The sequence below is a fragment of the Crinia signifera genome, chromosome 3, assembly GCF_055691185.1.
Source record: "Crinia signifera chromosome 3, ASM5569118v1, whole genome shotgun sequence".
NCBI classification, from domain to species: Eukaryota; Metazoa; Chordata; class Amphibia; order Anura; family Myobatrachidae; genus Crinia; species Crinia signifera.
Window position 1 is genome coordinate 288,168,655 of NC_139219.1, and position 72,089 is coordinate 288,240,743.

Genomic DNA, 72,089 nt, shown 5'->3' on the forward strand with positions numbered 1-72,089 from the left:
TAATGTGGCCCTTTAGCTTGTGTTGACCTTCTGTCATAGTCGACCTAGGGTATGTCGACCATTCTTAGGTGACGACTCACTCTCTGTCAACCAGTAGTGGTTGACCTAGTGATTGTCGACCTAGAAATTGTCGACCCAGGCCCCTGATACCAGGACCTGGTGGCTCACACCAGCCATCTTGCACTGCATGGTGTTTTAAGGCTAGATGTATGAGAAAACATTTTGTTAGGTATCTTAAGCAGACAAATTTACCATTACAGGAATTCCTCTAAGTCCCCTGATTTTAAAAACCTGCTCCCCTAGGGTAGGAACCATTTTTTAGGCCATTATTGCTGTAAGCGTTAATACTCATTAACAGCTCCTACCTGGTAATACAGAATTTCAAAAAAGTATGTTTTGGTTTGGCGCAACCTCCTTAAAAAATGTTCAATACACAATGTATATAACAAAGATATATTTATGTACAATGTTAAATGCACCCCCACGCCACCCCTACTATGAACGTGAACCCGAACTGTGGTGAGCACAGCGAGCCCGCGAGGGACGGCGGTACGCGTCCTCCGACCTTTTCATACCCCCACTATCCACATCGGCGTGGAGTTGTTTTTATATAGTGTGGGGAGCGCACTATATAAAATCAACTCCACACCGACGTGGATAGTGGGGGTATGAAAAGGTCATAGGACGCGTACCGTTGCCCCTCGCCACGCTTCGGGTTCACGTTTATAGTGGGGGTGGCATGGGGGTGCATTTAACATTGTAAGCCCCCATTATGGTGCTTATACAATTTAAAATCGCATCGCATCACATTGTATGGCATTGTATTTTAAATTGTATGCCATTGGGTGCCAATCGCGTCGCATCGCATACCATCGCATGCCTTATGGTCTGTGATGCGATGGGCGCCGTGCTAGTACACAAGTACCTTAGATTGTATCATCTCACCATATGTGGGTGCTGTGGTGGGCTAGGCTTCCACTGAAGTTCTGAAGCACCACCGCAGACGGATTGTTAGGTGTAGATCCCCAGGATAAAGTGCAAAAGTGCGTCCAAGGTAAAGTGTCCAAGTGCTGGTAAAGTGCAAACAGTGCAGTGGCAATCAACAGGTATGTGTCCCAAATTGTAGCAGCAACGCGTTTCAGAGATGCACAGGTCTCCTTTTTCAAGCTGGATGTGTACACATACTGCCGCCTTAGTCCATTTTAAACCCACTTCCTGGGTCTTCTCTAACAATGTGGCCAATGAAACTTTTGCGGTATTTGTGGGCCGGAAGTGCCGTGCGTTCCACAAGGCACTTCCGGTTTGCATTCCACCGGGCACATCGCTACTTCCGCTCCTCAGTTTGTGCGGGACCATTAACAATTACCATTTAAAACTGCTTCCTCTTCATTATTTTTTTTTTGTTTCTCTGCCTATCTTCTCTCCGCGATATGTAAATACCATCATTATTCGCTTTCAGCAAATTTTCTTATGGATCTTGTATTTTCAGATCCCGGTCCGCTATTTTGGTTCAGGGAAACAGTGAGGGCAATCATATAAGACATCTTAATACCGTTCTGTGCAGTACTTCATTCCTGAATAGTCCATCCCTCATTACCGGGAGAGCCAACCCCATGTTATTGATATTCGATTCTTTGTTGTCATCATGGATACATGTAAAAAATACAATGATGATAAAAAGACAAAAGACAATAAGTTAGAATTTTGCATGTACTATAAAAATGGATAAAAATATGTATAAACATATCAATCTAAAAAACACTTCAACTCAAAATCAGCATTTAAACCATTAGGGCAGAGTGTATCCAACATAAAAATCCATTTAATTTTACTTTTTGATAGCCTTTTCTCTAGGTCCCTGGTTTTCCAATTCAGACTTATTTGTTGTATCCCTAGGAATCTCTTAGTGGCACCTTCACATTTACTATGGTGTTTTGTGAAATGATCTGATAATGAATGGGTCATACACCCTTTCCTTATATTGTAGACATGTTCTGCCAGCCTCAATTTCAGGTTTCTTGTCGTTTTTCCTACATATATCATGTTAAATTCACATTCTAGTAGATATATAACGTTTCTTGAGTGACATGTAATAAATTGGTTTATTTTGTACTTTTTACCATTTATCTCGAATAAAGTAGCTTTTTTCTCATATGCATTCTTACTTGTAGTCTTGCACATGAGACATGTTCCACATCTGTGGAATCCGTTATTTCTGTCACTTCCCCCAGTTTTCTCTGTTAGGGCACTTTTTACTAGAAGGTTTTTCAGTGATAGAACTCTTCTATATATAAATCTTAGTTTAGATGGCATTACTTTCCCCAAAATGGGGTCGCCTAATAGAATCCTCCAATTTTTCTCACTATTGCCATGTTTTTTATGGAGTACCTGGATTAAAGCTTTTTTCAAAAAAACTTTTAATACTGACTGGGATAAAAGTCCTTTTCTGGAATCAATACCAGAGAAACTGCTACAAGCTTTGTGCTGCTGTTGAAAGAGGTGAGTAAGGTACACCATTATTTTTGGCCTACCCTTCAATAAGATTTATGTCAAGAAAATACCTATACATTGGGCATATCTTTTCTTTGTATGTACAGGTACTGTAGCCAAATCAAGATCTCTTAGGGCTGTTTCACACAGTACGGTTCCTGCCGCACGGTGAAATCCCGTACGGTCAGGGAGCCGCGCCGCACTCAGAATTTTATAATGGCAGGGATGGCCACAGCCCGGCAGCCGTCCCTTCCAGTGGGGGGATCCGGCTGCAGCCGTGCGGCCGGGCCGTGGCCGTCCCGTGTGAATGGACACAATAGTGTCCATTCACAACTGCTGAGTGCGGCACGGCTCCCTGGCCGTACGGGATTTCACCGTGCGGCAGGAACCGTACTGTGTGAAACAGCCCTTACTCTACAGTACCAACACTTCATGAACACCTGCAGTAGCTGGGGCACAGGTGTACTCGTTACTGACTGACACATTATAAATGATCCACAGGGGGAGCTAATTACCTCACTTACAGTATGATTCTGTGAGGAGACCTGTAAAACTTTAACTGTTTTATTTGTCTAGTTTTGTAAAAAACTGTGGTACTTGTGTATTTTGGCGGCGCCCATCGCATCGCATACCATAACGCATACGATGGTATGCGATGCGACGCGATATCGTATGATAGTGCACGATGGCATACAATTTTGAAATTGTATGCCATTGTACATGGCATACAATGCCATACGATGCGATGCGATTAAACATTGTATAAGCACCCTAATGGCGAGCGGACGCGGATACCTTTGAAGCCCGCGAAGGGACGCGTTTACCTGTGAAGGTATCCGCGTCCCCTCGCGGGGCGCGCTGCGCTCGCCACGCTTCGGGCTCTATTCTATTCTCAACTCCACACCGACGTGGATAGTGGGGGTATGAAAAGGTCGTAGGACGCGTACCGCCGCCGCTCGCCACGCTTCGGGTTCACGTTTATAGTGGGGGGGTGGCGTGGGGGTGCATTTAACATTGTAAGCACCCATTAGGGTGCTCAAAAGCACCCTTTAGGGTGCTTATACGATTTTTTATCGTATAGGGGGTCAAAATCGCGTCGCATCGCATGCCATCGGGTACATGGCATGCGATGCGATACGTTCATCGTACGACGGACATCGGGGGAGCCGCCAAAATACACAAGTACCAAACTGTTAAGCAGCCCATACACGTCCCGATGCGGGCGTGCGTTGTGGGCTGCAATAGCAGGGATCACATTGCATTGCATTGCATGTGCATGCAATGCGATGCAATTTGATGAAACCTAAGTACAAAAAGTATGTGCAAGCACATACTTTTTGTAATGTGCGATGAGGTGCGCGGGAGCGCGCACCTCAAAGCACACATCGGCTCAGCACGCTTAGCAGCATGTATGGGCAGCATATCATTTCATAGTCTAGTTTTATTAAATATCACTCTACAAAATATTCGAATAAAAGAAAAAAAAATTGACACCGTAATCGAACACGGGTCTCCAGCATGAAGAGCCGTGCAGCTATTCACTACACTACGCAACAAAGTGATGTGTATGGTCGGTAGAGTGCTGATATAATCAATGGCATACGCAGCCCTATTGGCGAAACCTGAGTCGCGGCAGCGTCTGATACGGTCCTTTAATGAATTAGCGCTGTTATATGAATTAATGTACTGTACTGTATTTCAGGTCAAGTCGACTCCCTCCACCCCTGGACGTGAAGGTAAATGCTTGGATAGGATCATGACACTACACAGCCCTTTTGCGCTCCGATGTTCACGAGCGACTCATTGGCACGAGTGTCTCATTTCCTATGAGCGTCTCATCACGCACGAGCGTCTCATACTGTAAGCGCGCTCCGTACTGCGAATGGCGGGATTCCATTGGCACATTACAGTATACCACTCCGACTCTAGCTTGATGGGGCATTAGCCACCCAGTGGTGGCAGATTGTATTGCATGGCGTGCACCCACGCCCCTTGGAGGACGCCAGCGCAAGAAGAATATCGGAGCGCCAGAACCTCCGCCATGGCGGCCTGGTGGCAAGGATGAGACCTGCCCCATCTGTATTCTGGACGAGGGGAACCAACTTGAGAGTGTTTTAAGGTCCTACTTCTAAAAAGAAACCTTGATCAGTGGATTACCCAACACAAAAGTGTGAGTTAGAGTACGCACACTTTTCCTAGTTTTCTAGACGTTGTAAAAATTATTCAAGGGTGAGTGAGATTGAATTACAGTGTGACATACGAAGATAGGAGACACATAAAAGAAACCTTTATAAGCTTGAACATCATAAAACTACCGTGAGTTGGGGTACGCCCATATTATAAAGAAACCTTTATGCACTTATCACATTTCTGCTTTTGGTGAGTACGCTGTTCCAGACCCTCACATATTAATAACACACTGTGTATCACAAATCTACACATGTTGTATATTTTCTTTTTTCCAAGTTTATCTAAGAAGACACATTTACCTTCAAGATAAAGACATCACTGAATACCACAAAAGATACCTTTATGAGTTTCGTATCAGCTTACATAAACGTGAGTTTGAGACTGTGTCAGAAAGGAGGACCACAACTTAAAGAACCTCTGAGTATTGTTTGCGCCTCATTGTTTATCAGTTCCATTTCTTTTTCTGTTTGTATGGTAATGAAGTGTTGGTGACACTTTTAGGAGCTGCAACACCAGGGCAGCATTGCGCCATATACGATTCTGTCATTTGAAATTCTAGTTTACTTTACCTTGGATGCACTTTTGCACTTTATCCTGGGGATCTACACCGAACAAGCCGTCTGCGGTGGTGCCGCAGAACTTCAGTGGAAGCCTAGCCCACAGCAGCGCCCACATATGGTGAGATGATACAATCTAATTATCACCCCCAAGAGATGAAATGAAATTATATGAAATGCGATCCATATGATGTCAAACAGTATTTTTATTTTATTTTATTTCACATTGTTCTGTTGTTGTCTGCAATAAATATATCTTTGTTATATAAATTGTGTATTGAACAATTTTTAAGGAGGTTGCGCCAAACCAAAACATACTTTTTGGAAATTCTGTATTCCATAGGAGGCGGTGTACCTCCTTTTTATGTTTTGGTAATCAGCACCCCCTTAATTTATTGCACTATTTTGATTTCACAAACCTCTGTCGTTGGATTCCTACCTGGTAGTAGGAAAGGGGCTGCAGCTGTCCACGCTGCCGAGTCTCTACCACCTTGCCCCTGATGCCCTGATTCTAGCCTGCTTCCAGCACCTGTACATTAAAATTCAACAATTAAGAGTAATCTCAAAATACTTACAGATAAGCACTAGACAATGGGCCTGATTTAGCTCTGGTTAGAGTAGAGGCGGGTGCCGCAGATTACAGATGTTTATTTATTTATTATCAGTTTCTTATATAGTGCACACATATTCCGCAGCGCTTTACAGAGAATATTTGAACAGTCACATCAGTCCCTGCCCCAGTGGAGCTTACAATCTATATTCCCTACCTCATGTACACGCACACACAGGCATTCTAGGGTTAATTTTGTTAGGAGCCAATTGACCTACCGATATATTTTTGGATTGTGGGAGGAAACTGGAATATCCGGAGGAAACCCACACAAGCATGGGGAGAATATACAAACTCTGCACAGTTAGCGCCATGGTGGGAATCTAACCCATGACCTTAGTGCTGTGTTTGACTTTTCTGCATGCTCGGACTCCTACTGTGCATGTGCAGTATGGACTGTGGTGTCGGTTGAGCTGCAGCTTTAGATTTAGTTATTGAGGGCAGTCACAAACAGGAAGTGAAAAGGCAAAAGGACGGAGATTTCCTGGCCTCTTGGTAGGTCTTGCAGAAGCCACACACTGTGTACATATCCCGGGACTTAATTGGTGGCTGTGATAAAAACAGGATGTTCGGGCCAGAGATGACATCACATAGTTCCCCCTAAACCACTAGGGCACGTCTGAATTTTCCCTGACATTCCTCCAATATAATGGTCTGTTACAACTCCCAGACTCTGGCTTCCTGTCACCTTGTGAATGGTCAGCGATTAAAAAAAGTAGCAGAATCTTATCGCAGGACGGCCTTGTGCATGCCTGCAAATTCACAGGTCTGAATCAGGCCCAAAGTTAAAGCCCACTACTTCGCAGTATACATTTGAACTGAGAGAACCACTATGTTTTTAATAGGTAATGGAATAAAAAATAATAAAGCTAGACAACTATATCAATTTTAGGGGTGCACTATCAATTGTGGGTTTATTCAAAACATAACTTTTATTTATAGTTAATATCTGGGTGTTGATTATTAAAAATGGTATTGTATACATATCAGCCATCAGAGAATGTAAGAGACTCTTTCGGCCTCTCTAGTGCTAATTTGTCAGCAGAACAATTGGCTAGCATGATGACATTCATAAACTCTGGTTTAACTCAAGATAAGATCTTTATATATAAAGTATGTGACAATAAAAAGTGAATGTGATTCTTATTTCCTGTATTGCACAACTGAAACTGGTATTCACCACAAATGACCTGTAAGGTCTACATGGTACATGATATTAAATAAACAAGTAGTATTTGCATTAAAAACTTCTCACTTCATATGTGGCATCATTTTTAATATCCTATAGCTTGAATACACACTTTCCAACTTCTGAATATGGGGGCATGGCTTGCAGCTAGGGGGCAAGACATGCCCTGTTTTTGCCACTGGGGGCCATGACCAGGGCTCTGTGAGTGAATGGCTATGCCCCCAGTCCCTCTGTCTCTGGGTATAGACACTGTGCGCATGCGCAAAACACAATAATGGGAGTTCCAAACTGTGAGGCGCAACCCAAATGGGATGGTATGTAGAACCAGAAGTTCCTATGATTCTTCCACGTCCTAGTATCTCAGTTGCTCCATCCATCTCTCTCCCTCAATATGTTCACAAGCGTATATAGACAGATTTTAAAAGACGGATAATTATATGATATTCAGTTGTCTTCCTCGACAATTCTTGTTATGGACTGTTTTTATGGCTATATGTGAAAATTCTCCTTCGTTGGGGATGAGAATAATTTACCTTTTGTCATTTTGGTCAAAATAAACTCCTTATATATAAAGGATATGTGAAGATTTTTAAAGAAATCACTGGATGAATATAGGAAGATATAAAGATACCATTACTTGTGTCCAACCTGTGCTAAATAATTTTTCAAAAAAGTGCCTCCACCATAACACACATACAGGGACCCCAAAAGAAACCGCTACATGGGTTGAAGATCTTACCTTATCGTAAATTGGGTACACCCACCACTTCTTCCGTTATAAAAAGAAACCATTATAGGTGTATACAGCTTACCATACATGGTTAATGTGGTATGCACCCACGATTTTCACAAAATCTATATTTTTTTATCCAGTAATGTCCCCTTGGTCCAGCCTAATCATTTACACACATTGGTTTTTATGTATTGAGAATGAGTGATGCAGACACAAAGAAACCGTTATATGTTTGAAAAAACGACTGTACACTGTGAGTTTGGGTACGACTTTTTGTTGTCACTGATAAAGAAACCTTTATACAATTATTCTTTCTTTTTTTTCTGGTGAATTAGGTATGCTCACAGTCTATTCTTTCCGCACTGGGTGTATGGTACATCAAGAAAACAAGTCTACACATTGTACATATTTATTTTTTTACATATAAATTGACATCTTCAGAGATGATCATCATACCATAGGACACAAGGACACAGCATTAAGAAAATGCTACAGGCACTTACAGCATAATACTTACCATGAGTTGGGTACACCCATCCATCATTTTATTTGCCTATTCTAAATAAATGTACCGAATATTAGCAAATTATTTGTCTTTTCAAATCTCTCTATATACTCTTGTGAACATAGAGGAAGAGAAGATACTAGGACATGAAAGAATCATAGGAACATCCAGTTCTACATACCATCCCATTTGGGTTGCACCTCACAGTTTGGAACTCCTATTTTTGTGTGTTTGTTATGTTGTTTTGTGTTATAGGAGATAACCCTGGGATAGTACAATAGAGAGGCAGCAGCGTGCCAACAGTTGTCAACTCCTATAGCCCTACAGTCTTGTACTGTGTGCATCTGCCCAGGGTATATTCACTCAGCAGAGCAGCGCCGGACATGGAGGACTCCCAACTCCCCCCCCCCCCCCCCAACAATACCATGGGACACTGTCCTTGCAGGATCTGGGAACAAACAGAGAACTCCAAGGCCACCAGCTGGATCTGGAAAGCTGAAGAAACAGCAGATGACAGGATTACAGACGAGGACAGGCTTCACTAAGAATCACCAGCACCTTGGTAAAAGGCAGCATGGAAAGTAAAGGAAACACTCCCAATCAGAATAGCCAAGGCTGACAAGCTCTTTTAACTAGGAGACTTACTACAGGTGAACAGCCTGACACACAAGGCCCAGAGCTAATGGTTTAATTAAACAACAGCTGCACTGCACCTGGAGGACATAGGAGTCAGGTTGCAGCTCCACAGTGCGAACATCATACACCAGAAAACATGGTATACAAACAGATAAAATTATGCAACAGAAATGATCCACTGCTGGCTCATGACAATTTATTTATAAAATATATCAGAGTAGAATCAGAAAACACAATTTTTTAAATGAGGCAAATTGTCATTTTCACAGAAATCTTAGATCTGAGGAGAATGAGGTGACGTGCTGACGAGAGGAGCTGACGAGCGAGAAACCGGAGACCGGAAGTCAGAAATCCCGGGGGTGTGTGTGACGTGTATGTGTGGGATCATGTGCAGGATCGCGTGGAGGAGAACACCGTGCAGAGTACTAGCTCTGCACCGGGCAGAGCAGTGCCGGGCACCGGCAAGGTGCAGGGAGTAAGGACCAGACAATCCGGCCAGAGGGTTGCCGAGCCAGGAATCTGGTGGAGAGCTGTCTAGGCGCCTAACAAAGGCAGGCGCCGGGTAAGTAAAAACTGTGAGTACACCATAATTTACTGGGGGAGCGGGCGTATACTAAGTATATGTATATATATATATATATATATATATACAGGTCGAGTATCCCGTATCCGAATATCCGTTATCCGAATTATTCCGAAATACGGACATTCCAGAAAGTGAATTTTTTTTTTTTTTTTGCTAAAAACTCACTGGGGACATTTGTAACAGCATCACTGGGGACATGATATGTAACTGGCACTATATATGTGCAAGACAATGATTGCTTGGCATTCAAATTCAGTGCTGAGATAGTACACACATTTTGTTTCACGTTTTGAAACCTTGTTTTTTGAACAATTAAAATATATTTGTGTGTATTTTATGTGGTAATAAAATATATTTGTGTGTATATTATGTGTTTATACAGCATAAATGCAAGATACTTCAAAATACATCATTGAAAGATTAAAATATTCCGAAATACGGAATGATCCGTTATCCAAAATTCTCCTGGTCCCGAGCATTTTGGATAAGGGATACTCAACCTGTATATATATACACACACAGTATATTGTACTGCACACACTAGCTTGCGTAGGAGGATAATTAGCTAGAGTACAAGTGTGCAGGGGGATTTTGAAAAGTGTAAGGGGGGATAGTTAGCACTGCCAGTGTGTGCTCTGAAGGTGTATTAAAGTGTGAGGCTGCTGCACCTGTGAGCGAACTGGTGTGAATGTAGTAAGGGAATAGTGTTACTGGGAAAAGAGGAAGGGGACACAAAGCAGAGGGGTACCTAAACTGTAGCTCTTAATTTAATTGTACTATTATATATATATATTTAAGTAATTTGGGTATTTTACTGTACTGTATTGTATTGTATTGCATAGATATTTTATCCTTCACAGGTATTGTATTCTTTAAGGAGGTCCTTGTAAGTATTTGACTAACTCGACTAACTTGTTGGGGTAGATTGCTGTGTTTTTTGCCATAATATAGTATATAGAAGCTGTGGTAGATTCTTAACCGTTTAAAATCCATAAAATAAAATAAAATAAAAATAAAATGAGTTAATAAAAAAAAAAAACAGGAGCGGGATCGGCAATCTCACTCAGTTCGTATCTTGCCAGATGTATGCGCACTTAAATCACAAGATCCTGGGTGAATACATCTGTGTGAGATGCGTAGAGATGGCTGCTTTGGAAGCCCAGATTTCTGATCTATTTAATTTTATTTCACATTGTTCTGTTGTTGTCTGCAATAAATATATCTTTGTTATATAAATTGTGTATTGAACAATTTTTAAGGAGGTTGCGCCAAACCAAAACATACTTTTTGGAAATTCTGTATTCCATAGGAGGCGGTGTACCTCCTCTTTATGTTTTGGTAATCAGCACCCCCTTAATTTATTGCACTATTTTGATTTCACAAACCTCTGTCGTTGGATTCCTACCTGGTAGTAGGAAAGGGGCTGCAGCTGTCCACGCTGCCGAGTCTCTCCCACCTTGCCCCTGATGCCCTGATGCTAGCCTGGTTCCAGCACCTGTACATTATGGGGGAAATTTACCAATATGAAAAACCTAGTTTTTCGTATTGGTTTTTCCCCTCCGACTGCATACGACTGTTTTAGTCATATGCAAAGTCGTGTTCCGGAGGGGAAATTACAAAGCAGTCATATACGACTGCTTTGTAACCCTCCGATGGTGTAACCATTCGTATTAGCGGCACATATATACGGCCGCTAATACGAATTCGTACAGGCTGCAAGGTGTAAAAAAATAGAAAAATTAAATAAATTAAAAAAAAAAACAGCTGTAACCAGCACCAGGCTGAAGGAGCCGGGGCCGGTAATTAAAAATCAGGGAACCCGACAAATAGGGGTTCCCCGATTTTTAACAACCAGCCCCAGGCTCCAGGTCCGGGGCTGGTTCCCAAAATACGGGGGACAAAATGACTAGGGTTCCCCCGTATTTTAAGAACCAGCCCCAGGCCAAACCAGCCAGCAGGGTAATGTCACAGCCGGGGGACACTTATTATATAAGGTTCCGCGGCCAAAACATTAACCCTACTGACCAGTCAGCCTGGCCAGGGGTCCTGGGGGAGTGGGGACCCCCCCAATAAAGGGGTCCCCCCCCTCCAGGACTTACCTGACCAGGCTGAAGCCTGGTGCTGTCCTCGATGCCCCTGGGCGGTGGGCATCGAGCTGATTCTGGTGTAAAAAAAAAGATTAAACTATTGTCTAATACTGGGGCACTATGAGTCCCAGCAAGCCTCCCCAGCAGGCTGGGACTTGGAGAACCACAAGTCCCAGCCTGCGGGGCATTAAAGGGCCCGCTGGGTCTTGTAGTGCCACAGTATTAAAAATAGTACAATAAAACACACTGACACATACTTAACCCCTTCCTGACAGAGCCAGTTTTTGCCTTCCTGACAGAGCCCTTTTTTTCAAATCTGACAGGTATCACTTAAGTGGGGATAACTTTTTTTTGCTTTTACTTATCCCAGTGATTTTGAGATTGTTTTTTCGTGACACATTGTACTTCAAATTAGTGGTAAATTTGGGTCGATACAGTCTGTGTTTTTTTGTGAAAAATACCAAAATGTCGTAAAAAAATGGAAAATTTAGCAATTTGCAAAATGTTAAATTTTCTGCTTGTGAGACAAATAATCATACCACTCAAAATAGTTAATAACTAACATAGACCATATGTCTACTTTATGTTGCCATCATTATTTCAACTTCCTTTTAATTTTTTTGGACACTAGGAGGCTTACAATATGAATAGCAAATTCTCAAATTTTCAAGAAAATTTCAAACACTGATTTTTTTAGGGACCAGTTCAGTTCTGATGTGACTTTGAGGGACTTGTATGTGAGACACCCCCATAAATGATACCATTTCAAAAACTGCACCCCTCACAGTATTCAAAACAGCATTTTGGAAGTTTGTTAACCCTTTAGGTGTTTCACAGGAATTAAAACAAAGTGTAGGTGAAATTTCAAAATTTCATTTTTTTTGCAGATTTGCAATTTTAATACATTTTTCTAAGGAACACAGTACATTTTACTAGAGAAATGTGACTAAAAATTGATTCCCCCAATTCTTTTGTTTTCATAAATATCCTATATGTGGCCCTAGTGTGCACGTTGACCAAACCACAGGCTTCATAATAGAAGGAGCACCTACTTGATTTTGGAGCCTCCTTTTTATGAGATTATTTTTTAGGCACCATGTAGGTTTCTAGGCACCATAAGATGCTAAAAGTTAGGAACCCCCCCACAAGTGACCCCATTTTGCAAACTACACCCCTCAGGGAATTCATCTAGGGGTATAGTGTACATTTCAAACCCCCAGGGGTTTCACCAATTGTGGTACAACTGGGCAGTGAAAATGAAAAATTATTTTTTTTACACAAAAATGCAGTTCTGGCTCCAAATTTGTCATTTTCAGAAGGTATGAAGGAGACAAAGCACCCCAAAATCTGTGCCCCAATTTCTCCCGAGTACGGCAATGCCTCACATGTGACCAAAAAATACCATTTGGGTGCATGGCAGGACTCAGAAGGGAAGGAGTGATTTTTGGATTTTGCAGCTCAGATTCTGGTGGAATTTTTGTGGGTGCTATGTCGCATTAGCAAGACCCCCAAAGCACCAATACAGTGGAAGCCCCCCACAAGTGACCCCATTTTGCAAACTACACCCCTCAGGGAATTCATCTAGGGGTATAGTGTACATTTCAAACCCCCAGGGGTTTCACCAATTTTGATACAAGTGGGCAGTGAAAATGAAAAATTACATTTTTTTACACAAAAATGCAGTTCTGGCTCAAAATTTTTCATTTTCAGAAGATATGAAGGAGAAAAAGCACCCCAAAATCTGTGCCCCAATTTCTCCTGAGTAGGCAATGCCTCACATGTGACCAAAAAATACCAGTTGGGTGCATGGCAGGACTCAGAAGGGAAGGAGTGATTTTTGGATTTTGCAGCACAGATTTTGGTGGAATGAATGGTGAGTGCTATGTTGCACCAATACAGTGGAACCCCCCCACAAGTCACCCCATTTTGCAAAGTACACCCCTCAGGGAATTCATCTAGGGGTATAGTGTACATTTCAAACCCCCAGGGGTTTCACCAATTTTGATACAAGTGGGCAGTGAAAATGAAAAATTACATTTTTTTACACAAAAATGCAGTTCTGGCTCAAAATTTTTCATTTTCAGAAGGTATGAAGGAGAAAAAGTACCCCAAAATATGTGCCCCAATTTCTCCTGAGTACGGCAATGCCTCACATGTGACCAAAAAATACCAGTTGGGTGCATGGCAGGACTCAGAAGGGAAGGAGTGATTTTTGGATTTTGCAGCACAGATTTTGGTGGAATGAATGGTGAGTGCTATGTTGCACCAATACAGTGGAACCCCCCCACAAGTCACCCCATTTTGCAAAGTACACCCCTCAGGGAATTCATCTAGGGGTATAGTGTACATTTCAAACCCCCAGGGGTTTCACCAATTTTGATACAAGTGGGCAGTGAAAATGAAAAATTACATTTTTTTACACAAAAATGCAGTTCTGGCTCAAAATTTTTCATTTTCAGAAGGTATGAAGGAGAAAAAGTACCCCAAAATATGTGCCCCAATTTCTCCCGAGTACGGCAATGCCTCACATGTGACCAAAAAATACCAGTTGGGTGCATGGCAGGACTCAGAAGGGAAGGAGTGATTTTTGGATTTTGCAGCTCAGATTCTGGTTGAATTTTGGTGGGTGCTATGTCGCATTAGCAAGACCCCCCAAGCACCAATACAGTGGAACCCCCCCACAAGTCACCCCATTTTGCAAACTACACCCCTCAGGGAATTCATCTAGGGGTATAGTGTACATTTCAAACCCCCAGGGGTTTCACCAATTTTGATACAAGTGGGCAGTGAAAATGAAAAATTACATTTTTTTACACAAAAATGCAGTTCTGGCTCAAAATTTTTCATTTTCAGAAGGTATTAAGGAGAAAAAGCACCCCAAAATCTGTGCCCCAATTTCTCCCGAGTACGGCAATGCCTCACATGTGACCAAAAAATACCATTTGGGTGCATGGCAGGACTCAGAAGGGAAGGAGTGATTTTTGGATTTTGCAGCTCAGATTCTGGTGGATTTTTGGTGGGTGCTATGTCGCATTAGCAAGACCCCCCAAGCACCAATACAGTGGAACCCCCCCACAAGTGACCCCATTTTGCAAACTACACCCCTCAGGGAATTCATCTAGGGGTATAGTGTACATTTCAAACCCCCAGGGGTTTCACCAATTTTGATACAAGTGGGCAGTGAAAATGAAAAATTACATTTTTTTACACAAAAATGCAGTTCTGGCTCAAAATTTTTCATTTTCAGAAGGTATGAAGGAGAAAAAGCACCCCAAAATCTGTGCCCCAATTTCTCCCGAGTACGGCAATGCCTCACATGTGACCAAAAAATACCAGTTGGGTGCATGGCAGGACTCAGAAGGGAAGGAGTGATTTTTGGATTTTGCAGCACAGATTTTGGTGGAATGAATGGTGGGTGCTATGTCGCATTAGCAAGACCCCCCAAGCACCAATACAGTGGAACCCCCCCACAAGTGACCCCATTTTGCAAACTACACCCCTCAGGGAATTCATCTAGGGGTATAGTGTACATTTCAAACCCCCAGGGGTTTCACCAATTTTGATACAAGTGGGCAGTGAAAATGAAAAATTACATTTTTTTACACAAAAATGCAGTTCTGGCTCAAAATTTTTCATTTTCAGAAGGTATGAAGGAGAAAAAGCACCCCAAAATCTGTGCCCCAATTTCTCCCGAGTACGGCAATGCCTCACATGTGACCAAAAAATACCAGTTGGGTGCATGGCAGGACTCAGAAGGGAAGGAGTGATTTTTGGATTTTGCAGCTCAGATTCTGGTGGAATTTTTGTGGGTGCTATGTCGCATTAGCAAGACCCCCAAAGCACCAATACAGTGGAAGCCCCCCACAAGTGACCCCATTTTGCAAACTACACCCCTCAGGGAATTCATCTAGGGGTATAGTGTACATTTCAAACCCCCAGGGGTTTCACCAATTTTGATACAAGTGGGCAGTGAAAATGAAAAATTACATTTTTTTACACAAAAATGCAGTTCTGGCTCAAAATTTTTCATTTTCAGAAGATATGAAGGAGAAAAAGCACCCCAAAATCTGTGCCCCAATTTCTCCTGAGTAGGCAATGCCTCACATGTGACCAAAAAATACCAGTTGGGTGCATGGCAGGACTCAGAAGGGAAGGAGTGATTTTTGGATTTTGCAGCACAGATTTTGGTGGAATGAATGGTGAGTGCTATGTTGCACCAATACAGTGGAACCCCCCCACAAGTCACCCCATTTTGCAAAGTACACCCCTCAGGGAATTCATCTAGGGGTATAGTGTACATTTCAAACCCCCAGGGGTTTCACCAATTTTGATACAAGTGGGCAGTGAAAATGAAAAATTACATTTTTTTACACAAAAATGCAGTTCTGGCTCAAAATTTTTCATTTTCAGAAGGTATGAAGGAGAAAAAGTACCCCAAAATATGTGCCCCAATTTCTCCTGAGTACGGCAATGCCTCACATGTGACCAAAAAATACCAGTTGGGTGCATGGCAGGACTCAGAAGGGAAGGAGTGATTTTTGGATTTTGCAGCACAGATTTTGGTGGAATGAATGGTGAGTGCTATGTTGCACCAATACAGTGGAACCCCCCCACAAGTCACCCCATTTTGCAAAGTACACCCCTCAGGGAATTCATCTAGGGGTATAGTGTACATTTCAAACCCCCAGGGGTTTCACCAATTTTGATACAAGTGGGCAGTGAAAATGAAAAATTACATTTTTTTACACAAAAATGCAGTTCTGGCTCAAAATTTTTCATTTTCAGAAGGTATGAAGGAGAAAAAGTACCCCAAAATATGTGCCCCAATTTCTCCCGAGTACGGCAATGCCTCACATGTGACCAAAAAATACCAGTTGGGTGCATGGCAGGACTCAGAAGGGAAGGAGTGATTTTTGGATTTTGCAGCTCAGATTCTGGTTGAATTTTGGTGGGTGCTATGTCGCATTAGCAAGACCCCCCAAGCACCAATACAGTGGAACCCCCCCACAAGTCACCCCATTTTGCAAACTACACCCCTCAGGGAATTCATCTAGGGGTATAGTGTACATTTCAAACCCCCAGGGGTTTCACCAATTTTGATACAAGTGGGCAGTGAAAATGAAAAATTACATTTTTTTACACAAAAATGCAGTTCTGGCTCAAAATTTTTCATTTTCAGAAGGTATTAAGGAGAAAAAGCACCCCAAAATCTGTGCCCCAATTTCTCCCGAGTACGGCAATGCCTCACATGTGACCAAAAAATACCATTTGGGTGCATGGCAGGACTCAGAAGGGAAGGAGTGATTTTTGGATTTTGCAGCTCAGATTCTGGTGGATTTTTGGTGGGTGCTATGTCGCATTAGCAAGACCCCCCAAGCACCAATACAGTGGAACCCCCCCACAAGTGACCCCATTTTGCAAACTACACCCCTCAGGGAATTCATCTAGGGGTATAGTGTACATTTCAAACCCCCAGGGGTTTCACCAATTTTGATACAAGTGGGCAGTGAAAATGAAAAATTACATTTTTTTACACAAAAATGCAGTTCTGGCTCAAAATTTTTCATTTTCAGAAGGTATGAAGGAGAAAAAGCACCCCAAAATCTGTGCCCCAATTTCTCCCGAGTACGGCAATGCCTCACATGTGACCAAAAAATACCAGTTGGGTGCATGGCAGGACTCAGAAGGGAAGGAGTGATTTTTGGATTTTGCAGCACAGATTTTGGTGGAATGAATGGTGGGTGCTATGTCGCATTAGCAAGACCCCCCAAGCACCAATACAGTGGAACCCCCCCACAAGTGACCCCATTTTGCAAACTACACCCCTCAGGGAATTCATCTAGGGGTATAGTGTACATTTCAAACCCCCAGGGGTTTCACCAATTTTGATACAAGTGGGCAGTGAAAATGAAAAATTACATTTTTTTACACAAAAATGCAGTTCTGGCTCAAAATTTTTCATTTTCAGAAGGTATGAAGGAGAAAAAGCACCCCAAAATCTGTGCCCCAATTTCTCCCGAGTACGGCAATGCCTCACATGTGACCAAAAAATACCAGTTGGGTGCATGGCAGGACTCAGAAGGGAAGGAGTGATTTTTGGATTTTGCAGCACAGATTTTGGTGGAATGAATGGTGGGTGCTATGTTGCACCAATACAGTGGAAACCCCCACAAGTCACCCCATTTTGCAAAGTACACCCCTCAGGGAATTCATCTAGGGGTATAGTGTACATTTCAAACCCCCAGGGGTTTCACCAATTTTGATACAAGTGGGCAGTGAAAATGAAAAATTAAATTTTTTTACACAAAAATGCAGTTCTGGCTCAAAATTTTTCATTTTCAGAAGGAATGAAGGAGAAAAAGCACCCCAAAATCTGTGCCCCAATTTCTCCCGAGTACGGCAATGCCTCATGTGTGACCAAAAAGTGGCAGGACTCAGAAGGGAAGGAGTGATATTTGGATTTTGCAGCACAAATTCTGGTGGAATGATGGTGGGTGCTATGTCGCATTAGCAAGACCCCCAAAGCACCAATACAGTGGAACCCCCCCACAAGTGACCCCATTTTGCAAACTACACCCCTCAGGGAATTCATCTAGGGGTATAGTGTACATTTCAAACCCCCAGGGGTTTCACCAATTTTGATACAAGTGGGCAGTGAAAATGAAAAATTACATTTTTTTACACAAAAATGCAGTTCTGGCTCAAAATTTTTCATTTTCAGAAGGAATGAAGGAGACAAAGCACCCCAGAATCTGTGCCCCAATTTCTCCCGAGTACGGCAATGCCTCATGTGTGACCAAAAAGTGGCAGGACTCAGAAGGGAAGGAGTGATATTTGGATTTTGCAGCACAAATTCTGGTGGAATGATGGTGGGTGCTATGTCGCATTAGCAAGACCCCCAAAGCACCAATACAGTGGAACCCCCCCACAAGTGACCCCATTTTGCAAACTACACCCCTCAGGGAATTCATCTAGGGGTATAGTGTACATTTCAAACCCCCAGGGGTTTCACCAATTTTGATACAAGTGGGCAGTGAAAATGAAAAATTACATTTTTTTTACACAAAAATGCAGTTCTGGCTCAAAATTTTTCATTTTCAGAAGGTATGAAGGAGAAAAAGCACCCCAAAATCTGTGCCCCAATTTCTCCCGAGTACGGCAATGCCTCACATGTGACCAAAAAATACCAGTTGGGTGCATGGCAGGACTCAGAAGGGAAGGAGTGATTTTTGGATTTTGCGGCTCAGATTCTGGTGGAATGAATGGTGGGTGCTATGTGGCATTAGCAAGACCCCCGAAGCACGGTGAAATTATGAACCTAATAATCCATAGATGTGTGGTATATTTTAAAACACTCCTTTATACATAGGCCGGGTTTGTCGGGGCAAGTGTCACACTGGAAAATAGTTTGCTTTCTTATTCCCTTTTTATAGCAAACTTTGCACCTTTTTTGTGTCCTGCCCTTTTTTCCAGTGGAGGGGATTTCATCAGGAAAATGCTGCCCTGGTACAATACGGCGGCCAGTACTAGAAGTACTGGGGCCCTCTGCCTGCTGGTTCCCAAATATTAGGCCCTTTATGACTTCCTCTTGAAAGTGCATAAATGTCCCCCTCTGGCCGGTAGAACGGAATAGCACGTAAGCGTTATACAGTGCCATCTGGATGATATACACGGCCAGCTTCTTGTACCAGATTTTTGTTTTCCGCAGGGCACTGTACGGCTTCAGTACCTGATCTGAAAGATCCACTCCGCCCATGTACCTATTGTAATCCAGGATACAATTAGGTTTTGAGGTGTGGGTACTGGTACCTCGTACAGGGACGGAGGTGGTACTGTCTCCGTGAATTGTTGTCAGTATAAGGACATCCCTCTTGTCCTTATATTTGACCAACAACATATTTTCGGTGCATATTCCCCTGCTTTCACCCCTTCTCATTACTTGGGCAATGTGCGTTTTTGGGAGGCCTCTTTGGTTCTTGCGCACAGTACCGCAAGCTGCTGTACCTCTTGAACCAAGGGCCTTAAACAGGGGGATGCTGGTGTAAAAGTTATCCACATAGAGGTGATAACCTTTATCCAGGAAGGGGTGCACTAAATCCCAGACAATTTTTCCACTAACACCTACGAGGGAGGGGGGGCATTCTGGCGGTTCAATTCTTGAATCCTTCCCTTCATATACCCTAAACCTGTGAGTGTACCCTGAGGTGCTTTCACACAGCTTATACATTTTTATGCCATACCTTGCCCTCTTACTGGGAAGGTACTGGCGGAATTTAACCCTTCCTTTAAAATGTATAAGGGACTCGTCTATGCAAATGAATTTATCTGGGATGTACATCTCTTCAAATTTGGCACTGAAATGATCAATGACCGGCCTGACTTTGAATAGCCGGTCAAAGGTGGGATCATCTCTGGGTGGGCACTGTGCATTATCGTTGTAATGCAAAAATTTAAGGATCGTCTCAAATCGAGCCCGGGGCATGGCCATACGGTAAAATGGGGTGCTGTACAGAACATCTGTACTCCAATATTGCCTAATTTCTGGCTTTTTTACTATGCCCATATGAAACACCAGACCCCAAAACGTCATCATCTCTACTGCATCTACAGGGGTCCACCTAGCAAATGATGACGTGGGGTTTTGAGCAATAAACTGCTGGGCATATAAATTAGTTTGGTCCACCATTAAATTTATAAAATCATCAGAGAAAAATAATTTGAAAAAGTCAATTTCTCTGAGACCTGTGGAATCAAATTGGATTCCTGGCATGGCCAAAAACTCAGGAACCTGGGGCTCAAAATTGTCTGGTGGTGGGGTCCATACGAGATCAATTATTGGGGGGGGGTCTCAGCTGCTCTACGGGGGCGTCTTTGAGGGGGTCCCTCATCAGCAGAGGAGGAAGAGGAGCTTAAGGCGAATCCTTCAAATTCCCCGCTTGCATCACTGGCTGTGTCAGAGTCAGAAGCAAGCATGGCATATGCCTCCTCCACTGAATACATTCTTCTGGATGACTGGGATGACATTTGGGATGACATTTGGGATGACATTTGGGATGCCATTTTTATTTTTGTGTTACTGGTAGTGAAATGTTTCAACACGTGTATAGTGTAGGGGGGGGTACAAACTTTATTTCAACCAGGGGGGTATGTAGTGTGTAGTGTGTATGTAGTGCAGAAAAAAAAAATACTTTATACAAAAAAAAAAAAAATGAAGGGGTTAAAAAAAAAAAAATTGAAGGGGTTAAAAAAAAAAAAAAAAAGGTCCTGCGCCAAAAATTGAGCACAGATGTTGGTCAGTAACGTCCGTCACTGAACAGCGCTCAAAGGCAACAGGAATTTGATCAAAAAAAAAAAAAAAATAGATCAACCCTGTGCCGAAAAAGATGATCAGTAATGTACGTCACTGATCAGCGCACAGCGGCCACAGGACACCCACAAAATCACAGTGTGTGTAAAAAAAAAATTAAAAAAAGACCCCACAGCACACACAAAAAAAAAGGTGATCAGTGATGCGACACTGATTACCAGTGAGGGGCAGCAGGTGCACAACCTTTGGTGCAACTGACAGTGCAACTGGCAGGTATATATAAAAAAAAAAAAACCTCTGCACCCCCAAAAAGTTGCTGATCACCTCAGATATAGTGATCAGCACAAAAGGCGGGGGCAGCAGACACAAAATTTAGCACTCTCTATCACTCTCTGTCACTATCTCTCTCTATCTCTCTATCTCTCACTATCTAACACTCTATGACACTGCAGCAGCAGCAGTGACAGGTATATATATATATATAAAAAAAAACCTGCGCCCCCAAAAAGTTGCTGATCAGTTAATTTATACTGATCAGCACAAAAGGGGGGGCAGCAGTCAGTTATATAAAAAATATAAAAAATATATAGCACAATCTGTCACTATCTCTATCTCTCTCTCTCTATCTCTCTCTATCTCTCTATCTATAACTATCACACTGCAGCAGCACAAAATATAGCACTCTCTGTCACTAGGCCTCTCTATCTCTCTCTCTCTATCTCTCTCTATCTCTCTCTATCTCTCTCTATCTCTCTCTATCTCTCTCTATCTCTCTCTCTATAACTATATCACACTGCAGCAGCACAAAATATAGCACTCTCTGACACTATCTCTCTCTATCTCTCTCTATCTAACTAACGCTATTACACTGCAGCAGCACAAGTACACAACACAGGAAGTCACAAGTAACAGGATCCAGGAAGCATCCAGCACACTACAAGCAGTGATGAAGCAGGCAAGATATTTGCAAGGATCAGGTAAGTATTTTGCAAGGTTCTGGTCAGTATATCGCGGCAGCTAGGCACGGTGACCGCACTGCACGCAATTCCAGACCGGAATGGCGTCTGCAGTGCAGTCACCGTTAGTTTAAACCCCCCTCCATGGCTGTGATTGGTCCGTCGGTCCGACGGACCAATCACGGCCTTTGGGGGCGGGCGGGGTGAGGTGGGGTGACACCAGTGTCACCCTTACACCCCGCGGTGATTGGTGCTGTACTTTACAGCACCAATCACCTCCGATCGCGTGTCACCGGCGAACGTTATTCGCCGGTGACACAGAAAACGCTGTAATTGGCTGTTCACACTGAACAGCCAATCACAGCGATCGCCGACGGGGGGGCGGCATCGCAGCCCCCCCTGGGCATGCACGGACATGTCTGCTGTCAGGGACAGCAGACATGTTGAAACTGTCACCGCGTCTATAGACGCGGTGACAGTTAAATGCCATGACGTACATTTACGCCATGTGTCGGGAAGTACTTCCCGACCATGACGTAAATGTACGTCAATTGTCGGGAAGGGGTTAAAATAAAACTTTAATACATACAAAGCCCACACATACTAATACTTACCTATCTTCTTCCCGTAGGTAGCCCTGGTAGCCTCCCGAATGCCGCTATTGGCTGCCTTGCTCCTGCTGTCCGGCTGGTTTCGGGTGTCGGTTTGTTTTTTTGCCAAGACCCTTACCTGGACTACGTCGCCCCGGGACAGGTGAGTATGGTTTCCTTCCACAGCTTCCACATGGATTTCGTCGGACTCCGGACGCCATCGCCTACAGCGATGTCGACTTGAAGAAGGACGTCGACATGAAGAAGAACGCCGACACAGGACTGCAGGACATCAGGACCAGGGCTACCTACGGGAAGAAGATAGGTAAGTATTAGTATGTAAAGGGCTTTGTATGTATTAAAGTTTTATTTTAAGTATGTGTCAGTGTGTTTTATTGTACTATTTTTTATACTGTTTCACTAGAAGACCCAGCGGGCCCTTTAATGCCCCGCAGGCTGGGACTTGTGGTTCTCCAAGTCCCAGCTTGCGGGGGAGGCTTGCTGGGACTCATAGTGCCCCAGTATTAGACAATAGTTTAATCTTTTTTTTACACCAGAATCAGCTCGATGCCCACCGCCCAGGGGCATCGAGGACAGCACCAGGCTTCAGCCTGGTCAGGTAAGTCCTGGAGGGGGGGGACCCCTTTATTGGGGGGGTCCCCACTCCCCCAGGACCCCTGGCCAGGCTGACTGGTCAGTAGGGTTAATGTTTTGGCCGCGGGACCTTATATAATAAGTGTCCCCCGGCTGTGACATTACCCTGCTGGCTGGTTTGGCCTGGGGCTGGTTCTTAAAATACGGGGGACCCCTAGTCATTTTGTCCCCTGTATTTTGGGAACCAGCCCCGGACCTGGAGCCTGGGGCTGGTTGTTAAAAATCGGGGAACCCCTATTTGTCGGGTTCCCTGATTTTTAATTACCGTCCCCGGCTCCTTCAGCCTGGTGCTGGTTACAGCTGTGGGGGGGACCCCACGCTGTTTTATTTTTTATATTTTTTTTTTTTATATTTTTTTACACTAAAGCCTGCACGGATCTGACTGATCCGTGCAGGCTTAAAGCAAATACGACAGGGAAAGCAAGGTGTATTTTCCTGTCGTATTTGCGTGGGTGTTTTACACCACTTAGCAGCCGTATTATCAGTACGGCTGCTTAGTACATCAGGAACCACCATTCTTTTGAATGGTGATTTCTGTCGTATTCTATCGATGGTGTAGACATTCGTATTTGTAAATACAAATACGAATGTTCCATCTTTAGGAATACGAATTGTTGTATTTTCGGGATTGTAAATCCTGAAAATACAAATTCGTAAAAAAAAGGTGTATTTCTCCCTACGAATACACCTTTTTTCTACGAATCCATTTTGGTAAATGTCCCCCTATAATTCAACAATTAAGAGTAATCTCAAAATACTTACAGATAAGCACTAGACAATGGGCCTGATTTAGCTCTGGTTAGAGTAGAGGCGGGTGCCGCAGATTACAGATGTTTATCTATTTATTATCAGTTTCTTATATAGCGCACACATATTCCGCAGCACTTTACAGAGAATATTTGAACAGTCACATCAGTCCCTGCCCCAGTGGAGCTTACAATCTATATTCCCTACCTCATGTACACGCACACAGGCATTCTAGGGTTAATTTTGTTATGAGCCAATTGACCTACCGATATATTTTTGGATTGTGGGAGGAAACTGGAATATCCGGAGGAAACCCACACAAGCATGGGGAGAATATACGGTACTTGTTTCCTAGCATGGCCACACCGATTTTTTTTGAATGAAATGTAAATCGGGTCCCTGGGACCCGATTTTACATTGGATTCAATGTAAAATATTCCCAACCCCCCCAAATTTAACGCCGTACACCCCACCCCACGATAGACGCCAACCCGAAGCGTGGCGAGCGCAGCGAGCCCTCGAGGGCTGGCGGTGCGCGTCCTCCGACCTTTTCATTCCCCTACTATCCACGTCGGCGTGGAGTTGAGAATAGAATAGTGTGGCGAGCGCAGCGAGCCACCGAGCCCGAAGCGTGGCGAGCGCAGCGAGCCCCGCGAGGGGACGCGTATACCTGTGAAGTTATACGCGTCCCCTCGCGGGGCTCGCTGCGCTCGCCACGCTTCGGGCTCGGTGGCTCGCTGCGCTCGCCACACTATTCTATTCTCTACTCCACGCCGAGGTGGATAGTAGGGGAATGAAAAGGTCGGAGGACGCGCACCGCCGCCCCTCGCGGGCTCGCTGCGCTCGCCACGCTTCGGGTTGGCGTCTATCCTGGGGTGACGACGGGGACATCTATAATGTGAAATGGGTCATATTGGCCCATTTCACATTTTTCACATTTTTTCACTATTTCAATGTTAAAAAATATTTTAACATTGAAGCCTATGGAAAAATCGGGGGCATCGCGTCGGGACCATTGTTAATGGTCCCGACCGACGCGATGCCCCCGATATTTTACCTTTCCCGACACGATTTCAATGTTAAAATATTTTTTAACATTGAAGCCTATGGGGAAATCGGGGGCATCGCGTCGGTCGCGTCGGGACCATTGTTAACGGTCCCGACCGACGCGATGCCCCCGATATTTTGTCCTAGCCGGCCAAATAGACCTGATTTCAAAGGAAATCGGGTCCATCGTATGGATCGTGTACCTTAACTTAAAGGTACACGATCCATACGATTGTGGCCGTGCTAGGAAACAAGTACCGAATATACAAACTCTGCACAGTTAGCGCCATGGTGGGAATCTAACCCATGACCTTAGTGCTGTGTTTGACTTTTCTGCATGCTCCGGACTCCTACTGTGCATGTGCAGTATGGACTGTGGTGTCGGTTGCGCTGCAGCATCAGATTTAGTTATTGAGAGCAGTCACAAACAGGAAGTGAAAATGCAAAAGGTCGGAGATTTCCTGGCCTCTTGGTAGGTCTTGACGATTCAGTTTCCCGGATATTGCGTTGAAACCGGTTGAATTGTCTTTTTCTAAATGGGCGTGTAGACAGATCCCCCCCTGTTAACCAGGGGTACACTTGATGTTTGTCATAGTCCATGTTTACGCAGTCTCTTTTATTTTTCTTGTATGCCATGAGTTCTTTTTTATATTTGTCAATTTGGCCAGACAACTTCTCGCTCCAATTGGTGCCTATATCGCTGGTTAATGTAGCAAGGTAACTCTTTTCAAATTCATCAATTTTAGCACGTGTGGCTGACAGTTCCCTGGTTACCTCCTCGATGACTAACAACATTAGGTCGAATGAACATTTGTTCAGTATTGAGGTCCAGGTTCTACAAAATGGGATACTGTAGCGGCCCAGGGTGGGTACATTCTTGATACGAAATCCACGCGGGATCTTTTTATCCCTAATATAGTCTGAGAGCGTGAGTCCGTGGTAAAAGAAATCGGTCTCTTTCCGTTTCAAATTTAATAATTCATGGAAAAGCTGCATGTTGTCTAACACAGCATTGCTGGCTCCCACATCCGCCTTGAAAAGCAGTTTCTCATAATCTGAATCAGAGAAACTGAATATAGCTCCGTGGGTCAGTTCCACTCTAGATTGCGCTGAAGCTGCCACATCTGCAGCAAAAGGTGGGATATCCATGTTCAGGGTTTCCATATTAGTTCACCGGTGAGTGCAGGGTTTCCATATTAGTTCACCGGTGGGATTTGGCCATCCTATTGATCGGCCTGCTTTGTGAGTGAAACGCATTCACCCAAATAAACCCATTGGCCTATCATCCGGACGGATCCAGCCTTGCGGTCCTTGCACAACTCCCAACTTATGTGTGCTTATACCAGAGGGAAAAATTTGAAGGACTACCTCATTAAGAATGACGTGGTTGAAGCCAAACCCCAGATGCCCTCCAGTTTCCTTGGGACACCTAAATCTGGTTGTTACAAGTGTTGCGGGTGCACCACTTGCAGCTTCATGATTGCAGGAGACACATTTTGTCACCCGTACTCCGGCAAGCCTTTTAAAATCAAACAGAGAGTATCATGTTCCTCCAATTTTGTGGTGTATCTTGTGAGCTGTCCGTGTGGCCGACACTATGTCGGCAAAACAATTCGCACGTTTAAAGAAAGGGCTGCAGCCCACAGGTCTGCCATCAAACAAGCCCTACTAGTGGGGAGCAGTGAACAGCCCGTGGCGAGGCACTTTGCCATGGCCCGCCACACACTAGCCTCCCTGAGACACAGGATAATTGAGCAGATCCCACCCTTAAAAAGAGGGGGAGACAGAGGGTTAATGTTGTGCAGAGCAGAGAGCCGATGGATACATCGGCTCGACACACTGTCCCCCAGGGGCTTAAATGAGCATGCCGGACTTTCATACTTCTTGTAGGAAGGCCAGGTCCATGCTCGTTTTTGCCGTAACATCTTTAATTTGGGTATCTGTCATTCATCAGCCCCTAGGTGAGCTCCTAGACAATTGGAGCATATTCATGAACACCCCCCCTAATGTGGGTGGGTGCATTATTGCTTAGAGACCAACCGAGTATTTTTCCACATGTTGCAGGGACATGTAGTTCACACATAGCTAGTTTTTTATATAAGCACTTTATTGCACTATTTTTAAAATTGTTATATACATGTATTAGGAGTCGCGTTTTAGCTTGTTGTGATGTGTGTATCACCCAGCTGATCGGGGTCATAGGACGCCCGTCTTATTGTTTGCACTTTTTATATTTTGCAGTAGATATTTTACACACGCGACCTGTTTGTTTTTTATGGTATTTTAAAGTATAATTCAATCAGATTTTCAATATTGTATCACTGTTTTTCAGGTATGGGCAGATTGTGGATGCCCTTTGCAGCCGCGCCGGACGTCTCCCCTGGATGACGTCATCAGATGGAGCCGGGCGGGACGGCTGGTGGGCGTGAGGGGATCCGAATCAGCTTAAAGGTATGTCAATGTACACTGTATGATTGTTGTTCTTTGCACCTTGATAAAGAAGCCGCTGCGCTTCGAAACGTTGGGAAGTTATCAGGTCTCCTGTCTCTTCTTATTGTCTGAGTGCCGCCGCCATCACGTACATATACAGTCTGTCTCCTACAGACTAGCTCGGCGGGCACCAGTTTACCAGCTACAGCGATACGCATTGGGAGTGCCGCACCATCTAACAGACTATATATATATATATATATATATATATATATATATATATATATATATATATATGTATATATATATATCTGTATATATATGTATGTATATTTATATGTGTTTGTATGTATATTTATGTATGTCTTAAAAAAGGGGTGATACATTAGCATTTATGACTGATGCTGTGAAATTTTATTCCTGAGTGCTGTCCATCCTCTATATATACAGTGTATATATATATATATATATATCTCCTATATATTTGGCTACATCTGTCACTCAAAGTGGGTGTCTGTGTCTATAACGCTCTGTTCCTGGACTTTCCTCTTAATGTGTGATTGCCTTCATCTGTGCTGAACACCTTTCTGAGAAATTAACCTGTTTAAAACAGGTGATGGCAATCATACATTCAGGGGAAGTCTAGAAACAGAGCATTGTGTCCCTCCTGGACAGGGTCATGTTGGGAGGTATGTGACAGAGAACCAGCCCAGTGAGCCCACAGACAGTGCCAGACACCCACTGCCTTCCCATGTTGCCCAGCACTGCTACTCCACAGCCACCAGGTGAGCACCCCCCTCCCGCGATTTGCGGCAAAACCTCCCCCCCCCCCCCCCGCGCAACCCCCCCTCCCGCGATTCGCGGCAAAAACACCCGCTCCCCCGTGACCCCCCCTACCGCGATTCGCAGCAAAAACACCCCCGCGACCCCCCCCTCCCGCGATTCGCTGCAAAAAGAACCCCCCCACGACCCCTCCCACAATTCGCGGCATAACCACCACCCCGCGACCCCCCCCCCTCCCGCGAATCGCGGCAAACCCTCCCCCGTGACCCCCCCCGATTCGCGGAAAAAACACCCCCCCCCGCGACCTCCCTCCCGCGATTCGCGGCAAAAAGAACCCCCCCGCGACCCCCCCTTGCACGATTGGCGGCACCCCCTCTGCGACCCCCCTCCCGCGATTCGCGGCACCCCCCCCTGCAATTCGCAGCAGCCCCAGGATTAAATGGCACATGCAAAACACTGACATGGCTATGGTCGACAATGAAAAAGGTTGACATGAGTTTTTGAAGATTTATTTGTAATTTTTGTAATTTTTTCATATTCATTGTCATGTGTCGACATGGACACCAATGAAGTGGCACACTTATGTCAACATTTACATGTGTTGACCTTTCTGTGTTGATTTTTTCTTGTGGCGATTCGCGTCACACCCCCCCGCAACCCCCCCTCCTGCGATTCGCGGCACCCCCCGTGACCCCCCACCTCCCGCAATTCGCGGCAACCCCCCACCGGAACCCTTTGTGAACCCCGCCCTCCCGCGATTCGCGGCACCCACCCCCGCGACCCCCCCTCCCGCAATTCGCGGCACCCCCCGTGATTCGCGGCAGCTTCAGAATTAAATTGCACATGGAAAACACTGACATGGCTATGGTCGACAATGAAAAAGGTTGACATGAGTTTTTGAAGTTTTTTTGTCATTTTTTGAATATTTTCATATTCATTCTCATGTGTCGACATGGACACCAATGAAGTGCCACACTTATGTCAACATTTACATGTGTTGACCTTTCTGTGTTGATTTTTTTCTTGTGGCGATTTGCGTCACACCCCCCCACCCCCCCCCACCCCCCACTCCCGCGATTCACGGCACACACACACACACCTCCCCCGCGATTCTCGGCACCCCACCCTGTGACCCCCCCTCCCGTGATTCACGGCACACCCCCGCGACCCCCCCTCCCATGATTCGCCGCAACCCCCGCCCCGTAACCCCCCCTCCCGCGATTCGCGGCACCCACCCCAGCGACCCCCCCTCCCGCAATTCGCGGCACCCCCCCGCGATTCGCGGCAGCTCCAGAATTAAATTGCACATGGAAAACACTGACATGGCTATGGTCGACAATGAAAAAGGTTGACATGAGTTTTTGAATTTTTTTTTTTCATTTTTTGAATGTTTTCATATTCATTCTCATGTGTCGACATGGACACCAATGAAGTGCCACACTTATGTCAACATTTACATGTGTTGACCTTTCTGTGTTGATTTTTTCTTGTGGCGATTCGCGTCACCCCCCCCCTACCATGATTCGCCGCAACCCCCGCCCCCGTAACCCCCCTCCCGCGATTTGCGGCAATCCCTCCCCTCCCGCGATTCGCAGCATCCACCCCCCCACAACCCCCCCTCCTGCAATTCGCGGCACCCCCCGCGACCCCCCCTCCTGCAATTCGCGGCACCCTCCGCGACCCCCCCTCCCACGATTCGCGGACACCTAAGTTGCAATACAGGGCATCTTTCATACAATTCTAACCATATTTCTCATATACAAACGTTCACAAATTAAGGGGGCGCAGCCCCTTACGACGGTGTGAAGAGCGCCCGTAGGGCGCGATGAATCACCTAGTATATATATATATATATATATATATATATATAGGGCACTCAGGAAAACACATTGCAGTCTTAAACGTTAACGTATAGCCCCTTTATTCAAAACATATATAAATATACATACATACATACATACATACACACACACACACACACACACACACACACACACACACATAGGGTGTTTATGTACACACATGTATGCATCGGATATACATGTATTTTGTGTTTGTACATATATATATGATGCATACATGTATACGGTCCACCGGCAGGCAGCATGCCGATGCCAGCATCCCGAAAGATGCACACCCCAATTCTCCTCCATCTACAGCCTAACCATCCCCACTAACACCACAACACCCTACCACCTAAACCTTACCCCCCTGCCCCACATTCTAAATCTAAACCGCCCTTTTAGATACTTAAACCTACCCCCCAGCCTAAACCTATCACCCCCCCCCCCCCCCGACAGTGCCCCCTTGGTTTTAGTACACTGGTACTCCCAGAGCCTTAATCCAATCACACTTATGCGTTATAATATATAATACGTAATTGTGTGACACAATGTGTAATGGGCATTACGGTGTATAGCACAATGTGTAATGGTGCAGTGTGTCTAAGGGGCTCTAGCTTGTGTGGAGTATCTAAGGGGCGGTCAAAAATTTTGTGCCTAGGGGCGGCCTGACCCCTAAATTCGCCCCTAGGGCCATGACCAGGGCTCTGTGAGTGAATGGCTATGCCCCCAGTCCCTCTGTTTCTGGGAATAGACACTGTGCTCATGCACAAAACACAATAATGGGAGTTCCAAACTGTGAGGCGCAACCCAAATGGGATGGTATGTAGAACCAGAAGTTCCTATGATTCTTCCACGTCCTAGTATCTCAGTTGCTCCATCCTTCTCTCTCCCTCAATATGTTCACAAGCGTATACAGACAGATTTGAAAAGACGGATAATTATATGATATTCAGTTGTCTTTCTCGCCAATTCTTGTTATGGACTGTTTTTATGGCTATATGTGAAAATTCTCCTCCGTTGGGGATGAGAATAATTTACCTTTTGTCATTTTGGTCAAAATAAACTTCTTATATATAAAGGATATGTGAAGATTTTTAAAGAAATCACTGGATGAATATAGGTAGATATAAAGATACCATTACTTGTGTCCAACCTGTGCTAAAGAATTTTTCAAAAAAGAGCCTCCTCCATAACACACATACAGGGACCCCAAAAGAAACCGCTACATGGGTTGAAGATCTTACCTTATCGTAAATTGGGTACGCCCACCACTTCTTCCGTTATAAAAAGAAACCATTATAGGTGTATACAGCTTACCTTACATGGTTAATGTGGTTTGCACCCACGATTTTCACGAAATCTATATTTTTTTATCCAGTAATGTCCCCTCTGTCCAGCCTAATCATTTACACACATTGGTTTTTATGTATTGAGAATGAGTGATCCAGACACAAAGAAACGTTATATGTTTGAAAAAACTACTGTACACTGTGACTTTGGGTACGACTTTTTGTTGTCACTTATAAAGAAACCTTTATACAATTATTCTTTCTTTTTTTTTCTGGTGAATTAGGTATGCTCACAGTCTATTCTTTCCGCACTGGGTGTATGGTACATCAAGAAAACAAGTCTACACATTGTACATATTTATTTTTTACATATAAATTGACATCCACAGAGATGATTATCATACCATAGGACACAAGGACACAGCATTAAGAAAACGCTACAGGCACTTACAGCATAATACTTACCATGAGTTGGGTACACCCATCCATCATTTTATTTGCCTATTCTAAATAAATTTACCGAATATTAGCAAATTATTCGTCTTTTCAAATCTCTCTATATACTCTTGTGAACATAGAGGAAGAGAAGATACTAGGACATGAAAGAATCATAAGAACATCCAGTTCTACATACCATCCCATTTGGGTTGCGCATCACAGTTTGGAACTTCTATTTTTGTGTGTTTGTTATGTTGTTTTGTGTTAAAGGAGATAACCCTGGGATAGTACAATAGAGAGGCAGCAGCGTGCCAACAGTTGTCAACTCCTATAGCCCTACAGTCTTGTACTGTGTGCATGTGCCCAGGGTATATTCACTCAGCAGAGCAGCGCCGGGCATGGAGGATGCACACTTAAATCACAAGATCTCGGGTGAATACATCTGTGTGAGATGCGTAGAGATGACTGCTTTGGAAGCCCAGATTTCTGATCTAAGGCAGACCATCAAAACTCTGAGGGACATTGCCAAATTAGAAGAAAGCTTTCACCTCACAGTGGAAACTTTGGAGGATCAGGGGGTATTAGCAACAGATGAGGTGGGTGAGCCAGCTAGCTGGGTCACAGTTAGAAGGGGTAGTAGGGGGAGGAAGAGGCAGGCCAGTGCTGACTTAACAAATTCCAGTACATTCCCCAGACTGGACGAAACTACTGCGGATGTTACTTCAAAACTGGCGGGGCCAGATGTGACCAGTACCGCTAGGAACCAGGGGTCTGGCACATCCGGCTTAGTGGGGACAAGTGAATAAGGGACTGTTGTAGATAGATGTGGTGGTAGGGGATTCTATCATCCGCAAGACAGACAAGGCAACCAGCTACCGGGACCGCGATAGTCGTACAATCTGTCGGGTGCTCGGGTACGGCACATTGCGGACCGGGTATATAGATTACTGGGAGGGGCTGTTAAAGACTCAGCGGTCATGGTGCATGTTGGCACAAATGACCAAGTTAGTGGCAGGTGGGATGTCCATAAAAACGATTTCAGGGATTTAGGACATAAGTTAAAAGCAAGGACATCCAAGGTAATTTTCTCAGAAATATTACCTGTGCCACGTGCTAGCCTAGGGAGACAGAGAAACTCATGGAGCTAAATGTGTGGTTAAATGGATTGTGTAGGAAAGAGGGGTTTGGGTTCCTAGAGCACTGGTCAGAATTTTCAAACAGGCGCCATCTATATGGCACTGACGGACTGCACCTGAATGGAAAGGGGGCACCAGTGCTTGGAGGCAGAATGGTTAGAAGGTTGGAAGAGTCTTTAAACTAGACATAGGGTGGAGGGTTCAAATAGAAACTATGTGGGCAAAAGACAGAGTAATAAGTAACGGGTAAGCAAGAGATTGGAGATTGGAGAAGGGGGTTGGGAAGAAAAACTAGTTTTAGTAAGAAATCAATTGCACATTTAGTACACAATCATCCCCTAATGGAAACAAAAACAAAAGCTAAACTGAAATGCTATGATATAATTGGTATAACTGAAACATGGTGCAATGAGTGTCAGAACTGGGCTTTAAACATGGAGGGATATACTGTACCCTTTTCAGAAAAGACAGGGAAAATAGAAGGGGGTGGTGCCTTTATGTAAGAACTAACTTAAAACCATGAGAAAAGGAGATGAGCGCAGGGATAGAGGAAAATTATATTGAGGCCATGTGGGTAGAGAAAATAATAAAAAATGTAATAACATTTTAATTGGAGTATGCCACAGACCGCCGAACATTAATGAAAGGGACGAGTCTCTACTTTTAAACCAAATAAAGAAATCATCAGATCAGGGGCAGATATGAAGTATGGGGGATTTCAACCTACCAGACATTGACTGGACAAATGAGACACGTAAGTCAGCAAAAAGTAGTGGGTTCCTAAACTTACTCAAGGATCAATTTGTCACAGAATCTGTTGAAACCAACTTGTAACGGGGCATTATTGGATTTAGTATTAACAAACAATATAGATTTCGTTTCAAATACCAAAGTAATAGAAGATCTAGGTAACAGTGACCATAATATGGTCTCAATGGAAATCAACTTCTGTAATTTACAACATAAAATACTGGCTAAAATATTACATTTTAGGAAAGCTAACTTCGTTTATTCAGGGACTCTTTAAAAAAATAGTGGGAAGTGTTATTTGAGGGGAAGAATGCAGAGGAAATGTGGAATACAATAAAAATGTGCTTGATACATTAACTACTAAATATATTCCTAAAGGCAATAAGGGCAAAATCAATAAAAAAAATCCATAATGGTTGCACAAAAAAGTAAGGACAGCAATTGACAATAAGATAAGAGCATTTAAAATTACAAGGATAGCATGACTAAGGAGGCGTTCAGCAAGTACAAAGAATAAAAACAAATTGTAAAGGGGTAATCAAAATAGCTGAAAGGGAAAATGAAGAGCGCATAGCCACTGAGAGCAAAACCAATCCCAAAAAGTTTTTCAAATACATCAATAGTAAACGAATAATTAAAGAGAACATAGGCCAATTAAACAATTTTAACGGTAATAGCATTACAGAGGATAAGGGAAAAGCAGAATTGTTAAATGAGTTTTTCTCATCAGTGTTTACCACAAATGGGACAAGAAAAACAGATCTTAAAATCACTTTCACGACAGATGAGATAACATTAGGGCTCAGCAAAATCAAAACAAACAAATCCCCAGGTCCAGACAGGATTCATCCTAGGGTACTATTAGAACTAAGGGCCCCGCACTATAAAAAGGACATCATAGAATTGGAAAAGGTCCAAAGAAGAGCAACAAAGCTAATAAAGGGAATGGAGAACTTAAGCTATGAAGATATATTGAACTATTTAGGATTGTTTACACTAGAAAAGAGCTGTTTAAGTGGGGGACATGCTAAACATGTACAAATATATCAGGGGACAATATAAGGAACTGTCAGACGCCATTTTTACTGTAAAGAAAGAATCAAGGACACGGGGCATGACTTTAGATTAGAGGAAAGAAGATTCCATTCCATTACACAAAAACATTTTTTTACAGTCAGGGCAGCCAAACTATGTATTTATTTATTTACAGTTTCTTATATAGCGCAGCAGATTCCGTTGCGCTTTACAATAGTAGACAGTGATAAGACAAACTGGGCAACAACAGACAGACTTGGAGGTAGGAGGGCCCTGCTGCAAGCTTACAATCTATAGGGATATAGGGGGGAAACACAAGGACAGGCACCAATAATAGCATAGCAGTTACAAGTCCAGAAGGGAAGCTATATAATACATAAGTGCCTCGGAGGGTTATGCATGTAGAACTTAAATATGATAGGCTTGCCTGAAGAGATGAGTTTTCAGGGAACGCTTGAAAGTTTGGAGACTGGTGGAGAGTCTTAATGTGCATGGAAGGGCATTCCATAGGATGGGAGCAGCCCGATGAAAGTCCTGTAATAGTGAATGGGAGCTAGTGATCCGTGCAGAAGAGAGATGCAGATCTTGTGTAGAGCGTAGTGGTCGAGATGGGAGATATTTTGTGATAAGTGCAGAGATATATGCTGGTGCAGTATGGTTAATAGCTTTATATGCAAGTAGAAGTGTTTTATATTGAATAGGGTAATATACAGACAACCACTGGAGGGACTGGCAGAGTGGATCAGCAGACGATGAGCGTCTTGCATGGAAGATCAGCCTAGCAGCAGCATTTACAATTGATTGCAGTGGTGAGAGTCTGTTCTTGGGAAGACCAGTTAGGAGACTATTGCAATAATCAATGCGGGATATAATGAGTGCATGGATAAGAGATTTGGTAGTGTCTTGTGTGAGATAGGGTCGTATTTTGGAAATGTTTTTTAGATGCATGTAATTTGGAGACAGATTGAATGTGGGGAAGAAAGGACAGTTCAGAGTCGAGGATGACCCCTAAGCAACGAGCTTGTGGGGTAGTGTAGATCATCGAGTTGTCAATAGCGATGGAGATGTCAGGATGGTAACTGTTCTTAGTTGGCGGGAATATAAGTAATTCCGTTTTGGAAATATTAAGTTTGAGCTGGCGAGAAGACATCCAAGATGAGATGGCAGAGAGACAATCAGAGACTCGACCCAAAACCACTGGTGACAACTCTGGGGTTGATAGATAGATTTGAGTATCATCAGCATACAAGTGATACTGAAATCCTAAAGAGCTGATTAGTTTGCCAAGAGAGGAGGTATAGATTGAGAAAAGCAGAGGACCTAAGACTGAACCTTGCGGAACTCAGACTGACAGAGGTAATGAAGAGGAAGTAGAGTTAGAGAAGCAAACACTGAAAGAGCGATCAGATAGGTAAGATGTGAACCAGGAAAGGGCTGTATCATTAAGACCTAGGGAGTGTAGTGTTTGTAAGAGAAGAGAGTGATCGACGGTGTCAAATGCAGCAGAAAGATCAAGAAGAATAAGTAGTGAGTAATGGCCTTTAGACTTAGCCATTACCAGATCATTCACCACTTTAGTCAGTGCTGTCTCAGTGGAGTGTTGAGAGCGAAAGCCTGACTGATGTGGGTCTAATAGGGTGTTAGAGTTAAGAAAGTTTGTGAGGCGAGAGTAGACAAGTCTCTCCAGTAGCTTGGAGGGGCATGGGAGCTGAGATATATGACGATAGTTAGAGAGAGTGTTAGGGTCAGAATTCTGTTTTTTCAGAATAGGAGTTATCACTGCATGTTTGAGCAGAGAAGGAAAAGTACCAGTGGTAAGAGAGAGATTGCAGATTTTAGTTAAGGTTGGAATAATCACAGGAGATAGATTTTTAATGACTTGCGCAGGTATAGGATCGAGAGGAGAGGAAGTAGAGTAAGAGGATAAGAAGTGTGGGTACTTCCTTTTCATTGTAGGCTCAAATGAAGAGAAAGTGCCAGAGAGTTCAGGTGGGAAAGAGAGCGGGTTAGAGGTAGTAGAAGAGCATACCATTTCCTCTTGGATGTTATCATTTTTGTCCTTAAAGTAGGAGGCAAGTTCTTGAGCACTGATGGTAGACGGTGGGGGAGGAGGGGGAGGTTACAGAAGAGACTTAAATGTGTTAAAAAGTCGCATAGGGTTGGTGGCATGAGAAGAGATGAGAGATTGGTAGTATGTTTGTTTGGCAGCAACCAAAGCATTGCAGTAGGTGTGGTAGCTAGTTTTATATGCAAGGAAATCAGTCATACTACGAGATTTGCGCCATTGGCGTTCTACTTTACGTGACTGATAGTTGTCTTGTTGTTTTGGTGTGCCACGGTTGGCATCTAAGCCTACGTGGGGTGTAATGGGTAGCTGGAGCCACGTCATCAAGGGCTGTTTCAAAAGTCTGGTAGAGGTGGGAAACAGCAGAGTCAGGAGAGGTAAATGTAGAAATAAGTGAGAGCTGTTGTTGCAGGGAGGTGGTAAGTTGTGGAAAATTGATAGCATTAGTATTTCTGTGGGTTAGAGTAGGTTTGCATGATTTCAGTGTCAGTGAGCTTGGGGTAATGGAGGAGAGTGAGAGGGTAATGAGATTGTGATCAGAGAGAGGGAAGGGAGTGTTATACCCCTTTCACACCAGAAATGCAGAGACAAACCCGGGAATTAAATTCCAGGGACAAGCAGGGACATTCCCGGGTTGGGACCCATTCACACATGCTTTTGAAGCAGGGACAACCCGGGTCGGCACCTTTCACACTGAACCCGGGATGACCCTGCATTTCTATGAGAATAGCATTGAAAATTGCCTTTTTTAGGCTCACATTAGGTTATTGATTATTGATAATTAAGACACAAAATATTTGTAGTGTTTCAGCCTTTGTTTACTTGTATAAAATAAATTAAAAGGCATATGAAAGCATCTTCCCCTCTAATGATTAATAGCTCTCTCACCTCCTCATTTGTCCAAGACATGGCACACATTGCAGGCTTTCAGGGGTTAAAATGAACTTCTGGGGTCTGTGGTGCCACAGAACATGCACACTGTCTCCCTGCACGCTGTATGCTGTCTCTGGGCGTGTCTGTGAGTATCCATCACAACAGGAAGTTGCCCAGCTAGCAAATCAGCACTAGTAGAGGCAACACGGGAAGCAGGGACATGTCCCTGCACCTTTCACACCAGCCAGTAACCCTGGAAGGACCCAGGAGCAACCCTGCTATCTAGCAGGGTTGAATTGCCGGCAAATTAACCCGGGAATTTGTCCCTGGAACCTTTCACACCAGAGCTAGTCCCGGGTTGTTCCCGGACCCAAACCGGGAATTTAGGCTGGTGTGAAATGGGTATTAGTAAAATCAGAGACTGAGCATAACCTGGTGAAAACAAGGTCAATATCTACAGTACAGATGTGTGATTCAGGATTCGGTGTATATTCCAATCCTGTCTTTCCCAATATGTGCCCTTATTCTAATCGGATCGGTACGGCCCGCGTGCGGCCGTACCGCCGATGTTTTTACTCTGCACATGCGCAGAGGTGAATCTGCGCATGTGCAGCCCCCTTCGCCGCAGACGTATTTCGTCCGCCGCAAAGGGGGCGTATAGGGGCGTGAGAGGCATCATGCCCTCATTTCCCTATGTGTACGCCCCGCGTTTCATGGGCGTTCCCATGCAAACGCGGGGCGTATGCATGGTAATGAGGCCATGACGCAACTCATGGGGGCGGAAAGCTGACGTCGCCGGATGTCAGCTTTCAGCCCCCATACAAGCTACCACACGGACGATTGTCCGTGTGGTCTCAGCTTGCGGGAGCTGCCGCGGCGTGCGGACCTGCCTTCGATGGTCGACGACCATCGAATGCAGGGGGCAGCTCCCACCATGGTGGAGGCGTACGCCTCCACCATTTTTATGCGGATCGCTAGCCGTCCGTGTACGGACGGCCGTGGCGATCCGTAGGGTGGGCGGGGATTGGTTTGTGCGGCCGGAGCCCCGTGTGCGGCTCTGGCCGCACCAACCAGAATAAGGGCCATTGTCGGGATGGAAATCGGAGGGGGACAGAAGGAAACAGAGATAAAAGGATTCCTTTCCTATCATTCTGAGGAGCTACTGGCCTATAGTTGGCAGCCTCTCCTTCATTGGTGTATTTAACATTTTTGTTTTTTTATCATACAACTTCTATCTATGTTAGTGATTATTAGTTCATTCGATAGGGTTCTTGGTTATTTCTGATCTGAAAACCTCACACACATTATGATTTATTTAATAAAATGCGAATGATATAATAATCCCTGCTATTGTTTATACTGTATACGATTTCATTTTATTTGCAGATATTATATTTTATTTGTGAGATTCTGCTGACCTCTAGTGGGCAGTTAGCCACATTACATTCATTTGCAGATAAGGTGCAACTTTGTAGCAATGCCTCATCTATATTTGTGATTATTTATTGTTCCACTAGATAGGGCTATTTCCAAGGACCACCTTGGATATCTCTCCCCTGTATGGGAAATGGTCCCTAGCTTGAGTACCACTGCCCTCAGAGCATTGGTGTGTGGTCTGACAGGTTTTTTTTAAAACCATTTGTTTTATAGTTTAGATCAGTGGCATATGGGAAGGTCAAGCTATAATGCTTCCAGTGCATTCTTATCTATAATCTTCATCAAGAGCTAACATAAATTAAGTTTTAACATTGTCAGTGATATCGACATGTCATTTTTCATAAACAGCCATTCACCTGTCTATAAATTATGTTATGTGTGTCAATGTGCTGTAATACAATCGCCTCTCTTTTGTTGGCTTTTATAACAATCAGGAAGCAGTTCTAACTTATCCTCTGCAATGCCAGAAACTCATCACATGTCATGCTATTGATTTGCAGCATTTAGTTGGAAGCTACAGTTAGTCAGCTGGTAAATTAGGCGGTATGCTGTTAGCGTAGTCAGTCAGCAGTAGCGTAGTACGGTGCCAGGTTGAACTATGCCACAATGACCTGTCAGCGTAGTGACTCCGCGGCAGCTCAGCGCTGACAGGTTGCTACGTTACCTGTGTAATTTCATGGCTCCAGCTTGAACTACATTGTCAGCGTAGTGACTCCGCGGCAGCCCAGCGCTGACAGGTCATTGTGGTACTTGTACTTCTACAGAGAAATAGACAGCCCGGCACATCGCTAACAAAGGGGCCATCTAAAGAAGACACCTGGCAAACTGCTAACAAAGGGGGCGTCTGAATTTTGCGTCTACTACTTAGACGCTATAGCGTCTAAGTAGTAGACGCAAAATTAATTCAGATGTCTAAGTACTGCGGCGGCAAACTGCTAATTTAGACGATTTAGCGTCTAAAGTTAGATGCTCTGCAAACCGCAAACAAGGGTGCATCTAAATTTAGACCCTTACAGCATCTACATTTTAGTCGGGTAGTAGTAGTAGTACGTTTATTTATAAGGCACCGCAAAGTGTCCGCAGTGCCGTACATAGCAAACAAAAAACAAATGACAAGGTAACGTACAGGGTGTGTTGAAAAATACAGTATAAATAGGGGTATAGCTGGTAGAAATAAAATCAGCATCAGTTCAGAAGTAGGTGTCAAAATTGTCGAGGAGACTGAAGATGAAGTAGAGGAAGGGAAGAACAGGACAGGAGGACAGGTGAGGTAAAGAGGTAGGGTGAGTACGTGAGGCAGGAAGACCCTACTCATAAGAGTTAACATACTAAAAATAGGTGGGTGGACAAACAAGAAACAACGGAGGGGAACGGAGGCAGGATAGGAGGATCAAAAGAGGTTAGGAGGAGGGATAGGCTAGTCGAGAGAAGAGAAGTCTTGGACACGGGAGTGGGAGGAGGTGATTAGGTGAGAGGTCAGTCGGCGGTCAGCGATGGAGCGAAGAGGACGGGAGGGAGTGTGGATAGAGATCAGTGAAGAGAGGTAAGGAGCGGTGGAGGAGGAGAGAGCCTTGTAGGTGGTGGTGAGGAGTTTAAAGAGAACTCGGAAAGGAATGGGGAGCCAGTGAAGAGATAGACAGAGGGGGGAGGCGGAGGTAGAGCGGCGGGAGAGGAAGATGAGCCTAGCAGCAGCGTTAAGAATGGTTTGGAGAGGTGCAAGGCGGGTGAGAGGTAGCCCAGAGAGAAGGATGTTGCAGTAGTCAAGGCGGGAGATGACAAGAGAGTGAATGAGAATTTTGGTCGCGTCAGTGGAGAGGAATGGTCTGATGCATGAGATGTTGCGTAGGTGAAAGCAGCAAGACTGTGAGAGAGCACGAATGTGGGGGGTGAAAGAGAGGGAGGAGTCAATGATGACACCGAGGCAGCGCGTTTGGTCGGTGGAGGTGATCTCGGTTTCACCAATGCTGATGGAGATAGTGGGAGAAGAGAGGATGTTCGGAGGATGGAAGATTAGAAGTTCAGTTTTAGCCATGTTTAGTTTCAGGAAGCGTTGGGTCATCCAGGCTGAGATGGCCGTGAGGCATTTGGAGACCTTGGACAGGAGTGATGGGGATAGGTCGGGGGAGGAGAGATAGATTAGGGTATCATCAGCATAAAGGTGGTAATGAAAACCATAGGAGCTGATGAGGGTGCCCAGAGAGGTGGTGTAGAGGGAGAAGAGGAGAGGGCCAAGGACTGACCCTTGGGGAACACCGACTGGCTGCGGGGTAGTAGGAGAGGAGGAGCTCGGAGTGGAGACGGAGAAGGAGCGATCGGAGAGGTATGAGGTGAACCAGGAGAAGACCGTGCCAGTGATGCCAAAGGAGCGGAGGGTGTTGAGCAGGAAAGGGTGGTCAACATTGTCAAAGGCAGCCGACAGATTAAGCTGGATAAGGATAGAGAAGAGGCCTTTAGATTTAGCAGATAGTAAATCGTTAGTGACTTTGGTCAGGGCAGTTTCAGTGGAATGTAAAGGGCGGAACCCGGATTGGAGGGGGTCTAGAATGGAGTTAGCTGTAAGGTGGCTTCAGAGACGATTATAGGTCAGACATTCTAGGAGCTTGGAGGCAAAAGGGAGGAGGGAGATGGGCCTGTAGTTGGATGGAGAGTTGGGGTCCAGATTTGTTTTTTTTGAGAATCGGGGAGACAAGAGCGTGTTTGAAGGAGGAAGGGAAGATCCCAGAGGATAGGGAAAGATTAAAGAGGTGAGCCAGGTGAGAGCAGACTGACGGACTGAGACGACGGATAATATTGGAGGGGATAGGATCGAGCGGGCAGGTGGAGGGAGAAGCGGATTGAAGGATAGAGTGGACTTCAGCAGCAGTGGTGGGGTAAAATGAGGACAGGGGTTGGAAGGAGGGGAGTGGAGATGTAGGAGGGGAGGAGGGAGAGGGTGACGTCATGGCAGCAGTGATGGCAGTCCTGAGAGAGGAGATTTTGGTTGAAAAGTAGGTAGCAAAATCAGCGGCTACGATGGAGGACGGAAGAGCTGGAGGAGGGGGGGAGAGCAAGGAGTTGAAGGTGGCGAAGAGCCTGCGGGGATTGGATGATTGGGAAAGGATGAGGGACTTAAAGTAGGATTCCTTGGCCAGAGCAAGGGCAGAGCTGAAGGAGGAAAGAATGAATTTGAAATGGAGATAATCCGCAAGGGTGCGTGATTTCTTCCAGAAGCGCTCAGCAGTGCGATAGCACTTTTTAAGGAATCGGGTGATAGTCGAGTGCCATGGTTGGGGGTTGGAGCATCAAAGGGGGATGGAGGAGGGAGGGCAGGCAGAGTCCAATGCCGAAGATAGGGTGTCATTATAGAGGGAGGCGGCGAGGTTCGGGCAGGACAAGAGGGCGATTGGAGCGAGAAGAGGACACAGCGTGTTTGAGAAGGCAGCAAGATCAAGTGTGTTGATGTTATGCTGTGAGACAATGCGCTTGGGAGGGGGGGTGGGAGAGGGGGAAGCAGTGAGGGAGAAGGAGATGAGGTGATGGTCAGAAAGAGGAAAAGCCGAGATAGTGTAGTCAGTAAGGGAACAAGAGCGAGAGAAGACGAGATCGAGGGAGTGTCCTTGGATGTGGGTGGGAAAGGTAGTCCACTGAGATAGGCCAAGAGAGGAGCAGAGAGAGAGGAGTTTGGAGGTGCCAGGATCAGCGGGTTTATCCAAAGGGATGTTAAAGTCACCTAGAATGACAGATGGCAGGTCAGAGGAGAGGATGTGTGGAAGCCAGGCGGCAAAGTTGTCAAGAAATTGGGAGATAGGGCCAGGGGGGCGGTAGATTGCAGTGACACGGAGGTGGTAGGGGTAGGGTACAGGGGTACATAGGGGTGCAGTGTGCAAAACACTATTAAACAATTGTCAATGTTAAGGTGCCCATACACGTTACAATTATTGTATACAATATCGCATCTCATTGCATCTCGGTTTTGCAATGAGATGAGAACTAGTACAAAAAACATGTGCTGCACATACTTTTTGTACTAGTTCTCATCTCATTGCAAAAACGAGATTCGATGAGATGAGATATTGTATACAATATTGTATACAATAATTGTAACGTGTATGGGCACCTTAACAGCTGTCGACTTTGTTTATAACACTATCCACGCCATCCCGAAGCGTGACGAACGCAGCGGTACACGTCCTACCGACCGTTTCATACTCCCACTATCCACGTCGGCGTGGAGTTGATTTTATATAGGGCCTAGTTCACTCTTTCTGACAAAATCCTTTTTAGATGGACAAAACTATGTGCACTGCAGGGGGGCAGATGTTACTTGTGCAGAGAGATTTAGATTGGGGTGGGGTTTAAATTCAAAGTGAGATCTATATTGCAGTGTAAAAATAAAGCTGCCAGTATTTACCCTGCACAGAAACAAAATAACTCACCCAAATCTAATTCTCTCTGCACATTTTACATCTGCCCCCCTGCAGTGCACATGGTTTTGTCCATCTAAGAAGGATTTTGTCAGAAAGAGTGAACTAGAATAAGGCCCATAGTGTGTAGAGAGCGCAGCGAGCCACCAAGCCCAAAGCGTGGCGAGCGCACCGAGCCCCTCGAGGGGACACGGAATACATGTGAAGTTATCTGTGTCCGCTCGCCACACTATATAAAATCAACTCCACACTGACGTGGATAGTGGGGGTATGAAAAGGTTGGTAGGACGCGTGCTGCGTCCGCTCGCCACGCTTTGGGATGGCGTGGATAGTAGAGGTGTTTCAAGAACACATTCACACCTTCAAAATCATACACCTGAGACAGTAATGACAACATGTGTTAACTGTTAACTGTTTTTTTGTAAAAGATAAAGAAGAGTAAATGAGGAAAAAATTATTCAATAACAATGCAATTCATTTTAAGAACAAAAAAACATAAAAAAGAAGAAAATCTAGAAAGAAGTCATTATTAAGGAACTGCAGTGCCATCATCACCACTTGAACTGGAAGCAGCTGCTGAAGTGGATGCTGTCGACTCTGTGGCGTCGACTTTGTCCACTTGAGGGAGCAGGGTCAGCACGTGCAGGATGCGCTTGAAGGGGTCCTCTGCACCTACACTCTTCCTCCAGATAAACTCCTGGAGGTATGAGTCCAGGTGATGACGCGCGGTCCCCCTTTCTATGTTCTGGGTGTGAACCGCGGTGTTGGAATCCACAAAGTGGTACCTTTGGTTGACCCTGGTGTGGTGGTTCCCAGCCTGCTCCAACTGCTGCGTGTTATACGAACTCCAGCAGTCGCTGTAGATTGTGGTACCAGGTTCCACGTGGGTCTCATTGGCTGCCATTAGCGTTCTGGCATCACGCCGCTCCACTGACGTGATGAAGCACTGGCCTGTCTCCCTCGAGATGCCCCCGAAGACCACTACTGGGGCAGCATGCGGCCAACGTGGCTTTTTCGCTGGATGTAGAGGCTCTCGTCCACCTCCACAATGGTGCCTGGCCCACCAATGTGCTGGTGAGGCTGCAATAGCAGATCAACAGTGCAGGCCTCCCACATTAAATTATTATGCATCACGGCCGTCTTCTGCGATATGCCCAGGTGATGCTTGCAGAACCGGATGCTGGTCAGCTCTTCAGCCCAGAAGTAGACTAAGCGGATCAGGGTGACAAATGTCAGATGACACCCACTGAACCACTGAGTTGACCTGACTTTTTTCCGGCAGCTGCGGCTAACAGAGTACCGCTCAATCTACCAGCTGACTGACTTAGACGCTGTTTCTGACTGGGACACAACTTCTGACTACGGTGAACTAGACGCTGTTTCTCACTGCGCTAAAACTAGACGCTAAAACTAGACGCTAAAACTAGACGCTAAAACTAGACGCTAAAACTAGATTTTGCCGATTAAGACAGGGATGCTTACGCTAACTACGTACTGCGGTACTTGTTTACTGACGCTGATAACGTAGATTACACAAGTAAGACAGTCTGGCAAGCTGCCAGGATTCAAATAGGCGCTGCGCTGATAACGTAGCTTAGTAAAGTAAGGCAGACTGGCAAGCAGCCAAGTTTCAAAGATAGAGCGGCGCGCGCTGGCGCCATGAAACTACACAAGTACCAAATTCTCTGTGTGGAAGTGATTAACAGGCCAGCTCCCAGTGGGCATGGCTGCCTGGGGTCAGGGCGCGCTGTGCACTGTGGTGCCGTCTTCTCTCCTCACAACGTGGTAGTCGGATCCAGGGAATGGCTGTCTAATTTTTGCCTGGGGGGCAAGTGGCCCCAGAGTTAGGGTGCTATATTTTAAAATGTAAAAAAAAACAGGGTACTCTTTACCTAGAAGGGCGCCCATCGCGGCCATGGCGGGCATCGCATGCACTAAAAAATCCCCGCGATTTCCCATAGGGAACAATGTTAAATGTCCCAATTGACCCGATTTTCCTGTTCAATGTCTCAATTGACCCGATTTTCCATAGGAAACAATGTTAAATGGCCCACAGAGGCCAAATAGGCACCCTGAAGTGTGAAATGGCACCCACAATTGTTAACGCCACCCCACGATCAACGTCAACCCGAAGCGTGGCGAGCGCAGCGAGCCCCCGAGGGGCGGCGGTACGCGTCCTACGATCTTTTCATACCCCCACTATCCACGTCAGGGTGATGGTAGGAGAGCCGGCAGGGGCAGGGCCAGTGCTACCACTAGGCAGGATTAGGCAGCTGCCTAGGGCGCTGGTCGCTGGAGGGCGCCCCTTGTTCAGCCCAACAAGAAGCCTATCTCTCAACAGGAGCAGCGCTATACAGCTGACGGCAGCCACGGGGAACGGTACCTCCTTGCCTGCAGCAGTCTCTCAGTAGCAGCTGAGCGGCGGGCTGGGGAACAGTAACCAGGTGACATAAATAGACGGTAGCACATAGCTCCCAACATGACCCTCTCCAGGAGGGACACATTGCTCTGTTTCTGGACTTCCATAATTAATGATTGCTATCACCTGTGTTGAAGCACCTTTCTAATCAATTAACCTGTGTGAAACAGGCGATGGCAATCCTATATTATGAGGAAAGTCCAGAAACAGAGCATTGTGTCCCTCCTGGAGAGGGTCATGTTTGGAGGTATGGTAGCAGCAGGGAGCAGTAACCCCCCACTAAAATCCGGTCATCGGTAAAATGCTATTTGTTTTTATTGTAACGCAGCAGCACGGGGACAAGGTCTGCCTGTGCTCACTGTAGTATGCTGATCCTGACAGCCGGGTAAGCTCCTCTGCTGACTCCACAGCTGTCAGGCAAAAAGCTGTGGCCATTGGCCAAACTTTAGCAATCTTCAGGGTAAACAGGGCACCCCCTCTTCATTACAGTGCTGCTTTTTCCTCCTATTGTTCAATATAGAAACACGTATCCATACCTCCCAACATGACCCATGCCAGGAGGGACACAATGCTCTGTTCCTGGACTTTCCTCTTATTTTATGGATTGCCTTCACCTGTGTGGGACTGGTTAATTGAAAAGTAAGGTGTTTTACCACAGGTGATGGTAATCATACATTAAGTGGACAGTACAGGAACAGAGCATTGTGTCCCTCCTGGAGAGGGTCATGTTGGGAGGTATGCGTATCTTCAGCATGCCCAGTATAGTCAGACAGGGACAGAAATCATCCGCGCTTCTCCCTCCCCCTCATGCTGCAGTGGGTCAGACAGATAAGTTTTTAATAGAGGGACTATGTAAAAACCGGACCCGGACTACACTCCGGACCGCCGGACAGGACATCAAAATCTGCAGTCCGGAGCTTGTAGGGTCCGGGGGGTGTCCTGTCCGGGGGTGTCTTGTCTGGGGGGGGGGTCCCTGTGATAGGCCATCACCAGGGACATGGGTGAGGGGAGATTACAGCCTCCCCGGGTGGTCCGGACCGTCCGGTTTTTGCTACATGCCTGGACCATACAGGGAGGCTTTATTCTCTCCCTCCTCCTCTCCCTGTTGACAGGTGAGACAGGCAGCCCCCCCCGGGCAGGACACCCCCGGACAGGACACCCCCCGGACCGGAGGATACAAGCTACAAAATGCACAGTTTGATGTCCGGTCCGGCGGTCCGGGGGTTTTGTCCTGGTCCGGTTTTCACCCACACCCTTTATTAGATCACACGCTGGGAGCCAGGGACAGTATGTAAACTATATCTCCCTTTCCAAGTGTATTCAAATAGTGTTGAATACACTTGAATAGTGACATGTACTTTGCAGACTACCCCTTACTCCCAGAGTTCCTGAGACCTCTTTGACCAGGAGAACGCCAGTACTAGTAGCAAGACAGCAAAATAAGAATAATGAGTGTGCTGTCTGGGGAGTTCTGGATTTAGGTGGGTGCCTCTATCACACTGTGTGAGTGTGTCCCTTTAGCCTATATGCTAAATCCTGATTATCTGTGTCCCCACTACTACTACCACCCAGTATCTTCTACAACTCCCACCCTCCCCTCACCACCTCCTCCAGCTACCTTGTGCCACTATAACTCCCCCTACCAGTCCCTACTACTACTACTACTACTACTACTAATACTACTACTACCCTCACCACCTCCCCTAGCTACCTTGTGCCACTATAACTATCCCCCTCCCAGTCCCTACTACTACTACCCTCACCACCTCCCCCAGCTACCTTGTGCCACTATAACTATCCCCCTCCCAGTCCCTACTACTACTACTACCCTCACCACCTCCCCCAGCTACCTTGTGCCACTATAGCTATCCCCACCCAGTCCTTACTACTACCCTCACCACCTCCCCCAGCTACCTTGTGCCACTATAACTACCCCCCTCCCAGTCCCTACTACTACTACCCTCACCACCTCCCCCAGCTACCTTGTGCCACTATAACTACCCCCCTCCCATTCCCTACTACTACTACTACCCTCACCACCTCCCCCAGCTACCTTGTGCCACTATAACTACCCCCCACCCAGTCCCTACTACTACTACCCTCACCACCTCCCCCAGCTACCTTGTGCCACTATAACTATCCCCCTCCCAGTCCCTACTACTACCCTCACCACCTCCCCTAGCTACCTTGTGCGGCTATAACTATCCCCCTCCCAGTCCCTACTACTACTACCCTGACCACTTCCCCCAGCTACCTTGTGTCACTATAAGTACCCCCCTCCCAGTCCCTACTACGACTACCCTCACCACCTCCCCCAGCTACCTTGTGCCACTATAACTACCCCCACCCATTCCCTACTACTACCCTCACCACCTCCCCCAGCTACCTTGTGCCATTATAAGTACCCCCTCCCAGTCCCTACTACTACTACCCTCACCACCTCCACCAGCTACCTTGTGCCACTATAACTACCCCCTCCCATTCCCTACTACTACTACCCTCACCACCTCCCCCAGCTACCTTGTGCCACTATAACTACCCCCCCACCCAGTCCTTAATACTACTGCCCTCACCACCTCCCCCAGCTACCTTGTGCCACTATAACTACCCCCCTCCCATTCCCTACTACTACTACTACCCTCACCACCTCCCCCAGCTACCTTGTGCTACTATAACTACCCCCCACCCAGTCCTAGGGTGATAGTGGGAGAGACTGCAGGGGGCAGGGAGTACCTTTTTGAGAGGAAGAGAGCTGGGGGCGGGGCTACTGCAGAGCACGGAGAGAAGGAGAACAAATCTGCTGGTGGGGGGAACTGAGGGGGGGGAGGGGGGAGGAAATCTGTCTATTATAGAAGATTCCAGGCTACAGGATTCTTTTGGTCTGGCTCTACAACAATTATGAATCCCCCTTTGGAGGCCCCATCTGTATTTTCTGTCCCCTCTCACTCATCTCACACAGATGATCGATGCTAGCAGGAAGCAACAGTGTACACTATGCAGAAGCTGACACTGACAGCTGGGAGGCAAGCACAGGATCCTCCCGGGTTGTCAGGTGATATGCTTACACAGCTCGCAGGCGGCCCTCATGCTGCATAATTTCCCCCAGGCAAATCTGCGCTCACACAAACACGCTGATAATGGACACAGCGCAGGGGGGGAGGGAGAGACAGGGACCGCCTACACCATGGGACGGGGGCGCAGAGGGACAAAAAAGTCAGCCTGCTATTGCCGCTCTGGGAGATAGGTCAGGTGCAGCGCACCTCTTCAACATATACAGTTGGGCAGAACACAGCTCTCTCTGCCCGGCTGTCATTGCTTTAAATTGTGTGCGTCGGTCTAATGCAGGGATGGGGAACCTTTCTTGTGCCAAGGGCCGCTTGTATGGGGAAAAAATCCTTCGGGGGCCTTATGTAAAAATTTCTCTTACAAATTGTCCTGCTGCAGCCTTCTCACGCACCGGCGGCTGCCGCTGAATAGGACTGACAGTCTCCGGCTGCTGTTGATTAAGAGGAATCTCTCAAAAACGACTGACCTCTTGCGAGAATTCCCCTGTACTTGACACCCGGCAAAGCCACATGGAGGTAGGGTGGGCCATACAGACAGGCTACAGGGGCCGCATATGGCCCCCGGGCCTGAGGTTCCCTGCACCTGGTCTAATGGGTGGTCCGGTGCACCCCCGGACCACCCCCTAGATTCGCCTATGGCTATAACCTAAGCTCCCTGGTGGCTGGCTAAATAAGGAGCACTCCCACCCTCCCTTCCTGCTCCGCACTATCACTCCCACCCTCCCTCCCTACTCTGCACTATCACTCCCTCCCTACCTCCCTACTCTGCACTATTACTCCCTCTCTGCTCCACACCACTACTATGCTTGATGGGCAGGAAGGCCCCAGAGATATCAGTGTATGGGGCCATGATTTCTGTTGCCGGCCCTGGGAGCGGGCGAGGGAGTTGCGGGTAGGGGAGCTGGCGGGGCATTGAATTGAAAATAGCGGTGGGGAGCCAGGAGCAGGCTGTTGCACAGTTTTGTCCCCCTTGGCAACGAGCATTTTCAGTCCCCCTTGGCATTGAGCATGAAGCCCCTTGGCATCGAGCATGAAGCCCCTGTTATCGAGCATGTAGGTAAGTGGAACACATGTGTCAAATCAAATGTGTAATATGCTTTACGGTTTGTTATATAGTATGTAATGGGCATTACGGTGTGTTATATAGTATGTAATGGGCATTACAGTGTGTTATATAGTATGTAATGGGCATTACTGTGTGTTATATAGTATGTAATGGGCATTACGGTGTGTTATATAGTATGTCATGGGCATTACGGCTTGTTATATAGTATGTAATGGGGATTACGGCTTGTTATATAGTATGTCATGGGCATTGTGGTGTGTTATATAGTATGTAATGGGCATTACGGTGTGTTATATAGTATGTAATGGGCATTACGGCGTGTTATATAGCATGCAATGGGCATCATGTCTGGCCTTATGTGCAATTGGCATTATGACATGTGGCTTTATGTGTAATTGGTATTACAAAGTTCGTTAAAATGTGCAATGGGCATTACGGTGTGTGGTATAATGTTAGGCCGCACCATCTTTTCACTGCGCAGGAGCCTCACCTACTACAAATTGGAGGGGAGGGGGGGTGCGAAACATGCCCTTGCTCCGGGCACCGTGGCACCTAGCTTCACCACTGCGAGTGATCCCTTGCTATCAGTTATGCTTATGCTGTTTTGGCTACAGGATTATTGCTGTAACAGGCTGCTTACTGTTTTTATTAAATAATTAGGAGACTTAGGGCGACATGTATCAAACTGAAAATGCGGTAAAACCCCGGTTTTACCGCATTTTCCAATGTATCAAAACCGATACCGCATTGAAGGGTATCGCCACCTTTGGGTGGCGATACCCTATAGAAGCCTATGGGCTTCTTTTCGCCGCCCACCGCCTCCGACGCAAACCCACCACCTCGCCGACCCCCCCTCTGGCTTACCTTCCAGAAGGGTCCTCCTGGACCCCGGAAGGTAAACCCCTCCTCCCCCTTGTGAAGCAGCCGGACATCCTTCCGGCTGCAGGGGGGAGGAGGAGGCGCCGGGGACAACCTGCTTAGCTGTCCCCGGCATGAGAGGAGAGCCAGGCAGCAGGGAGGTGATGGAGACCCCCCGCACACCAGAGTACAGGTATCGCGGGGGGGCTCCGTCACCGCTTCGCGATGCCAGCCGCATATGATAGTACATATGCGCTGGCATTGCGGCGGACAGCCAGTGAAGGGCAGCGATGTATTTTAATACATCCCGCCCTTACACACAAGCCTAACATTAATGCACTTTTGTTTTAAAACGTTTGTTTGCGTGTGTATGCTGTACGCTATTGTGTGCGGGGAATTGGGCGCACACATACAGTAAACGTTCATTTGCATCTGAATACACTAACTTTATTAACTGATTTACCGTATTGGGTGTTTTTTGTTTACTCTCTCCGTCTGATCATTGGTCTGCATGTACAGTATACAGTACAGTAACATTACATTTGTCACCGCCCATTTTCCAGAGCTTGTACTGTACTGTACAGATGGAGCCGCAGCGCTGTTCACCGAGAATAAAACAGGTGCGCACCCCATTTGTAGCAATGGGATGTGCGAGCGCCACTCACGCAAGAACGTCCCATTCTTGGCGAATGGTGCGGCTCTATCTGTATATCAATCCGCCCATCAATCTGCACCATATTGCATGGCGTGACTCAACACTTCTCAATGCGTCTGAGTGAGCAACAGCAGTGGCGCGTCAAAACCCTTGCCTATGCTCGCCATCGGGATGACTGAGCGTGCCTTCATCTGTACTTACTGGACAATATCTAACTCCTTGATGAAGTTCCTGTGAACAAAACAGGTTGGATTTACAGTAGAAGAAAACCTCACCTCTCACTAACCATATGTTCCAGAGCTGTTGAATATTAGGATTTTGATATAAACTTACAGTACATTTGGGTTTCTTGTACAGTATGTGCATTACCTTCTGTGTTTTGAATAAAACGTGTCTTTTTTAAAATACTAAACTTTAATGATGGCTTGCTACTGCCATCTATTGGACAAAGTGTAGAATGAATTTGAAATTGGATTACTCAACAAAATATATTTCTGATATACCACAAAGGATTCGGTATGAAATCCCGACGTTCAAAATCCCAACACGGTCGAAATCCCGAATTGGTCATAATACCGACAAGGACAAAGTCCCGACATGGACAAAATCCCGACATTTAAAATCCTGACATATAGAATGTACAGGTGAAACAGTCAACATGACTTACCATCGACATGAGTTTTTTCACTGTTTTTTTTTTACCCGAATGTCGACACAGTCGACATGGACACAGTTGGAAGTGAACCGCAGCCCCTAGCATCGCTCGCTTCGCTCGCAATGCTTTGGGCACTGTGCCTCGCTGCGCTCGGCACACTATTTCATTCTCCCACCACGCCCTGGTGGATGGTAGGGCATTAAATACCGCCTGTCGGCACATGTCGGGTCAAAAAACAGTGAAAAAAACCATATCGACCTTGCGGCCTGTCGACGGAAAGTCATGTTGACTGTTTCACCTGTACATTCTATATGTCGGTATTTTGACCCTGTCTGAGTTTTAAATGATTTTGTCCTTGTCGGGATTTTAAATGTCGGGATTTTGTCATTGTCGGGATTTTAAATGTCGGGGTTTTGTCCATGTCGGGATTTTGTCCTTGTCGGTATTATGACCCATTCGGGATTTTGACCCTGTCGGGATTTTGACTGCATCCCCCCACAAATGCTAGAGTGAACTGGATTCAGGCATACATTTGACAGATGAAATGTGCACAAAATGTATGCTTATAACTGTCAATATGTAGAATTGTATGGAAGAGGCATCTGTGCATTTAGCATACCTCCCAACTTTTGAAGTTGGGAGGTCGGGACGTTCGCGCGGCGAAGCCGTGCGCGCTCCCGAAAAGGGGGCGTGGTCTCGAGAAAAGGGGGCGTGGCCTCACGGGGTGACACAAACTCCGGCCACTCCCCCGTTTTCGCCGCTCGTCGGCGCTGAATAGATGCTGTGCGCATGCGCACAGCGTCTATTCTCGACAAGCTGGGGGGGCTCCCAACTGTCCCCCCCACCGCGGGACAATGGCGGCCCCGGGCGGGGCGCGGGAACGTCCCCGAATATCGGGCCGTTCCCGTGGAAATCGTGACAGTTGGGATGTATGCATTTAGCATATGCACCCAGTTTGCTATAATTCAGAATTATCAACTATTTGCACACACACTACTCTATTTGGAAATACTATAGTTACAAAAGGACATATATTTCTTACATCTGTATCTGTATCTGCATAGGCTGCATTTGCCTAAACTTTGCTGGCGTGCAAACTCACCATAGGAATCTGGATAACTCACAGACAATGGGGATTATTCTGGTTCACTCGGAAAGGCACAATCACTCTTTAATGGACAAAACCATGTGCACGGCAGGTGGGGCTGATGTAACAGGTGCAGAGAGAGATGAAGAAACCGCCACTACAGGGTAGGGGAGAAACATGAAAAGAAGCCTTATTCCAGCGATCCTGTGTTCCTTTTTGAAGTACCAGCCTTACATCCTTCATTGCAGACAGGCGTTCTCCCTCCCTGGTGTAAGCATAAATAAAGGCAGTCAGCCTACTCCAAAGCCTCTGGTTTGCAGTGCAATTCAGCCTCCGGCTTCCCACATGCACAAGCATCTCTCCCCACCACAGTGCAAGGTGCCCATTGCCACAAGTCCCAGGAGACTCAGTACAGTGGAGTTAAAGGTCATTTTGGCTGTCAAAATGCTGTGTTTATTCTATTGGCTATAGAGTGGCTATGCCATACAGTTCCATACAACTGCCTTTAGTACTGCAGTTTGTTACATTTATATTCGGCAAATATCCACTTATGGACACTTAATATTGGAGGTGGAGCAAAGCCCCTGAGTGGGTTAAAAATTTCCCCTGTAATGAACTGCTGGTTATTTAAATACCAATAAATTCTCTTTCTGGACTTTTTTTTCAAATTCTATTGAACATTTAAATACTAAAAGGATCCGTTGCTGAATATTAGTAACTAGTAAGCCCGCTCAAAGCAAATGCCTCAAAATCTAGAAGTGCCCTAGTAGTACTGCACTAGTAGTTTCACTTGCTGCCAACAGAGAGCAGTGTTTCCATCTTATTGCGCAGGTGGCATCCTATGCACGGGGGGGGGGGGGGGGGGGGGGGGCGCACAAGGGCTCATTCCCCCCCCCCCCCCCAGCTGCTGTACAGGGGGGGGGGGGGTGCCGGTGATTGCGGCGGCAGGCAGGGGGTGTCGGGTGATTTCCCCGGTGGGGGGGGGGGATTTCAGGTGATGCTAAGTAATACCAGGGGTAGGGAGGCGGCTGCAAGGGCACCACTCACCGCTGGTGCCACTCATCTCCACTGGCACCTCCTGCTGCAAACTGGCACCCTCCAGTGGCCGGCGCCCTAGGCAAATGCCTAGAGCTGCCTAGTGGTGGCGCCGGCCCTGATCCTATCCCTCTTTAGAACGACCCCTATTCTATATCACAAATGTTTGCAAATGAGTACTGCTGGCTAAATTCACTAAGATGGGAATACTATTGATGGGATGTTGCCCATAGCAACCACTCAGATTCTATCTATAATCTTCTAGACGGTGTTTAAAAAAATAGCAGAATCTGATTGGTTGCTATGGTCAATGACCCATCTTCAATAGAAGTTTTATCTTTGTAAATTCCCCCCTGCATGACTGTAATGACATGAGAGTAACCTTAGATGTGCGTGGGCCTTCCACATCATTCCATGGTTGGCGACCATCGAATGATGTGGGTGTTCCCCACAGCCTGCAAACGGATGTTTATGTTAAACATCCATTTGCAGCCCAGGAGAGCATACGTGGCATGCAAGAGGGGGATGGGCATACTGGCATTCAGCGGGTGGCGTATGGTGAGCTCGCAAGGCTGCAAATTAGCAGCCTTGCAAATCAACCAGAATAACCCCTTGTATCCGACATGCACTGTATCCGACACACACTAAATCCTGCACTGTATCTGACATGTGCTGTATCTTTCACTGTATCTGATGCATACTGTATCTTCTATTGTAACCTGCACAGTAACAATTACTGAATCCTTGGTGCATTGTTACCATGTGTGTACTGGTGCAGTGCGTTGTAACCCCAGGGCCGGCGCCACCACTAGGCAGCCGAGTGGTGGCATTTGCCTGGGGCGCCGGCCACTGGAGGGTGGAATGGGAGCAGCTCGCATCCCCCCTCCCCCCGGACTTGTTAGCAGCGGCCGCATCCTTCCCTGGACTCAGCAGCCATTTCAAGCTCCCCCACCACTCGGCAATGCCCACGGCCACTTCAAAACCCCCAGGACTCGGCAGCAGCGGCCGCATCTCTCCTGGACTCCGCATCCCCCCCGGACTCGACGGCATTGCCCTCTCCCCGCCCGGACTTAGCGGCCACTTCAAGTTCCCCCCACCACTTGGCAACGGCCACAATCGTGGCCATTTCAAACCCCCCTGGACTCAGCGGCGGACACCGCATCAGCCCCCCCCCCCCCCTTCCTGAGTGCAGGTGAGCGGCAGGGCGACCCCCGCGCCTGGGGTGCTGTGGGGGGGGGTTGGGATCGTTTGGTCGAATGCATTATGGTCGAATGTCATTACATCGAATCCATTAGGTCGAATTGCTAAAAGGTCGACATGACTCTAGGTCGACATGGGAAAAGGTCGAAATGATTCTAGGTCGAAAGGTCATTAGTTCGACAGGTCATTAGGTCGACAAGGTCATTAGTTCGACATTGTCTAGGTCGACATTCACAAAGTCGACATGGGGTTTTTCACTGTTTTTTTACCTGAATGTCAACACAGTCGACATGGACACAGTTTAAAGTGCACTGCATCCCCTCGCATTGCTCGCTGCGCTCGCTATGCGTCGGGCACGGTGCCTCGCTACGCTCGGCACACTATTTTATTCTCCCACCACGCCCTAGTGGATGGTAGGGCATGAAATACCGCCTGTCAGCACATGTCGGCTCAAAAAACAGTGAAAAACCCCATGTCGACTTTGTGAATGTCGACCTAGACAATGTCGAACTAATGACCTTGTCGACCTAATGACCTGTCGAACTAATGACCTTTCGACCTAGAATCATTTCGACCTTTTCCCATGTCGACCTAGAATCATGTCGACCTTTTAGCAATTCGACCTAATGGATTCGATGTAATGACATTCGACCATAATGCATTCGACCAAATGACCGCATCCCCTCTAGTGTAGTGTAACATGTAAAAGGGTACTGTGTGGTGTATTATGTATAAGGACACTACTGTGTGTGTACCATGAACAATAATGTGTGGCGTAATGTGTGATGTGCTGTGTATTTGTGTCTCGGCTCTGTCACATACCACTTTCACAATAAAGTTGCCGGGTCGGATCCAGGTCTGACACTGTTGAAATAAACCGGCAATATAATTCGGGATATAAGAAGGGTTACATTCAGGTCGCCCTGTATATAATGGGTGACCTGGGTTTAACCCTTCTTATATCGCAAGTCGAATTGCCCTGTTGGTCTTATATCCCAGTTACACCGCACCTCGACCCAATAATAACCCGTCAATAACCTGGGTTTGAGGTGCGGTGTGAAAGGAGTATTAGTGTCACCTGCCAACTCTCTGCAGCCTTTGACCAATATTTTTGAAAAATGTAAAACCATATTGTGAGATGTGAGGTGGTCTAAATCGACTGAAATTTAGTGGAAATGAATGTTATTGAGATAAATAATCCCATAGGAGCAAAAATAGGCCAACATTATTTTCTTATAGCTGTTTTTATGATTACAGATCCAAAACCAAAACCAGCAAGGGCAGTATTGGTACATTTGTGGATGGGATGAACAATTCATGGACCAGAGTGTCTTGTTGGGACCCTACTCTACACAGCAATCACCCCATTTTGTGTAATTTCTCATTGCACCCAAGATGGCTGCCTCTCCTGGCAGCCATCTTGGGTGCAATGAGAAATGACAATGCTGTGTTAGTGTTAAATACACAACTCATGGAAATAATTATGCAAAATGACTGCACAGACACTACATTGTGCCTACTGTGCTTTCAATGCTTTCCTTTATGTCTTTGTGACATATCTATTGCGGAACTACTCAAATCCTATGAATTATGGTCCTTATTCTGATTGAGTCGGATGGCTGCGTGTTCGGTCGGACTGCCGATGTTTTGTGTTTGCGCATGTGCAGAGGCGTTTCTGCGCATGTCCGAATATGGCGTGAATTCCGTACAGAAGATGGTGGGTCGGAACAATCCGAACAGCAGGTGGAGAGGGGCGTAAAGGGCGTTCCCATGAAAACACTGAGCGTACGTATGGTAATCCAGCCAGGACGCACGTGTGTGGGGGGGGGTGGACAGCTGACATAGCCAGATGCCAGCTGCCCGCACATATCCCTGCTTTCGCACAGAGAAATGTCCAAGTGGTCTGGAGCACTCGGAACTGTCTGACCGCTTGGTCCATCATCCGATGGTCCGCGACCATCGTTGGATGGGGGAGGTTCCCACAGATGTGGGAGTTGTTCACATGAAACATCCTCTCGCGGTCCATTCGCTCAGCATCTTACCGCATTCGGACGGTGTGAGCGATCCGTACTGTAGGCGGGGCTAAGAACACTCGGTAGCCATCTGAAAATACGCATCCGTCCGAGTCAACTAGAATAAGGGCCTATGTGAATTGTTTTGATGTCTGTAAAGCACCTTAAGTCCTGTTGGAGTAAGTGCGCTAAATAAATAAAACACAGTAATTTTTGAATTTATCAGAACGTGTAGTTCTAAGCTGTTGCCAATAGATGTCCCTGTATGTCACAAAACACACAGAAATCTAATTAAGATGCATTTATTCATGGCTCTATGGGTGTTTTATAAGTGAGAGTAAAATTTTTACAGCATGACAAATATTTGAACCTGGATGATAAGAATACTTTGAAAATAGACTTAACCAATATTACCCACCTGAAAGACAAATCCTGCAGCTTCGCAGAAAGATGTGTGTGCACACCAAGGTGAGAGGGAGAGAGGCATTTTGGTGTCTACTCGGCACTCGCTGCTCTGCTTAGCAGGACAACGGTGAATAGACGCTCTGTGTCCATACAGGCGCACAGTGTCCATTCAGGGAGACAGAGGGGCAGGGGGCATAGCCAGCAGCTCACTGAGTGCTGGACAGTCATTCCCCCACAGTGTTAGAAATGGGCATGGCCTCAATATTTGTGGACCCTCATTTGAAGCCACACATCCTTTTATCAAGGCCACGCCCATTTTCAGGAACACAGCGTGGGAGTTCCGAGTCTGCATGCCAGAATGTTGGGAGGTATGCATTAAAACATCTATCTTCTGCAATTAGTCACATAATAAATACCACATAAATGGGAGATCATGCCATATCATAAATTATTGGGCTATTCATGTCACCTAGGATGGAAGCAGGGCTTAGGCATGGCACCTGCTTTTTGTGTCAGTTACAGTAAGAGGATGGGAGACTGTGGGAGAGACAGGACAGACTGCACCCCTGTCACTGAGGGTTAGATGTATAAAGCAGTGTTAAGGGAGGAGAAGTGAGCCAGAAGAGAAGTGGCCCATGGCAACCAATCAGCACTGAAGTAACATCTATAATTTGCATAATATAACATTATACAGAGCAGATGATTGGTTGCCATGGGCAACTTTTCCTCTGGCTCATTTCTCCTCCCTTATCAATGCTTTGTACATCTGCCCCTCAGCTACTCTGCTCAGCAGCATTGAAAAGATGCTGTGCGCATGTCATGCAGTCTCCATGGGAGACAGAGGGACTGGAGGCATATCAGCAGCTCCCGGAGTGCCCCACAGTGAAGTGAAATGTTGGCATACTGTAACTCACAAGCTCAGCAGTCACATGAAGCCACTTCCCGTTGTTGTATGCTATGTTCAGTCCCAGCGACAGAGGGTCAAAGAGGAGAACCATAGAAGGACCCATGTATATGAGGGGCTCCATAGCATGGCTGTGAGAGTTATCACAAATTATATTTGGTACTTGTGGAGTGTCACGGCTCCCACGACCTTCATCATATGCTGATTGTATGCTAAAAAATCGCATCGCATCGCACCCGATTTTGCACTGAAATGCATCAGAATGCATTGAAATGTGTATTAAACTTGTGAAATGCCCCCAAATGCCATTTTTCATAGTGCACCACCCCCACTATCAACGTCAACCCGAAGCGTGGCGAGAGCAGCGAGCCCACGAGGGGCGGCGGTACGCGTCCTACGACCTTTTCATACCCCCACTATCCACGTCGGCGTGGAGTTGAGAATAGAAAGTGTGGCGAGCGCAGCGAGCCACCGAGCCCAAAGCGTGGCGAGGGGACGCGGATACCTTCACAGCTATACGCGTGCCCCCGCGGGCTTCACAGGTATCTGCGTCCCCTCGCGGGGCTCGCTGCACTCGCCACACTTCAGGCTCGGTGGCTCGCTGCGCTCGCCACACTTTCGATTCTCGACTCCACGCCGACGTGGATAGTGGGGGTATGAAAAGGTCGTAGGACGCGTACCGCCGAACCCTCGCGGGCTCGCTGCGCTCGCCACGCTTCGGGTTGACGTTGATAGTGGGGGTGGTGCACTATGAAAAATGGCATTTGGGGGCATTTCACAAGTTTAATACACATTTCAATGCATTTTGATGCATTTCAGTGCAAAATCGGGTGCCATCGCATCGTATGGCATCCGATGAGATCACATACGATTTTTGAGGAAAAATGCTCAAAAATCGGTAAAAATCGTATCGCATCGTATGCCATCGTATGCCACTACATATGGCATACGATGCCATACGATGGGAGCCGTGATACTCCACAAGTACCTAATATTTAAAGGGTGGCGGCCCGCTCATACACATGCCAGGCGGTTAATGAGTCACCTGTAAATCGCCTCTTGCCACCATCACTAAAAATTACATCACACGGACAAGCAGTGTAATGCAAAAGCAGCATGACACTGCACTGGTTCACTTAGAAGCATTGCTGAGATAGCCCAGTTTCCTGCCTGTGCCAGACACAAGTGGTTGTCAGTAGCATTTTATGCCCCTTTCCCACTGCAGCCTTTACACAGTAATTTGCCGTTTTTTTAGGCTTTTTAAACGGGTACAGCTGCAGTGGGAAAGTTCCAGGTTGCTGTACCCGTTTAAAAATACTGTGTTTTTTTAAACGGGTAAAAAGCAGTGTTTTACCCGCTTAAAAGCCGTTTTTTCGACAGTGGGAAAGGGTTAGCCCTTTTACCCGTTAAAAAAAACCCGGCATGGGGTCCCCCCGACTGCCGTAATCAGCACCAAGCTGAAGGAGCCGGGGCTGGTATTAAAAAAATTAGGAAACCCAACAAATAGGTGTTCCCTGATTTTTTACAACCAGCCCCAGGCTCCAGGTCCGGGGCTGGTTCCCAAAATACGGGGGACAAAATGAATAGGGGTCCCCCGTATTTTAAGAACCAGCCCCAGGCCAAACCAGCTAGCAGGGTAATGCCACAGCCGGGGGACACTTATGATATAAGTTCCCGCGGCCAAAACATCACCCTACTGACCAGTCAGCCTGACCAGGGGCCCTGGGGGAGTGGGGACCCTCCAATGAAGGCCCCCCCCCCTCCAGGACTTACCTGACCAGGCTGAAGCCTGGTGCTGTCCCCGATGCCCCTGTGCGGTGGGCATCGGGCTGATTAAAGTGTAAAAAAATAGAATAAACTATTGTGGAACTATGAGTCCTAGCAAGCCTCCCCCGCAAGCTGGGACTTGGAGAACCACAAGTCCCAGCCTGCGGGGCATTAAAGGTCCCGCTGGAACTTGTAGTTCCACAGTAAAAGAAATAGTACACTAAACACACTGGACACACGTGAAAAATAAAAGTTTAATACATCCACAGCCCACACATACTGATACTTACCTATCTTGAGCCCGTAGGTAGCCCTCGGTCCTGGTCCGGAGGTCCGGTGTCCGCGATCCGCAGAAATCCATGGTGGAAGCTGTGGAAGGAAACTATACTCACCTGTCCCAGGGCAATGTAGTCCAGGGAAGGGGTCTTTGCAAAATAACAAACCGACACGCGAACCAAGCGAACAGCTGAGAGCCGCACGGTGTTTGTGTACATTGTGCGGCTCCGCCTCCCGAATGCCGCTATTGGGGGGTCAAAGGCCGTTGTAATTGGTCAAGGATTCGAATGTCCAGTCCTCAGTGATTGGGGCAAAGAATTACACTTGATTTGGATTGGTGAAGGGGGAGTGTACTTTGGTGTCCTTTGTTTGTTAGCATCGTCATCAGGGTCGTTAATCAGCAACAAGAACTGGTTACAACTTGATTCCTTTGTCTTACACAGGACACATTTCAAAAGTACATATAATAAGTATTTTGTCCGTAATTATTAAACCATAGGATTTGCGAATATTTGGCTGTGACCGGAATGTTGCGCACGGGACACAGAACATAAAGATACCAAACATGTACAGAAACAATCAATCGTGTATTTCTAATTAAACTATGTGTAGCGTACTAAACCTTTAATTAACTATATTTTATTTTGTGTTAGTGTGATATTATGAATTTATGTGTATTAGTATGATCCACTTTGTTACACAGACTCGGGTATTATACTTTATTTGCGCAACTCTGCGAACCAAAATGGCGGCCATACTATCCTAAAATGGCGTGTGTGTGACTCGACTTTAACAGTTTGTATCATTTTAATAATTATTTTGCTCAGTACTCACTACTAAAAGAAAGAAAGGGGTCACAGTTAGGTTTCAGTTATATTCAGAAAATTAAATAGGTACATTTACAGTGGAGAAGGTCCTGACAGAACTGTGAAAACTAAAAGTGGATAAATCAATGGGACCAGGTGGGATACATCCAAGGAAACGAAAATAGCTTAAAGGGGAGCTTGTTGCACCATTAAACACAATTTTTCAACCATTAACTAGCTACAGGAGTAAATCTAGAGGGCAGCAAATAAATGAACTTTGTTTCAGTGCACAAAAGTGGAAGCAAGAAAGACTCAAACCCATCAGCTTTATATTACTATTAGGCAAATTGAAGGAAACGCTCTTAAAAGAAAGAGTTGTAGATTATCTAAAATCTAGCATTTTGCAGTATCCCAAACAGCATGGATTCACTTGGGGGAGATCATGTCAAACAAACCTTTTTTACTTTTTTTGACTGGATAACTAAAGTAATAAATGGGGGAAGGTGGTAGATTTAGTTGATATAGATATAGATTATTAATAAGGCTTTTAACACTTTCCCAAATTGCAGTTTAATGCCAATTACAGTTTAATCTAAAAAAAATATTCAGTTGGGTCTCAAAAATCCAAAGGCTAAATATTGGAAATTACTGAGGAGGTAAGGGATCTAGTAGCCACTATTTCAGTTGACTTAGAAACCTCCTGCGCTGATTTTACTCCCAGAGACTGACCTACCCGTTACAAGGCTTGGCATTCAACAGAAATACTTATACACACAGAGGCAGGCAGAGAACTTGCTTCCTTGTTATGGTAAAGAAATGCCCTTGCACTGGCAGTGCCATAGATAGAGGGAGGGGCTTAGAGTTAGAATACCCATCCCCCCACCAGGTCAATTCTTCCCTGTAGACTAGGCATTCCCAACAATAGTCCTCAAGGCACGCCAACAGTGCAGGTTTTAGTGATATCCAGGCTTCAGCAGGACCGTGGTTGGGAATGCCTGCTGTAGACCTTAAAGGCAAAGTAGCCATATATTACAGTTTATTGCTGTAGACTAATCAAAGCAAGTGCTATATTACGGTATACGGTCAATAGGTTAGACATGCACGAAGGTCGACATGATTGAAGGTCAACATGGGGTTAGGTTTCCAGAGTCACTGGTTGACACAACCACTGGATCAACATGCAAAAGTTCAACATGGTGTTTTTCACTTTTTTTGAGCCGACATGTGCCGACAGGTGGTATTTAATGCCCTACCATCCAAAAGGGCGTGGTGGGAGAATAAGATAGCACGCTAAGCATAGCGAAGCAAGGGACGCGGTACACTTTTCAGTATCAGTATTCATATCCATGTCGACGGTGTCGACATTTGGATAAAAAAAAAGTGAAAAACCCTTGTGCATGTCGACCTAACACGTGTGTCACCCTAATGTCCCTGTCGACCTAACCCCATGTTGTCCTTCAGTCATGTCAACCTTGATGCACGTCGACCTTCAGTGGTTCGACCTAATGACTGTCAACCTTGTTCCTGTCGACCCTATGATCCACACCCCTATATTACCACTGTATTGCAATACTTGGCTGGCTCCTATAACTTGCCGCACACTTGTGCTAATAAGGTCATGCATATTAAACAAACTTAATAGTGCAATGTTACCATGTATTGCCTGCAACCAACAAATCAGTTCTGCTGCAGTAAAGTTGATTTAGTGGATCTGTATATTTATTGTAAACCTGTGTGTATAGTGATTATAGCTTACCAGCGATTAGTAACAAATACCCAGCCTATATTTCAGGTATTAAAGAAAAACCTCTGGATGATCTATGACCATTTTACAGATATTTTATTTTCACCTACACAATTGCTTTCCTATAAATCACGGGGAAACAATTTCAGCATTTTTACAATCTCAGAGTTTCTTTGACCTTATGTCCTAGAAGCCAGTGACAGATTAGATTTAAAATAGCATTTTAGATGGAGTGTGGTACAAGTTATAGAATTTCGCACAGTCAGCATGGAAGGATATAGGATGGTTTTAATTAGCATATTTTTAAGGCATTATATATACATACACCTAATAGGATACATTGAAACATACCATAGTGCTCCAAAATCTTTTGTAAAATAGTTTTCTATGAATGGATTTATTGTTCTAGACTGTCCGTAAATACAGCTTATTATTTTTATTCATCTGATTAACCTATCATTTTGTGGAACAGACCTGGTCACCACTACTTCCATGTGTCCAACAACCTGAATCTGTCAGTCAGGCTTGGGCTCAGGAGGAACTACGTGCAAAGACACAGGACCCATTTTGCACATGTGCAGTATCCCCACCATCTGACTTGTATGCTAACCATCAGTAATCTGTGACCACTCAATAGTAAATAGTTCCACGAGTGCCTTACATTTCATCAAGGTGAGCAGCTAGACAAGAGAGGTCTTCGGGTGTGTTGACCTCTGGTGCGCACTCTGCATTTACCCCGTCCGTCCCATCCCGGCCTGGGGCCAGTGACATGGTCACCAAAACAGAGAAGGTCTAATTTGAAGGGGTGTGACCTTACTGGACACGCACTTTGGTGTTACCCCTTCCACGGGAGACAATCAGGTGTGAGCCACACTCCCCCACACACAACTTGTGACACCACTGCATCTAAACACCTCCCACCTTAGACAAAGGTGCTAGCTGGGCAGAAGGAGGCACAGTGCCTAAACAGGAACACTCACACCTCAATTTGTAAAGAAGGATATCATTTTATTTATTTATATATATATATATATATATATATATATATATATATATATATAAAAGGCAAACTACTCCTCACCTCTATGAGGTTAAGAATCGCCACTGACCACTAGAGGCCACTCAACGGACCAAATTACCCCTCTGAGTGCTAAAAGATGTCATAACAGAAAGTGAAAGTAATTATTGCACGGACACTGATCTGTTTCAAACTTGCTGGATATTGAGAGAGAGATAGAGCTGTGAAGAAAGAGATTTCAGGTATGAAAATTGGGGTAGATGTACAGTATGAAGCAGTGATAAGGGAGGAGAAGTGATAAATTGCCTGACACTTTATTACCAGCCAATCAGCTTCTAACTGTCCCTTTTTAAACCCAGCCTGTAACTTAACAGTCAGTAGCTGATTGGCCGGTGACAATGTACCAGGCACTTTATCACTTTCCCTCCCTTATCACTGCTTCATACATCTACCCCTGAGGATAGGGTGGAAAGTTTATGGGCTACAAACAGTCACAGCTCAAAGTGAAAGTACATTACAGAAGCCGTCATTTTGACGGGCCTTAGGACTAGTATCACATAATTGCATAGAAACATTTACTTAAATTGCTTGTTACTGTTAATATACAGTACTTGGTAATTTGTACGAAATATATCTAAAAATCCTATTTTACCAGGCACGGTAATGTGAATTATAATGGTGGCAGAATGCCACACCATGATCTAAGGATTTCTAGCATGTTTAGAATACAAGCATCAATTATAATCAGTTTTAGTATTCTACACAAAGGCTTCTCGCATTAGACAATGATGCACAGCTTGCAAACATTCACTTGTTTTACATTTCAGAAGGGAATTTGAAGACCGACATTTACAAGTAAGGCTTCTGTTCGGCATTTTTCTGAATATAATATGCTAGGGGACTTAATTTTACTCACATACCGCGATTATTAAGTGAAGTGTGTACCAAGAAGAACAGCTAAGAAAAACAAGTAACATTCTGCTAGAAATATTTAACTTGTCATTGTTGCTTCAATCATTCCTTTTTAGGGCAGAACTAGCGTTCCCAGCTTCTTCCCCAATCTCCCTTACAGTATAGTGTGCATGATTTAGGGGAGATATATCAAACTGAAAATGCGGTAAAACCCCGGTTTTACCGCATTTTCCTATGTATCAAAACCCCGCCGCACCAATAATGCATTGTAGAGTATCGCCACTTTTGGGTGGAGATACCCTATAGAAGCCTATGGGCTTCTTTTTGCCGCCCGCCGCCTCCGACGCAAACCCGCCGCCTCCGACGCAAACCTGCCGCCTCGCCTCCTGGCCCTAGTGAAGCAGTCCTCCCCCTAGTGAAGCAGTCAGACGTCCTTCCGGCTGCAGTGGGGAGGAGGAGGCGCCGGGGACAGCCTGCTTAGCTGTCCCCGGCGTGAGGGGAGCAGGAGGCGGCAGGAAAGTGACAGAGACCCCCCGCCCACCACAGTACAGGTATCGCGGGGGGCCTCCGTCACTGCACCACGATGCCAGCCGCATATTTTAATACATATGCGGTAGCACTGCGGTGGGTGGGCGTCGAAGGGCGGCGATGTATTTTAATACATCCCGCCCTTAGTGGTGGGCGCAAATGTCGCCACATCTGTGAATCTGTATGCACGTGCGAGCGTGCGAGCCTCTCGTGGCACGCGTCCCCTTACGGGGGCTGGCGGTTGGCGATCCGACCGCCAGACCCCCGCTGAATGAGAAGGGCTCCATCTGTGATGCCCTAGATATGGTCACAAAACGCCTCAGTTTGAGTGGTCACACCCCCGTTACCTCCCACATATGACCCTTGACTGTCAATCACTTTGCAAATAATTTCTCTTTGTGGCCCTCATCGCACGACCAATGCGGTACATGTGCACTGCTGTGAATCAGGCCCTTAGTACATGGGGCTGATGCAGAGGTGCATGTTTCATACTCATTAATGTAAAGCTCAGTGAGGAAGTGTCCACACAATGGCTGGCTATGCATATATGGGCATAAGCTGAAAAGCCAGTTTGGACTGACAATGATGACTTCTATAAAACCATCATACAGGTAACTATACGCCATCTCCAAGCATTCCCTGAAAGCTCACCTCTGCTGGGAAGCTTATCAAGTTCCAGAACCAACCGCATACAGTAACCCCATGAGCAATTCAATAAAATTATAGACGCATCCTCATACATTTAGTCTCAATAGGCCATGCTGTACGAGATGCCTGGCATGAGTCCTGTGCAGCTCTGCTAATGCCAGGTTTCTTTTAGCTGAAAATGTGTTTTTGGTGTAGAGCAAGGCTTGGATGCACCAGGTGGCTTGCGCAGTGGTGTAGCTAGGTGCCAACGGTGACCGGAGCAAGAGCCTTACGCGCCCCCCGATTTGTAGTAGGCGGGGCTCTTGTGCAGCAAAAACGGGGTGCGGTCTAAGATTATACCACACACCTTAATGCCCATTGCACATTTTAGCAAACTTTGTAATGCCCATTACACATAAAGCCACATGCCTTAATGCCAATTACACATAAGGTTACACATGATGCCCATTACATACTAAGGCCCTTATTCTGGTTGGTGCGGCCAGAGCCGCACACGGTGCTCTGGCCGCACAAACCAATCCCCGCCCACGAGACGGATCGCCACGGCCGTCCGTACACGGACGGCTGGCGATCCGCATAAAAATGGTGGAGGCGTACGCCTCCACCATGGTGGGAGCTGCCCCCTGCATTCGATGGTCGTCGACCATCGAAGGCAGGTCCGCACGCCCCAGCAGCTCCCGCAAGCTGAGACCACACGGACAATCGTCCGTGTGCTAGCTTGTATGGGGGCTGAGAGCTGACATCCGGCGACGTCAGCTTTCCGCCCCCATGAGTTGCGTCATACCCTCATTACCATGCATACGCCCCGCGTTTGCATGGGAACGCCCATGAAACGCGGGGCGTACACATAGGGAAATGAGGGTCTGAAGCCCCTCACGCCCCTATACGCCCCCTTTGCGGCGGACGAAATACGTCTGCGGCGAAGGGGGCTGCACATGCGCAGATTGACCTCTGCGCATGTGCAGAATAAAAACATCGGCGGTACGGCCGCACGCGGGCCGTACCGTCCGAACCAGAATAAGGGCCTATATAACAAACCGTAATGCCCATTATATACTATATAACAAACCATAATGCCCATTACACATAAAGCCACATGCCGTAATGCCAAATACACATAAGGTCACACATGATGCCCATTACATACTATATAATAAACCGTAATGCCCATTACATACTATATAACACACCGGAATGCCCATTACATACTATATAACACACCATAATGCCCATTACATACTATATAACACACCGTAATGCCCATTACATACTATATAACACACCATAATGCCCATTACATACTATATAACACACCGTAATGCCCATTACATACTATATAAAACACTGTAATGCCCATTACATACTATATAACACACCGTAATGCCCATTACATACTATATAACACACCGTAATGCCCATTACATACTATATAACACACCATAATGCCCATTACATACTATATAACAAACCGTAATGCCCATTACACATCTGACACATAAGTGACACTTACCTACATGCTCATTACTAGGAACTTCATGCTCAATGCCAGGGGCTTCATGATCGATGCCAAGGGGCTTCATGCTCATTGCCAGGGGGGACTGAAACAGCTTGTTGCCAAGGGGGACTAAAATTGCTTGATGCCGAGGGGGACTAAAATTGGTCATTGCCAAGGGGGACTAAATTTGCTCGTTGCCAAGGGGGACTAAATTTGCTCATTACCAAGGGAGACTAAATTTGCTTGTTGCCAAGGGAGACTTAATTTGTTTGTTGCCAAGGGGGACATCATTTGCTCGTTGCCAAGAGGGACTTAATTTGCTCGTTGCCAAGGGGGACTTAATTTGCTCGTTACCAAGGGGGACTTAATTTGCTGGTTGCCATGGGGGACTTAATTTGCTCGTTGCCAAGGGGGACCCCATCCCGCTCCCCGCCCGCCCCCTGCTCTACCCAGCTGAGCTGCCCCTGTCCGCAGCTATTTTCAATTAAGTCTCCCACTGGGCCGCTAACCAATAGGCGCTTGTGGTCCAGTAGCCATCAATGCTTCTTTCTGATTGGCTGCTGGACCACAGGTGCCTATTGGATAGCAGTCCAGTGGGAGACTTAATAGTGTTGGACAGGGCGGCAGCTGAGCTCAGCCAGGCAGAGCAGGGAGCGGGCGGGGGGGAGTGGACAGCACGGCTCCGGCACCCTTTGATGTCTCGGCACCTGGAGCTCATGCTCCGCCCTCCCTACACCTCTGGGCTTGTGGGCACTGAGGGTCTGCGGGGACTATTGATAACACTGCCAGTTACCAGTGGCTGGGGTCCCTTCATGCCTACCATCAATAAATATGGCTGCTGCCTTATAGGAGGCAGTTATTATGGATGCTAGAGGAGGCAGTGGCCATTTTGGGAAGGACATTGCTAATGGAGGCAGTCATGGCAGACTGTGGCTGAGGCAGGGGTGGAAACCCCTAAAACAAGTGCCCTATTTATAATTATGCTACTGATTCTAGAATTTGTCCCCTGTATCTAACGTCATCTTCAGATGGAGTTTGTACCGTATGGGCTTTCATAGGCAAACGCAGGGAGGGTTTCTGGTTGCGCAGAAACCCCCATCCTCTTGGCAAGTGCATTCAATTGTGGCAACAATAGCACTACTATAAAATATGATCAATAGAGCTGCCACCACATCAGTGCAAGGGACAAAACAGAGCTGCTGCACATGCACTGTGGGAGCAGCTTCTTCTACCAAGTCTGCTGTGTGTGTGTGTGGATCTGGCCCACAAATATCACAATAGACCAGAGAGTAGCTGCCAGGAGGAAGAGACAGGAGCCTTAACATGATGTGGGAGAATCTGAGCTTAGAAAGTGCAGTACCAGTTCTATTATATCTGTTTATTTATTATATGTTTAACCTTTTCCTGACCACTTATCTTATTTAAAAGTATAGACCATCTGTTCTGTTTAATATTAATACTGTATTCCATACAGTATCCAGTGTATAAAAAGTCTAATTTTCAGGGCTGTTACCACTCCCCAGACTCCCGTACTTACTCCAATGTGCTGCAGAGTGGGAGACTATGGATTACATTTGGAAACTCTCTAAAAATCCTGCGTTTGCTACTGGCTTTAGATCATAAAGGCTACTCTCATCGGACCACACATAAGCATAGCATGGTTGCCCCAGGAAACTGAGCGATCACTTACCTTTACAAACGGCAGGGATGGGACACATGGAGGAGAACATTTTTAAATCCTGACTCTACATTCATTCTTATTGCTCTGAAAAGCAGCGATGAAAAATGATAATTATTGGGTCCAAAACACAATAATTACAGTAATAAAAAGCCCCTTTAATGAGCAGGTCTGTAGAGCTTGTGCAGTGTTACATTTTATGAGCAGACCATGTTGAAACTTATGCAAAGCGAATGGGTGCCAAAAAGTGCAATATAAAGTAAATTCATTGAAAAAAACACAATGACGCTTGATATTAACCCTTTGAGTGCCGCCGCTGCTGTGAGCGATCCTCAAAATATCCACTAAAAATGCCAACGGCGCTGCTCACAGCGACTGTTCTTTTAGTAGAAATAAATCTAAATACAGCCAAGTAAATTTATTGAAGTTTAGTTAAATGTTGCACCCATAAAAAAAAACAGTCGCTGTGAGTGGCGCTGGCATTTGTAACGGATGTTTTGAGGATCTCTCACAGCAACGTTGGCACTCAAAGGGTTTAATAAAAAGGTTTGTTTGGCAATTTTCACACTTAATTTGACAAATCTCCTCGGCATTTAAAAGGTTAAATACTAGGGGTGACATTTATTAGAGATCGATGGTGGGTTTTTGGCGATTTTTATCGCAAAAACGGCCGTTTTTTTCATTTTTTTCCCAAAACGATTTTTTAATGGGTGGCGATTTGCGGCATAAATCGCACTTTTTGCCACGAAATCGCACTTTGTAAAAGTGCGATTTTTTTTAACTCAGGAATTCGCATCCAGATGTTTTCCCCATTGAAAAAGATACAATTCACATTTTTAATGAAATGCACATTTGGAAATCGCCACAAAGAATGGTCTAAAGTTCCCCCAAAAAATAGACCTGATCCTGACTGGCGGTTTGGTCAGAAACATGCACAGATCATTGTGATCTGTGTATGGTTCTTTGTTAAAATATGTGTAAAAGTTAAAAAAAAAATTGGCGTGAGGTCCCCCCTCCTGTACATAACCAGCCCCGGGCTCATTGAGCCGGACCTGGTTCCAAAAATACGGGGGACAAAAAGCGCAGGGGTCCCCCGTATTTCTGAAACCAGCCCCGGACTCTTGGACCGGTCCTGGTTCCAAAAATACGGGGGACAGAAAATCTGGTGGTCCCCCGTATTTTGAAACCAGCACCGGCTCCAACAGCCCGCAGTGTCATGCCACAGCCGGGGGACACTTTTTACACAAGGTCCCCCGGCCGCACCATGAGCGCCGTGGCTGGTCAGCCTTGGACGGGGTACCTGGAGGAGTAGGGACCCCCCCAATAAAGGGTTCTCCCCCCAGGCTTCACCCGTCCAGGACTGAAGCCCGGGGCTGTCACCGGCGTCCCTAGCCATTGGACGCCGGCCTGATAGGGTTAAATTCTCATTCGTAACATTGCTTAATACAGGAGAACTGCAAGTGCCAGCAGACCTCCCCCGCAGGCTGGGAGTTGGAGAACCACAAGTCCCAGCATGCGGGGCATTAATGGGGACCTGTAGTCCACCTGTAAAAAGAATGTTAAAATAAAGCACACACACACAGAAAAGTATAACTTTAATACACCCGCATCCACAAACACCTCACTTTTACACCGCTATACATACCGATCCAGGATCCAGCGCTGGTCTCTCTGCAGCACTGACAGCGGGCTGAACCAGCTTCCTCTGATGCAGCTAACAGCTTCTGTCGCGCTGTCCCAGCGCGACACAGGCTGAGAGCGTGATTGGGCGATGCGTCTCCATGGAGACGCATAGCTCAGCCCTGATTGGCTGAGCTATGCGTCTCCATGGAGACACATAAGCCGGAGACGCTCTCAGCCTCTGTTGCGCTGACAGAAGCTGTTCGCTGCATCGGAGGAAGCCGGTTCAGCCCGCTGATAGTGCGGGCTGTCCGGCTCTGCTGCAGAGAGACCAGCGCTGGATCCTGGATCGGTATGTATAGCGGTGAAAAGTGAGGTGTTTGTGGATGTGGGTGTATTAAAGTTATACTTTTCTGTGTGTGTGCTTTATTTTAACATTCTTTTTACAGGTGGACTACAGGTCCCAGCGGGCCCATTAATGCCCCGCATGTGGATCTCCAAGTCCCAGCCTGCGGGGGAGGTCTGCTGGCACTTGCAGTTCTCCTGTATTAAGCAATGTTACGAATGAGAATTTAACCCTATCAGGCCGGCGTCCAAAGGCCAGGGACGCCGGTGACAGCCCCGGGCTTCAGCCCTGGACGGGTGAAGCCTGGGGGGGGACCCCTTTATTGGGGGGGTCCCCACTCCTCCAGGTACCCCGTCCAAGGCTGACCAGCCACGGTACTCATGGTGGGGCCGGGGGACCTTGTGTAAAAAGTGTCCCCCGGCTGTGGCATGACACTGTGGGCTGTTGGAGCCCGGTGCTGGTTTCAAAATACGGGGGACCCCCAGATTTTTTGTCCCCCGTATTTTTGGAACCAGGACCGGTC